The sequence below is a fragment of the Echiichthys vipera genome (assembly GCF_963691815.1).
Source record: "Echiichthys vipera genome assembly, chromosome: 16".
Classification (NCBI taxonomy): domain Eukaryota; kingdom Metazoa; phylum Chordata; class Actinopteri; order Perciformes; family Trachinidae; genus Echiichthys; species Echiichthys vipera.
This window is the reverse complement of record NC_139841.1, coordinates 6,495,312-6,567,400: the sequence shown is the minus strand read 5'-3', so window position 1 is coordinate 6,567,400 and position 72,089 is coordinate 6,495,312. Positions and strand designations below refer to the sequence as shown.

At 39.2% G+C, this 72,089-nt stretch overlaps 1 protein-coding gene across 1 annotated transcript; it reads right to left on the bottom strand.

Annotated features, from left to right (window-relative positions):
* Nucleotides 1-14,848: 14,848 nt before the first annotated feature.
* onecut2 (one cut homeobox 2) lies at nt 14,849-59,545 on the bottom strand (the record flags this gene model as incomplete). Its single annotated transcript, XM_083930265.1, has 3 exons — nt 14,849-15,138; nt 22,614-22,688; nt 58,324-59,545. The coding sequence occupies 3 exons, from the start codon at nt 59,543-59,545 to the stop codon at nt 14,849-14,851; spliced, it is 1,587 nt and encodes a 528-aa protein (XP_083786391.1).
* Between the last annotated feature and the right edge of the window lie 12,544 nt (nt 59,546-72,089).

Sequence of the window (72,089 nt, the reverse complement as noted above, 5' to 3'; positions counted from 1 at the left end):
ACCAAAAAAGGGCAATGATGTGACGTTGGGCGGAGGGACATACGTCCATCTGACGTTTACTGAATTTACGTTTTCCCTTACACCGGCTCTGCAAGTCAAGTACAGGCAGCCAGCATTTGTGATCTATGATTTAAACTGATATTAAACACAGTAGCATGCTCATAAACTGTAAAACACCGACCCTCATGGCTCGAATTCACCAGTTGATCCAGATTAGCATCTAGCGTGGTGCCAGTGCGACTATTTAATTAGATGGCATAACAGAGCTAACACGATCAAAGAACAAACCATCTTGTAACTTATAGTAACACCCCCACAGTAATGACCACAGTCCAGGTCGAGATTGAGTTAGCATGCTAATGATGCTAATCCTGACAACTAGCCTCTGAGGAGAAGTGAGGGCCAGAGGCTAGCTGTCACTCAAGAGGCCACGTCCCAAATTATTCATAAACTTTAATCTCCAATAAAATAAAATCTAGCCTGGTACAAAAATATTCACCCCCCTCAGTGTTGTCATGGAGATATGACCTAAACATACAGACTAGAATGTTTTTTGTCCCAGACCTTAAACAGGTTTAATGATGCTGTGAAAACGGCCTGTTTAACATGGGGGTCAATGAGAATCTGCTCTATTGTGCAAACTATACATTTAGAGAACTGCAGTTTTTGGCACTTCCTGATTGTATCAACCAGGAAGTCTCTGTGTTGGGGGCTTGGTTCGTACCCGATTACAGACAGAACTGCATAGTGAAAGCGAGGCTTATATGGAACCAATCTAAATGCCAGTGGTGTCACTTCTATAACCATTACATTGTACAACCAATATTTAATTTACATAATGAAAGTCAAACAGAAGAGTTATCTGTTGTCACTGTGTATATCATGCCTTAGTGCCAGTACAGTGTTGAGGTAATTCTTCTTTAGTTGAGTGTTTTCATTTGATGGTAATTTACATTTCTTCCCCACCACATTCCAGATAGAAATACTTTTAATTCTTTATTTAAATCCCCAAATGTGAAATCTCTAAGTGTATGAAGCTGCAGTGATATTTCCCATGAGGATATATTTAGTAGAGCAAAAAATAACAGGAGGATAAGTTGTACATGGATAAGACCATTGTGATTTCTTTATTGATTTTTTTCTTCTTTTATACATAGAGTGGAACAACATTAATTCTCCCAATATCTCCTTCATGTTTGATCATCATTTTATTCCACACCACAAGTTTTCAGTCACTTCTCTTTTTCTGTTTCAACCAAATGTCAAAAATAAAAATGCATAATTTGCTTTTTGATTACTGTATGACAACCATGAAATAAAATGGTGAAAAGAAAACAAAAGAGAAAAAAGGGTCAGTAAACAGAAAGGAATGGAATGTCGTTTTGGAATAGGTGAGGTTTTGGCGGGAGAACGTGTGATTGGATAATTTGGTCAAGCTTGATGTTTGGGAAGGAAAGGGTTTGAACAGGTGATCAGATACAGTTGACATGTTTAGGTCAGGAGCAGCCAGGTTGTCAACTTAAAAAGTGGACTGATTGTGATTTTGTCATGGATCCGTCTTTTTGACCTCACTGTTGGTGTTGCTGATGTTGGAATCAAAACGATTGTTTTGTTGTAACTGTAACTCTATCTACAGGGGAAACGCTGTTAAAAGCATGCTGATTTAATATGTTTTGTTTATTAAGGAGCCCCAGGAGTCCTGAAAGAGGATGTTGATGGTAGTGTAACTCCGTACAGTAAGCTACTTCTCAGCATTTAGACTTAATCTGGAAATCTTACATCTAAGCTTCAACATCCAAAAACGAAAACCTAAAAAATGTTTTCACTTTAAAATTATATTACAATCAGAAAAAACAAACATGTTTTCTGGCTTCTATGTTCCAATGTTGTTTGATGCTCTGAAGCTAACTGGAAGACAAGTGGGATTAAAAAAGGAACTTTGGTTGTCCTTAAACTAACACTGCAATCACAAAACACAGGGATTAATTTTGAACTCTGAACCCTTTTAAACTCCTTGACTTAATATTTACTGTTTGATATTCCTGTCTTTTTGAAACTCTTGCCAATTAAATGTCCTGTGGCTGAAGTAACTTGAACCCAGATGAGAAAAGCATCTGATTTTTTTCATCTTTACTTTCACTTTGTTCGTTGGGCCATTTGTTCTCTCACTCTTGTTCAAAGATGAGGATCAAACTCATTTTGCCAACTTGATTCAGCTTTTGGTTTCAAACCCAAAGAGTATAATTTATCTGTCCAATTAAAACTGAAATCTACTTGGAAACAACCGCCCTCTCATTCACCTAAGGTCCATCGTATCAAGAGCGTAGAACTTAGTCTATGTCTAACTTGGACCGTTGGCTTAAAATTGATTGCTAATATGTTGCTGAGGTTGGAAAACATCAGATACATGAACATAAATAAATAAAATCCCTCAAAGCGTTCTTGTATGGGAGCCGGTATGTACAGTGTGAACCTCGCTAAAGCTTGGACGAGCAAAAATGAATGAACGAAGCTACATCAGAGCAAAGCCAAGCTGCCATCACTGCCAGTCATCGGCTAACAATCCTTTCCTTTCTGACTTAATTAATTTAGTCACAACCTGCCTCACCTTGTATTTAACTTACATTATCACAGAAACAGCCGGTGTCCAAATGGTCTGACAAATTTACACGTACAATGTGGATAGCTCATGTCAAACCTCATGATCCTTCTCGCTGTTGACGCTGATGCTGATTCTGATTCTGATTCTGATTTAAATAGAAACATGTTGTTTTGTATCAGCAGGTCGAAGGTCACACTAACGCGAGATGCAACGCAATGTTCTGTGTGTACAGCATACAGTATCGGAAATGAAATGAGAAGATGATAATAATAAGGTTAACAATAAGTATCACAATGCATTACACGGCTAGCTAATCGTAAATATACTCATGCATAAAATCTGGGCTATAGCACTGCTGTATGGATAATGTGAGTGTGATGCTAGCATTAGAACAGGAAAGGAAGGACATCAAAACAAGAGTTTAAAAAAAATGATGCAAATTAAACTGAAATGTGGCTGGATTTAAAAACGAAACCAATGGATTAAAGAAGCCGGTATTATTCTGGGCATCATTCCAACAATGTTCCCAAACCCAAAAGTGTTCACATTAGGGGACAATGACCCCTTCAAATGAATCAGACAAAAAAAAAGAAAGATTTGAAACCATAAGTCCCTCAATCCCCGGCAGATGGGACCGAGAGAAAACAGTAATACATCAACAAGAAAGAGAGCATAGAAGAAGACAAGCATTTTTCATTTTTGGTTTTAGCGCACCATTTTAACTATTACAAAAAAAAATCACAACTTAAAAATGTGTAAAGCTTTTTTCCAAACATTTGTTTCGCTTTAAAGTTACAGTTACCCAAAACAAAAAGAAGAAGAGCAAGTGAATAATTTATGACATACGCTATTATAACATCATCCTAACACTAGTGTCTATGAGGTATATCTGCAACAGTTTGGTAAAGAGAGCACGGTCTGCGCACAACTCACACGTGTGTTTGTCTCCATGTTTTTCATCATTTAAAGCTTTGCAACCATTTGAGGAAAGAGAAGAAGGACGGCGGTGAAAGGGAAGGAGCTGCATTTCCACTAAAGCTGGGCTCAAATCGTTATTTGTATTGACAGTTGTGGGGATAAAGATGATTTCTCTCTCTTTGGCTTGCCATATTATTCCAAGTGTTGACTCCTGCTCATCTGCTGCACACACCATATTGAGACAACCAGGATTTTTCAAATGCTATTACCGTAAGCCAATTATCTGGTATTTACATTTTTTGCGGTAAATGTAGAGGCAGTCTCATTATCTTAGATCGGTGTATAAACTCAAGGGAAATCAGATTGGACTTGGTTTGTCCTTTGGAAAGCTGTGAGAAGATGATTAGCTGAAACGTCAAACCATTCTCGTGGAAATCCAGCTCAGTAAAATGAGAGAAAGACAAAGAGAGGGGATAGTGAAAGAGTCAAACAGAACAGGAAGCCTTTGGTATTTACTCTGGATTTCTTTGCGTTGATTGCATTGCAAAGTACCAGAGAGCAGAGAGAAACTCAGAGTGCTGAGTTATTTATTTCTCACAGGAATAGAAAGTATACAGCACAACAGAGAGGTCTAGACTTCGCTTTGGTTCGAGCAAGGCACTCATCCACGGTTATCTCCTACTTGGCAACAAAAGTGCTCTCTATGTCTTTGCTTTTCCAAAGCTGTCCGGTTTGGAAAAGCAAAGTGCGACAACAGGTGCGTGAAAATCGGCTGAACCGTCAACTCTAACCAGAAAAGCCACAAATTTGTTCCTACTTTCATTTTGATGCTTTTATGGCTCGAATCAAATGATTACATGAACAACTAAAAGGGCTCATCCTATCTCGCAACATTAGCTAAAGTGAAAATAACTGATCTGCTCCAAAATGTAATGGGTTCTTACTTGACCCATACTACACCCTTCCACCAAATTTTATGGAAATTGGGCCATTGTTTTTTTTCAGTAAATCATGCTGACAAACAAACCGTACCAAAACATGACCTCCTTAACCGAGGTTATAATTATATGTCTTGCTGATGAGGATTTGAGTTTGCTTTGCTTTTGTGATCAGTATAAGGCCCATGCAGTATTTCAGCATCACCATCACCTATCTCAGAGATTCGTTTCTGTTGTCACATTGGCAATTTAGGGCCAACAAAGCAAGAAGCCAAGAAGTTCCCCAACAATTCAGATTTGATTTTTTGAGGTTTTTGTTATTTGGGTTTGGTATGGTGTTTATGTTTTGCACTGAAACAAAAGATGAGGATTGTTGCGATTGGGTTTTTTAGATATCCTGCTAAATTACGTCCTGTTAAATTCCTTACTTTTTTGGTTATCCTTTACCATTACATACAGTTTTTAAGTCATTTTTGTCTTGAATAAGGTAGTTGTACTCAATATCAATCAAATGCTGTTTCTGCAGGATCTTTACAGTAGCTACGCTTGCACTGGGGCTGTAGGAATAACAGTATTGGCTGGTTGGGCCACCACTTTGGTCCAGACTCAAATATTTAAAAAATTGTCAAATTGATTAAGCCTGTGTCCACATTTGTCCAGGTCATCGATATCCGGTCAGATATCAAATTGATTGACATAAAATTTGGTGCATATATTCAAAGTACGCACAGGATAAATTGTAATAATTTTGGTTGACCTGTGACTTTAATGTAGCACCATCATCAGGTCAAACTTCCTTAATTGTCCAGTTCTTTAGCTGAGGGCTGTAGTTCTTGAGTCTGGTCCGGAGAACACTTTTTTGAAGTCTTGCTTTTGTCTCGGTCTCATGCCTGGTTGGACTCAGTTTGACAGAAGGTTGCCTAAGTTCTCTGCATTTATTAGTTTTATGTTCAACAATAGATCAATCTTGGTTGGATCAATCCTAAATCCGTAATCCCTTTATTAGCATTAGAAAGATACTATTGCCTTTTATGGTCTTGAACAGGACTCGACTGGAGCTGATCTTTGACTTGACCTGGACTTGATTAAGATGGTCTTGACTACAGCCCTGCTTTGGTTTATGACCAATATTACCGAAACCAAAAACTAGTTCCAATTAGCAAATTTGGGGGGTTTATTGAGGAACTTTAATAAGGTAACTACTGTCTGTCAAAGATAAGCATTTTAGCATCAGCATTGTGAGCATGTTAGCATTTAGCTCAAATTACTGCTGTATCTATGTACATGACCTGCAAGAGCTTTAGAGTTGGAGGTCTGGTTATGTGAGATTCTACTTTTTTAGGTTATTTTTGAGAAAGAAGACAGGGATTTCATGGCAACAGGAGAGCAGTTTTGCTTCCTTGTTCAACTTGACTTTACAGACAATTTTATAAACTACAGGTACTTGATTAGGCTTCCTAACACTCAAGCAGAAAAAGTTCAGCCTTGAGTTCAAAGGGTTAGAGCAGCACTCTCTAGTTACCCATAGCAAGACACGTTCAGTTAGAAACAAAGGATAATGTTGTGGGGTAATAAAAATAGCCCAGAGAAAGCTTGCTGTTGGTGAAGAACTCTTCCAAGACTTCCACCTTAATTGAATCTGCTTTGTACCCGTTTTTTTCCTGCGGTCAGGATACTTTACAAATCTACAGCTTTTTTGTTTCAGTGAAAAACAGCATTTTGTTTGTGTTTTTTTTCATATCAAAAGTCTCATTATGCTTCAAACAAAGTGCTTGACAGATGGTCTAGAAACATCTGACACCTCCGACGGCAGAATTTTGTGGTATGATCCTCTTTTACAGCAGGCTTTTCTTGCCAAAAGGAACAGGTATGAACACTTTTGTGTCTGTTGAGATGCCTAGTTTGTCTGACGAATACTGTCTTCTTTGGCTTTGACATTCCCATCCAAAAGTGTATCGTCTTTCTGACTAACAATGGCTTTTTTAAATATATATTTAAGTTGTCTCCAGAAGCCTTTTTGTAGTCATATTCCTGAATTTGAAATTAAAACTTACCCTGCTCTAAGAATCATTACCCAGACAAATGTAGAATTGAGTATTTCTGCTTCACTCCCTGATATTCAGCATCCAACCCGACTCCGCACTACAACCTCCTGTTTGCCCTTCACACTCATTCTGTTTGAGGACAAGAGACAATGCAAGGCCAAGAGAGCAGGATGGGAAAGAGGGAACGGAGAGAGGAAAGAACAAAGTAGAAAAAACATCATCAACAAGAGAGCACTAACACATGGAGTTGAGCGCAGACCGTACTGAAGAGGACAAAAATCTTTGGTTTCTTTGGTTTCATCAACACGATTAAAAGGACAAATGGAAAGTCAGTGAGGTAGCCTCTCTGGTTCTCACTATTGAAATAGAACGCTTTTTTTTTCTTTTTACACACACAAAGTCAGTCTTGGAAGCAGCTAGCTTTAAGGGGCTCCTCAGTTTTTCCTTCCTAACAAGCGGGACAAGTCGGTGTGTTTGCATTCACGCAGTCTCACACACACACACACACACACACACACACACACACACACACGCACACACATACAGGGATATTCGGGTAGCAAATGGGAAACACAGCAGGTATTTTCCTGTAGAGGGGGTGCGTGTTAACATCACATTCTGTTAACAATAACCTGGATAAGCTCTTATACCGACACAGAGAATCAAAGAAAAAGTTTGATTAGGAGGATATGAATCACACTGAATGCCACGTCGTAATTTGTGTTGTTGCTTAGTAATTTTACCGAATGTTGGAGAGGACATTTTTAATATCACTATCCACTTGCTACTTATTTAGAGATCATAAAAGCGTCAAGGCAGTTTTCTCTTCATTACAACATAATTATTCAAGAGTGGATGACAAATCTTTGGTTGCAAGCCATTAACTTGAAGAGCAATTTAACACCCGTTTCAGCTTGAATGTGACCTCTTCACAATAAAAAATATATGGAAGAATTACTGGATTTTCTCTGGAAAAAGGAAAAATAAGTAAAGAATAATTTGCAATTAAACCAGGATAGATAGTGTAATGAAGTGACGGCACAACTAATTTAAAAAACTCCAAATAGTGACTTTAATATTAAGTTACTCTTTGACGTTTCTGTTGTGCACCCTGACGAGTTTCTTAGGGTACTGATCAGATGTTGTGCGATCATGTGTTTTTGTTTTTCTTTATCATGAAATAATTAAAATCATTTATACCCTTGTGCTCTTTAGCCTTCCATAGACTTTAAACATGAGAGCAGTTTTGCTATTGTTTAATTTAGTTGCACCAATGTTTGAAACCTGACATGTAGCTAAAATCAGTGGGATTCTAAAATGCAACATCTTATGAGTTGGAGTTGCTGGACAAGAAAAAGTACCTGCAAACTCATTTCGGTATGTGATTTATATTCTGTAAATAAGGCTTTTTGGGGCATAAAATGGTTTACATATCATTTTATATAATTTATAAAGTCAATGTGCGAATAAGATCTTAACCAGGGTATGAGCTGCGTGGATGTAAACACACACTGTTTATTGGCCTCTCAAGGATTCTAGTTATCTTTGGTGGGTCAGTTTATGTCAACGTGTGGCCCCTACTTCACCTGATCAAGTGTCACTAGAACATCAGTCTGAAATTCATTGCTTGTTCAACAATGGTCAGCAGGATGCAAACAAATTAGGAACAAAAACAACCAGTAAATTAGCCATAAAATTCACAAGGAGGAAAAGAAAAACAGATGCAGTGCTCATCATTCGGTAGGCTATTATTTGTCATAAAGAGATTGTTTTCATTTCGGTAAAAGAAAAATCATTACCAGGACAAAAATACTAGATTGGCTAAAAAGTGAGAGCAAGTGTTGACATTCAGAAGTACGCGGAACTAATCTGACATTCCTACATTGTTCTGTCATTAGGTCTAAACATTCATAAAACAACATTGCTTTTGCTTTTTAAAGTAAAGCTAACTAAGAATAAATTAACAGGCCTGGCATAAGCACTGCATCTTTGATGCAACTAACATTCTTAAATACTCATAAATATTCATCAAAAACAATTACATCTAATTAAATAACATTAAATTATTAAGTACAAAACTAGCGTGTTCTAAAACACCTCATAAATAAATACAGCATTGAACAGAAAGAAAAGGGAACATACAATGTAAACTTTGGCAAAGCTAATCATCAAGGGTAAAAGGGTTCAGAGGGAGATTTGGCAACAAAATTTGTTCGCTTAAATTAATTCACAATTAAAAAGAAAGCATAAATTACATTAAATAAAAAGAATCACATATTGCAAAAACCTAGGAAGGAACATAGTAATAGTAGACGCATAAGTATTGGCAAATAATTTTAAAGTACTTAGAAACGAACAAGCAATGAAAACCTCTTTGGGACAGTTTTTGGTTTCATACCCATTTTTTTTGGTTTGGCAGGTTTAGCCTGTGTTACATCCAGACAGAACTGCAAGTGGGAATGGAAAATGGCCGCCACCCCCCTGAGCCACAGGCCACGCCCCTTCATTGGGCGTGGCAGCAGGATGGGAGGGTCAGGTGGGCGGAGGATTTCTTTGGACTAGAAGCTTTACGTACAGAAAGAGAGAGAGAAAACTAAGGATAAAGCTATTTGACCGATATTTTAGCAGTTTCTCTCAGCGGGCGTAGTATTTTTTGGTTTTGTTTTGTTTATTGTTGTATGGAGCAGCAGCATAGTTCCTCCCCCCTAAAGAACAAGCTAACGTGGGTTTGTTAGCTATGGACGGTTAGCGTGTCCGATCTTTCTCTGTGAGGCTCCTCCTCCAGCATGGCTGTGCGGTGTAATGATCGATAGTTTTGAGAGTTTGCTCTCCACCTTTCAAAACTTTTCCACCCAAGCTAGCAGTGCTTTTTAAATTTTTTTTTTTGCCAAAACTCAACAAAGCAGACTTTCGTCCTCTGGTTCGCCCTCAGTTCCTTGGTTTTGGTGTGGTACCACATCTCTGATTTTTTTTAGAAGCCTGTTTTCTATTCGATACTCCCATGGAACTCCAATTTCAGCATGGATGCAGTTTTTCTGTGTTTTTTAGGTTTTTTTTACTAGCTTTGGGTTGAAAAGTTAGAAACTCAGAGGTGGTGAGTTAAAGAACACTGTGAGTGACTTAATGTAAAAGACATTGATCGATCTAGGTCACAAATCCAGGATCTGCTCTAGACAGAAGGGGTATGGAGGAAAGAAAAGGTGTCAGTGTGCTACTGTTTGTACAGCAGAAAATCTTTGGTATGTACTGTACGTTTCACATAGCATTACATTGTCACTCTCTCCGCAGTAGGACGTTTGCCAGACAACAGCCTGCTTGACATGAAAAAGTCCACACTGGGTGGAAGCAAAATGGAAGATGGAAGCGTTTGAGTAACAATCGACATCTCGTTGATGTTTTGCCTTGATGCTAACGCGCTGAGCTGCTTGTGTCAAACCGTATGAATGTGAAGCAGGGGGTAAATAAACCATCCTGTGTTGTTGTCTGGCAGCTTTTGTTTCTACTGCTGGAGATTGTTGGAGGTAGACTTTGTCCTGTGGAGCAGGTAATGACAAAACAAAACAAAACACACAGCCGCAACAGCAGCCATCTGAGAACCTTTCTGACTCTTTTCTGTTTTTGAGTATCAGATGTTTGTCTCCATGGGTGTGAAAAATTACAATGATAGCTGCATGTGGTAATGCCATGCTGGAGGAATGACCAATCAAAATACCGGATGTATTAATTTTAACTTTCAAAGATACAATACTGTACAGGCCTATATGAGTATCTGCTGTGGGAAAATTAAGCGAGATATTATATTGCTAGCTTAAAAGCAAAATACTAGCTATCTGGAAAGAAACTATAAGCCTAACTGAGCAGCCTGGCTAACTTTGTCAGCTGTAAGCTAGGTATTTGCTACCTTACAAGCAAAACACTAGCTTTTGTGATTGAGCATTCTGGCTAACTATTTCAACTGTACTATGTGTAGAAGGACGAAGGAAATGGTACTGGCTTGAAATTTAAATCAAAAACAAGCTTGCTTAGCTTAGCCTATATGCTAACCCAGGAAGGTTTGCGCAAGTGAAAAGTCCACATTTTCCTTTTCGGGGGGAGGAGGACTGCAACTGGAGTTAACGGTGAATCTTTGGTTTGTTAGCTGATGAGGTTTCTGTTGTTCTTTTAACCATTTTTTACTTTGAAAAACTGCATAGGCACACGTTAAAGACACTCTTCAACCGTGAGAGACACATTAATGTTCTGCCTTTTTTGGGGGCCGGAGGAAAGAAAATGGTCAACGGCGTCATCCGTTGGGTCCTTCCCTCCTTCCCGTGTGGTTTTACCCTTTTCAGTCCCCAACTTGCTTCCCCTTAAAGATGGCCTGATGCAACATCAGGCAGAACAAAGCTACTTCTCCGATCCCATGATGTCATCCTTCCTTCTATCCTCCTTCTCGCTGTCGTTGACATCCTCCATCCTCGACATCGTCACCACTCTTTTTTTTGTTTTTTTTTTGGTAATAATTCTCTTCCATCTTCAGTTAGTTTTTTCCGTTTGTTGGAACAGTTAGGTGCAGAAAAAGGTTTTCTTTGGTTTCGATTTGTCAATAAATAGAAAAAGTCTCAAGTGTCCATTTTTTATGTTAAATCGTTCTTAAAGCCTTTGGCTTGCCTATAACCAGGCCAGGACTCAGGCCTGGGGTTTCTAAGGAGCAGGGGCTGCTGACTGACGCCTTTCCTTTGGTTTTGTTTCTATTTTTGGTTTGATAGCTTGAGTGAGAGATGATTGATGAGGTGATTGTGGATGGTCAAGGCTGTTAAAATGGTGTAGGAGGTGGTGGCGGTTGAGGTTTTTTGGGTGCGTTAGTATTTACATCATGTGTAAAGGCTGTACAGTGTGACGGTATCAAAGTAAAATCAGTGGGTGCTGTGAGTTTTGGTAGCGATGGATGCTTGGTGAAGCTTGTATGGACACTTAGACAGACAGACAGACAGACAGAGAAATATTGTCTCCGTGTCTCAGTCAATCTGTCCTTTTTACCAAGCATCCAACTCTACTACGCTGCAAACAAATTCCATTTTGAGTTTTATCCTCAATGTTTGTTTGTTTTTCAGAAACAACTGTTGGGCAGAAAATTTCAGTTTTTACAAGTGGAAAAAGTTAAATTTCCTCATATTGATGAATTAACCCTATTTGAAGTCTGAATATAGTATGACTTTATTAGTGTTTGCAGCATTTATCCCTGTTTTCCCGTTTTCCAGCCCGCTGACCCTCTGGAACAGACGGATCTGCCAGGCATCGTCTTTAGATTGTCCTCTTTAACTATTACAAAGGCCCTGATTCGCCTGGACAGTTCGTCCTCCGCGGGTTCAGACGGTTCACTGGTTCTGCATTTGTCACTTGATGCAATTGGGGTTTGTTTTTGGGGTTGTCTTTGGCAGCGGGAGGTTTCCAAACAGCATCTTAGTTCTACAGCTGGATTTACACCAAAAGGTCAAATTTCAAGGCTCTGACGAAGTTCCAACCAAGAGCCTCTTCAGCAATGATGGACCAACACAGTCAAAAATGTGTAAAATATGCACAGACTTTGGACATGGACAAATTATATGTTGAGTAAACTAAGAACTTTTTGATCATATTAGTTAAGAACTACACAGCCCTTCTGTAAAAAGGGCTGTACGCTTCAATTTAACTCTCTTCCCTACATAGGACAATTTTGGGAGAGACAATTTGACAATCACTCCCATAAACACAGTGATTTGCCAGGTATGCTGGGGCGCGACAGTAGGCGGTGGTTGAACTTCTTGCTCAAGCTCCTTTTTTACATTCTCCACACAACTACCTCATCCCTTTTCCTTTATACTTTAACAGCATGAATGCTTTTGAGGACAGATTGTCAGCATTTGTATGATTCATAGGGCCTCATCCTTCTCTAGGATGGGGCGAATGTGGCCATTTGGAACAAGTACTAAAAACAATTTTGGCTTAGGTCTAGTTGGATGACATGTTTGAAGCATAGGCCTCGAGTGTCAAATCTTGTATTGTGCTGTCTGTGCTCATTTCACAAAATTTTGACAGAAATGGCTCAAGGAACAAATAGCGTTCTGTTTAATTGAGAGCCCAGGAGTTGTTGAAGCTCAGCACTCTCTTGATTAAACATGGATTATGTTTATCTTTCTTTTTTTTAATGCTGTGTTCGAATTTTTCTCTGGATGCTGTGGTTGTTCTGTGTCCAAACAACATTGCATTTATATGTGGAGAGGGACTTTCCCCATCCTATTTTACATCTTGACAGAGAGAAGTCACTGATAAACCCTTTGTGTTTGTGTTAATCCGGGCTGGATTTGGCATTTTTGGCGCTGAAATGGAGCTGTAGCTGTAGATAAGATGCATGTTGAGTGAGTTTGTGCATTAAAAAAATATGCCTTCAAATCTCAAATCTACCTGTAGTTCACGTCTTTTGGGCCACAGATTTGGCTCAAATTGTTAAAAAATGTACAGCTGTCTTCATTAAACAGCACTGGTTAAAGTGGTTTTAATAGCATCTGTGATCTAATTGATGCTAAGATGCCAAGTGGAAACCGTTGCCTTGATGGATGAGTTACCATGGTAACACAAATGATGGGTGGGTGAAGCCAGGGTAAACTTTGGTTAGCTTTGGTTTAGCTGACAATGTTTAAGTCAGGATGGGAATTCTGGGGAACGTTCGAAATGACTCTTCAAAGTTGTGTGTGTTTTCTGTACAGCAGTTGTATTTGCTTGTCTGCAAAAGTGTGTGTCTACGTGTATGTGTTGTGTGTTACAGTGTGTAACGTCAGATGCCGAATGGATTTCAGCCACTGTTTAGAAAAAATGGTATCCTGAGTTTTCTAAGATGTGAAGACCACTCGGCTTGGCAGAGAGCCCCGGTTCTATTGCAAAGAAAATGTGCTTCAAGATTGTGCTCACATAAGTTGTATATATTCATATATAATACACTAATACTCCACCGGACGCTAAGTATGCTGAGAGAGAAAGCTTGCAATTCTACATGTTGTGGATGTTTGTGTATCTGTATGTTTGTGCTTGCATATTTTGCCATTTCCTAACTTTAAGAATGCGAGTCAAATCACTGCATGTTGCTTTTTTTGGTAAAATTGAAGAGTTTTGTCCCAAAACTGATCTTATCACGTTGTCGTTAATTAAGAAAATAATAATCCATCTCCAACTTGGATCATATACAGTATATTCCAGAGATCAACTCATGTACATATTTCCTTTTTGAAATGGATATAGAACATCTTGGAAGCCAACTCTTCAATTCTGATATCAGTTTTTCTGTGGGTGTTTGTGAGCCTGACGCACAGTCAAATTAACACAATCACCCAGCCATTAATTAACAGATCAATAACTCCAAAACTACTGATTTGGACAAATGAATAATTGTATGTTTGACAAAATAATTTTACCACAAGGTCCACTAGCTTTTCCCATGAACATACTAAGCAAACTCTGTCCAAGCTAGTAAGTGGGCCTTATGCAAAGATTTATTTTGTCAAACATCATATGGTTGCTTATGGCCAAGGAATACTCCTTGCTAGAGCTTTGGTTTGGTAAAAAAAATAAATAATAAGATTTAATCTACAGTCTAACTTCACCCCCAGCTACTCAAACTGACTTCCTTTGGTTTTAAATCATAATTCAGTTTTCTGACCTCGACTGTGCAATCTCTGAAAAACAACCTCTGAATGTGAAAGTCTTCAACTCTACCCCAAACAGATTGCCATGTTTGGGGCATTTTAAGGTCAAAATACACATTTCCACATAGAATTTCTTGTATTATACCAGAGCTTTTAGCACATTCTGCAGTCATAAAGCTTTCATTGGTTTTTGGTTTGGTTGGTTGGTTCCTAGCTTATATATTGCATAATAGAAAACAGACATTGTCTTCTAGTCTTTGGTATTGGGCTAGCGTGTCAGCTTATTGTCCTAAAGGAGACATCAGCAGTGAAAGTCTATGATTTATACGTGTTTTTTTTCTTCCATATTGAGGTTTCTATGTTTTATTGGTGAGTTTACCCTTCGGCTTCTTTATGGATTCACGATGGATTTGCAAAAGGCGGTTAGGCTACAAACAATTAGTCGCAGTGAGCAGCCCCTCTCTCAGTTTGTCACCCTCGACAAACAAAAGCAAAACAGACAAACAAACAAAAAAATGTAAAAAGTTTGGTTTTCCTCCTCGCTTTGACCGGACGAAACCTCGACCCGCGCCCTCAACCCGCACCCTCAACTCCTCCATCCCTCCCCGTATCTCCATCGTCCCGCCCAGCCCCACCCAAGACCCCTCCCTGTCATTTCCCTCCCCTCCCCCTCCTCGCTATCTATTATCACGCTTTGGTACAAGTGCTGGATGCCGAAGATTGGCCGCCGGGGCTGGCTCCGTCATCTGTCCATTTGTCCAGGCTCCGGCGGCGGGCGTTCATGAAGAAGTTGCTGACGGTGGTGAGTTCGAGGCCCAGTTGCTGCGAGATGGTGAGCTGCATCTCCTTGGATGGTCGCTTGTTCTCCTTGAAGATGGCCAGCAGGGTGCGCCGCTGCAGGTCGGTGAAGACCAGTCGCGACTTCTTTGGTGTGTTGTTGCGGTCCTTCGCCGTGTCCTGCTCCTTCCGTTTGCACGCTGCGAGCAGGGATGGGAGAAGGGTAAAGAAGACAACAAGAGAGGGAAGCAGAGGATGGGAAGAAGAGACAGAAAATGAAAGTTAGTTCTGTTTGTATTATTTGATCATATACAGATAAATATTGGAGGATTGTCTTATATGAAACACCAACCGAAGGTCTTGTTGACAGAAGCTCAAGTTCCTGTGTACATCTGATATTTGTTTTCCTGCTGTCTGAGCCTTCCACTGTGTCATTACAACATTTTACCAACTTCCCTCAGATATGCCACTGATTAGGACACAACAGAATCATATGAGAAGTAGAATGCAATGTGAAAGTTTGAGATGCAGTGAAAGATGAACATTTAGCATGTTTTCACCCTTACAGCCAAAATAAATGGGACGGAGCAGGTTTTTTCACTGCTACACAGACAGTCTGTGGCAGCTTCCAGCTTCACTGTGTGCATATTGAGTTTTGCCAAGTGATAAAGCAGTTGGTTCTGCAGGGTTTGGACTGTAGGCTACTGTATATTAACTGTACTGAATTAACTGGATCATTATAACTACAGGACCATGAACACACATGGATTTGATTGATTTATTTTAATGTGAAAAGCTCTGCTCCCTCACATTGCCTCTGGTCCAATGAGGTATTGAATTTAATCATTTTTAAACAGATTGTACTCAATTTTTTACTTTGTACTCTGTTGTTTTTAACTAACCCTAACCCTAACCCATTGGAAGGCCATGTAGCTCACGTAGAGGAAAAAATAGATGAGCCACGTAAAAATTAATTCTGAGCCATGAGGCGTTGTGCCACGTCCATGTGCGAAGTGTTTTGACCATTAACCTATTTGGTTCATTTCTAACAAACTGGTGCATTATCCTGTTTAATTTGGTTTGCTTAGGCATCTGTGAATGCTGTCAATCAGACTCTGATGTGCACTAAACAATCGGACACACTGCCTGAAACTGTAGGTCCAGTTCAACTTCTGAGCAAACTCTGGTGCAGTTTCTGGTTGGTGTGATTTTTAAAGATAAAGTACTATTAAGTCCATCACAATGAGGGGCACCTCAGTCCTAGGGGTTAAGGTGCAGACCATGAACCTGTTTCCCATGCAGCTTGAAAAGAATGAAAAATGGGGAACAACTGTTGTTGTCCTTGTTTCCAGCCATCTCTCTGTTGTCGGCTGTTCAATTAAGGGGGGGGGGGGGGGGGGGGCAAAACAGTAAAGAATCCAGGTGTTGTGAATTTTAGCAGTAACTCTAGGTCCAGTTGTAGTCCAAACTATTCATTTTCATAATCAGACCTGCTGTCAATCAACACAATACAATTTTTCCAATTTTTCTGATGATGCCTGGTGACATCAACTGTCCAATCAGTGTGTCACCTGTCTGCCCATGTGACTTCCTGTTTGCACCTCTTGGTTCGTTTTTAATACGTCAGTAGGAACTATAGGGGGTATCCACTGAAATAACCCAGAACCGCCTCGTATCGAAACTTTTCCAGTCAAGCAATACCTGTTTTCATTTTTGTACCCAGAACTAGAAAAAAATTATTAAATAATAATAAGTAAAAAACTCTCTATTTAGATTGTAATAATCCAAAGAACATTAAAAATGATTCACATGTTTGTGGGGTTTGGCTCAAAACAAATCCCCACAAGTGTTCGTCGTTTTAATACGTATTATTGGCCCTCGACCACAGCAGCTATAATCCATACAGTCTGTGTTGTGACCATAGACTGTATAAAAATGGACTTGTCAGCCTAATTTCCTCTTACTAACAAGGGGCATGTATGTGACGTTGTGGGGGGGGGGGGGGATACGTCCATATGGGAAGTGAGGGCCACTGGCTATCTGTCACTCAAGAGACCACGCCCCTAATTATTCATAAACTTTAACCTCCAAAAAAAATGGAAACTAGCCTGGTACAAAAAAACTCAGTGTTGTCATGGAGATATGACCTAAACATACAGACTAGAATGTTTTTTTGTACCAGGCCTTAAACAGGTTTAATTATGCTGTGAAAACGGTCTGTTTAACATGGGGGTCAATGAGAAATCTGCTCTAATATGAAACCTGCCTAGTGGACACTCAGAGAACTGCAGTTTTTGGCACTTCCTTATTGGATCAACCAGGAAGTTGCTGTGGTTGTGGCTTGGTTGTGGCGAAGTTCAGTTCAGTTCAGCCCGCCAATAGGCCTCTAAAACATTTGATAGCATGGCCATGAAAATAAATGCATAAAAGTCTGAAGGGGAGTTTAAAATGTGTACTCTGTCGGTAATAGTATAACATAGAGGCTACTGGTATTGTAACATTTAAACAATAACCAGCCCGAGTGTGAACACAAAAAAGCGCCAGAACTAACAAATACAAAGACAACGAAACATCATTGTTTCCACTTGGTCTGGACCAAATGGACCAAAGAGCAGGTTGGAAAGCGCTCTAATATTTCTCTCCTGTTTTGTTAGTCCAGATCACTTTGGACATATCAGGCTCCTTCCTCTTGACCTGAGCAGATTGAGGAGGAGAAGCGCTGGCTTTTATAAATAACTAGTTCCCTCGCTGTTGGGCTCCAACCAATAACACCTGTATCCTGCCTCTCATCATAGAAAATCCCTTTGAGTGTAATAACATCTAAAATACGTCCCTCTGTGTGTAAGGCAGCATTTGTCTCTCAGTTTGGTTAGCAAAGGGTCGCTAGATTTCCCCAAAATTATGCTTTGGTTATGCTCTGGAGTTTTGCACAAATTCAATATAAAAATCATAGGCCTATCTTTTAACAGTTAACCTATTTGGGCGGAATACACATAAAAAAAATAATACTTATGTTATTTTTTGGGTAAAAGTCTGCCCATTTAATATAATTGTTAATTTAGGGTTAGTAAAATGACACTGTTCTGCACAGTGCAATCTACCATCACAGTACAGCCACACACCTGCAACATCCCTGCACTGTCTGAGTCAAAGCTACATGCTTCCAGGACAGTTCTGATGATTATACTGGAGTGAACATTATTTTATGATATTTCAGGTAACCAGCAGTAGCCTTTAAAGCATAGTACATAGTTTGAATTCACCCTTTTCCAGCAAACATTTCTGTGCCTAACCCTAACCTTAGGCACATCCCTCATTTTGAATGGCTTGAATTTTCAAAGTAGGCTCACTTTCCCTACCAACGTCAGGCCACCAGGAAGTGCGCTGTATTTGACATAGTGGTCAAACGGTGGAATTGCAACTTCTGTGTCAGTCTGGTGATGCGATTGGGCTCCAAAAGACTTTTCCTATTGATGAGCGTGTCAAAAGAGATGTCTTTAAATCTGTGGATAATTGGATTAATTCGGCCTGATAACATTTTGAGAGTCTAGAAGAGCCGCAGGATTAAACTGTCTGTAGTGTGTCTGCTCGGCAGTTGAACACGTTTGACCTTATGCGCCAATGAGCAACTTTCAGTTCTCTTTATACATCCATGATAAATGCTAGTTAACCTGCTGGCTAACTAAATTACCACATGGCACATTTCAAAATGTATGCATTTGGCAAATGAATGGATTATGTCTGCTTATGATATGGTAAAAGATCTGTTTCTATCTGCATATGACATGGTAAATACCGCCTGAGCATATAACCCCTATATTCCTATTTTATTCCTGTTATTCCCATTAATTCACTATAAATTCCCATCAGTTACCGAGGAAAGTTTCCAGCTTGAATATTTTTTGGGATTCTGCCACTCTTGTCTCAATATATTACACAGCCGACTGTATTCATTGTCTTTCGCACAGCTGGAACAGTTTTCTAAAAGTTTTGGTTCATTTTAAGTCTATAGTTTTGAATCAGTCATGAATACTGATGCTCTATATTAAGAGATATTTAAGGTCAAATTATATTTTATGAGTGTAATCATCATCTTCAGCACCACGGCGTTAAGAAGCTCTTAATGCTCAGCCCTCAGTGCTGCTTGGGGAAAAGAGAGTCCAAATTTAAGAGCATTTGCAGCTGCTCTGTCTCCTAAAAATTCATTCACATACAGCTAAACTGTTTTCTCAATTACGTTTTGAAGGAAAGGTATTTTTCCCCAGATTACATTTGTCAATTTGGATGGGTCAAACGAACACTGTCACCCAAGAGACCACTGTCTGTGTCCTGCTTGGAACCAAAAGTCCTCCTTGACTTGTTTATGTAACGTACCTGTATTAAATGACGTAACAAACGCCACTTATTTTAATCCAAACCACCATCTTTTCCTAAATCTAACCAAGTAGTTTTGTTTCAATATTCAACATGTTTAAAACGTGATAAAAATATTAAGGAATACAGTTTTGTTGTATGGTAACGTCATTTTCAGTAGGCGACAGAGTTGTTCTTAGAACACTGTCCATCCGTACCGTGCCCAAGCACGTTAAACGCTAAACGCTAAACTCTAAACTCTAATTCGTACCGCGTCTAGGTGCGGCACGCTTGCAGGTCACAGCCCATTTGGGAGAGGTGGGCTTTTGTAAAGCACGTTTGCACATGTACGAGCACGAGCCTGTGCGCATCACGATGACGATGACGTATGGACAGCAAGAAGCATTCGCAGAGGCCCCGGTAGTGTATGTACAAACGGGCCTGGGCCGCAGGGGGGGAGGGAGGGGGGGACAAGTACCCTAAAGCAGGGGACACGGTACGGACGGACAGTGTGAGTGCGCCCTCATTATTTACATCTGTGCTTTTCATACTTCAATATGTCCTCTATGAAAAAGGACTTTGGGATAAGGTTATGTGGTTTACATTCACATGAATCTGATCAAATGACATGTAATAGTCCTCCTCCTTTGACTAGATTTTCTTTGAAGTCACTGACTCATTTTGGCGGTACCTGTGAATACTATTTACATCATGGTGATGGCATTGATATTTTACATTTTACACGCGGCCTTCTGTTTCTATGATTTTTACTGCAAAATATATGATTATCCATAAAGCGGAAAGGCTACTGAACATGTCTGTAATAAATAAGCTGTGATTTAAAATGTGGAGTTACTCATGCTCTCAGACTTTTCAATGATCACAAGCTTGAGGAAAGACGAAACCAACAAAAAAGATATCATCCAACCCTATAATATAACATACAACAATAGAATATACAAAGCAATAGCAATAATAGTAACAGCACACCCTATGTGTCTGCTGTCTCTCAATCAGTCACTGAGGAGGAGGAGGTCTGGGTGCGTTTGATTTGATTACCTATCTGTATTAAGTATGCACGAGTCAGAGCCCGGCTGATCGGTGCGAATCAGGTTAAGGACTCAATTCAGCAACACAACTATTCCCTCAAACACACACACACACACACACACACACACACACACACACACACACACACACACGCACACACACGCACACGCACACATCCCGCCTCCTCTCAGCTTCTTATCACAGCGTTAGCGACTTGGCAACAGATGCAAATGAAAGATGGCAGCCTGTTGTTTCTCTTCTGCTCTCTGTCTCATGATAAATAGTTTAGAGTCTTCATGATCGATACATATATATGATGTTTACACCGAGTGAGACATTCTAACCATTTTGTGGCTGCAGCATTTCATCAAATGGAAATATTCTACATTATCCTACATTATCATGTCTTGTGCATCCTTTTAGACCCAAATTCAGCCTGGAGACATTGGGACGCCCACATGAATCCAAAATAAAGTTCTGTGGTCTTGATGGCAGCTTGTGTGTACAGCATGACTTTGTAAAGCCCAAACCACTGTGGTGGAGTGAAGAGGTGTAGATATCCAGTATAAAGGTGAAATCTAAAATACTTTTACTGAAACATGACTTCTACTCTACAGCGTATGTACATGAAGTTGTATTCTTCTTGTTTATGTTTGTGTGTGTTTCTCATTTTGGCTAGTTGCTGGATAAATCACTGAAATATTATGAAGAGTTTGTGTCAGGAGTTGTAATACAGCTTGTCACTGACAGGTGGTACTATTGATCTCTGAATATGAGGAGCAACCAACACACAAAACATGCATTCAGTGTGTGTGTGTGTGTGTGTGTGTGTGTGTGTGTGTGTGTGTGTGTGTGTGTGTGTGTGTGTGTGTGTCTGTCTGTCTGTGCGTGCATGCGTGTGTGCGTGTGTGTGTGAGTGCGTGTGTGTGTGTGTGTGTGTGCATGTGTGTGCTTGTCTCTGTCTGTCTGTGTGTGTGTGAGGGTGCGTGTGTGTGTGTGTGTGTGTGTGTCTTTGTCTGTGTCAGACAGAGTGAAAAAGACACATCTTTGAATCATCACACGTAAAATGATAAACTGTAAATGAGAGACATGGACAAATGGAGTTAATACTGTAATAATAATAATATTAATAATAATAGCACCTCAATCTGTGCAGTCTTTTAAATGTACAAAAACCACTTCATATTGATGCACATGTTTTGATTAAACCTATTTATTGGACTGTATCTGTATTATACCTTTGACTATTTCGTATTATATCACACATTGATACACATGTATATATATATATAGATATGGTATATCTATATATATATATATATAGAGAGAGAGAGAGTGTAGAAGGACATCAAAATGAGCTTAAAACCGTGCCACAGTTTTGTTGTTGGACCTGACTATTTACTGGACGATCTTTGTGATGCAACATCTGACTGTAAGCTGAAGTGTGTTTTTATCCCAACTGATACTGACTCCTTTTCCTCCTGATAAACCCCTCTCTAATTGTGTGAAGCTATTATTCAATAATAAAATACAACGAAGGACACTGCGTTACTTTCACAGTAAACCTAGAACACTTGCTTTTTGATCACGGATATGACGTTTTTACTGTTTTACTACCACTATTACTGCTATCATCATGGTCTTTGTACAACTACTAATCCTATGTTTTATACTACTAATCAGTAATAACATCTCTGTAGATCCAGGTAGTGCCAAAACAATCCATCCACTGGGCTTTTATTGGGAAATTTAGCCTGTTTTGATATTTTACCCGACGTACTCCTTCAGTTCTGATGATCTGATGAAACTCTTGTTTTCATCTAATTCATTATAATATAATAAGCTCAGTACTACACTAAAATGATATATATATATATTGACGTTTACAAAAGATCATAAAACAAGAAGTATAAAAATAAGGTTAAAAGGTGAAAGCATGGAATGGAGTGAAATGGTAAAACCCGACAGAGACATGAAAAATTCACAAACATCTTTCTTATGAGAAGTGATTTACTAATAATAGTGGATAATAGTTGTAATTAAAAAAAACAATAATAATGAATTGTTCATTTTCAGGTGAAACATATCTTAGAATTTAATTCTAAATAATAGATGAATTACCTTGTTTTTTGTGTGCGTACACACACACATCCAAAATACATCCAAAATAGTTTACTTTACTTTCAAGAAATGCACTTACATAATTACAGCTACATAAATAAATATTCATATATATATATATGATTTTCTTTTTGTAGTGTTTGTTTTGCACCTGGCATTTCCTGACTGGACTTGTGTTGATCATCATGAAGCTCTGGTAGCTGTGAGTAACTGGAGGTACTCCCACCTGATAGAAAAGAGTATACAGGTTTTTATTTTCAGTATTATTTCCATGCATATTAAACACAACAGCCTGCAGTTCTGTAGCTGACTGTAGCTGCCCTGCGTTCTTTTCACTTACACATTTCATTTGGCTCCCCGGTGGCCAGCCGCACAAAAAACATGGCATCGAGTGTCTGCTCAGATTCATTTCATTCCAATACATTTTGTACTATTATATGTTGATCAGACAACGGCTTCTTTTGTTTCATGACAAAAGCCTTTCATAGAAACAAACATTTTGACATTTGTACAAAAACCCGTTATAGTGGCACAATTGTGTCAAAAACATTTCAAACCCACTTTAAGCTTTAAGCTCAGATATAAATATAAAAAATTATCTTTTTTTTTTTTAACTTTTCAGCCAAATTAAACCCCATTTTAACTGAGATGTCGTGATGCAATTTCATCTCGAAATCATCAAATCGGTCGTGTTAAAACAATTTCCCTTTCAGACATGACACACGTAACATTGCTGGCTTCATCTGTGTGTTTCAGTGATGTCATTGAGTTATAGGTGTCTATCATGTAAATGTAATAATAGAATTTCACAGAATGACCAATTTAATGTATTCACAAACTACTGTGTATGTAGAGCTAACTTTTATTGTCTTTTAAATGCATTTTAATGTGTTAACGTGCAGTTGGCACATAAAAGAGTGAAACTATAAGAAGGCAGGTCTGATTATTGTAGTTTTGGATTATATGTTTTTGTCTTTTTCACCTCTTTTGCTGCATTGCAAGAGGTAAAATAGCATTGCCTCACATGTGAAGAATCCCCTCAACAAACATCAAGACAAATGTTTCAAATATCTCCACTAATAATGGAACAATAAAGCAATACTTTGAATAGTGTAATAATAGATTAGAACGCACACCTTCCCCTCTCTCTGTCCATCCCTTTTCTGCCCATTGTAGCTCGATGAAAAGCAGCTCAGCAGCAGTTCACCCCAGACTTACAAAAAAAAGCTGCAGACACATTGATGTGAAAAGGGAGCAGTCCAAATCACTCACACAAATGCAGTGTGCGCCGTCAATGGAGAAAGTCCACGCTCGAGTGATTCAATCAGGCTTTTTTTCCCTCTGGTCGAGGTTACAGTGAGGATCAAATACGCAATTATATTATTCAAAAGGGGTTTACCGGTTTGAGGAGGGGTGAGAAGAAGGAGGGGGGAGGGCTGGCCGTTCTTTAAAGGTAAGGTTGGATCAATAGGATCGATAAAGCAGGTTCCTCTGTCTTTCATCAGCTCTCTCGGCCTCTCAGGGTGTTTCTAAATGCGTCTCTAACGGCAAACAACATCAGCAGAAAATACGGAGGATCGTCTCTTTTTTCTCTCTGTGAGTCAGCTGTCACAGCCTCCTCCTCTCTTTTCTCATACACAGTCTTAGTAATTAAAACTACAATCACGGTCGTCATCCGTATAAACATCTCAATCATACACAATTCACATCATCACAGTGTTTATCGTCATTTAATCGTCATTTGTAATAATTTTTGTCACATTTTATGATTTTAATTATGGCTTTAAAAACAAAATGTGTTAATGGCTGTCAAGTACTGAAATTTGGCTTTATCTTATCTCTTTTTTTTTAGTAAGTACACATGTCAATTTTTATTTAATTATTTCTGTATTTAAATGCCCCCACCGCGGTAAAATATGTTTTTCTTCTTGTTCCTCCTGGTTGATTTTGAGCTTCACTCTACAGAATGACATGTGTGCGGAGTTTGACCCCAGAAAGGCTGTTTTCTAAATCATCCGCTGACAGGGGAAAGTTTCTTTGTGCTCATTGAAAATCTGATATTAGGGGGCGGTCCTACGAGCATGATATGTGACATCACAACTAGCTTGGACATCAATCCTGGTCGTATAATCGGCTCATACAAGTGTGATGCAGAAACGTGAAGCCATCAGTGCAAATACACTGAGAATGGGCTTGTAAGGTAGGAGACGGCTCGTGTCCAGAAGGAACATTTTAGAAATTAACAAAATTTGTTTCATCCTAGATCCTGGAATCATCAATGAGGCAGAAGAAGTTGATGTCCTTTTAAGGATTTTAATGAGGAAGTTAAACTTTTTTTGTTCAAAAACTTCAGACACAAATTAGTATTCATATGCAGACTATTTGTTTTTGTGCCAGTTTTTTACTATTTATTGAGGGCAACGTTCTACTTTGGAGCATTGTGTTTAGACATTTAACATTTAAGTATCTTTGGCTTCTGTAGTTAAAAGAAAAAAAATGCTTTTTTTTAATGGAAATAAATGTTATATTTCTCAAAGTAAGCTAAGCTTTATGTTAAGTTAGGCTAGGCTATAGATGTCCTGACTCCAGCTCTGTACTTAACACACAAACGTGACATTGACATTGATCTTCTCGTCTCACTCTAAGAAAGATAACAAATAAACAAAATGTTGAACATCTTCATCAGCATTACGTTCTTTGCACTTCTCATCCTAATCCATTGTAATCAAAGTCACTACCAGCGTAATTTTCATTCAATTATCTTCATCATCATCATCATCATCATCATCATCCGTATCTCTATTATCATCCGCATCCATCGGTCAAAATCATTCTTCAAGATTCAGTCCCATCACAGTCATCATTCTTATCACCACCACCACCACCACCACCACCACCGCTATAACCACCACCACAGTAGCTAGGATCATCACTATCACCGTCATACAGATCTGTAACCACGTTCATCACCACCAGTGATATTCACATTTTTCATCATCAAAACCACCCTCATCGACATCATAATCATAATATCAGTAAGCCTGAAACCAGCCGATACTATACTGTATATGACAGAAGAGCCGTCCAATGCAAAATGCTGCTGATTTGGTCAGAAACACTGGTTCAGTACATTCAGTCCGGCTCGATTTGTGCTGAACACCTCAGTGACAACTTAATTTAATATATCCTCATCTGTGTCAGGACGCAGCTCGGTGATGTCACTATAGGTCCGATCTACGTAATTATTAGCATGTCAGACTAACTATCTTACTGCCTACAGTAGTAGACAACCGGATCATGTAGAAATACGGGAAATTACCACGATCTCTTAACACTGTCTTACGTGGTGGTGGCCGTAATGTGTTAAACTTTTAAGGGAACATTGACTTTTGGTTTGACTCCGTGGTCTCCTGAATGAAAATCCATCGGGAAAATCCATTTTTTCAACAATCAGTGCCGAATTCCACGGCAAATAGGCCTCACACATAGACCATAACACTACATCCTCAGCCTTACCATGACCGAAACCCCTAACCCTAAAAAAATACTGAATGAAATCAGCGAAGGCATAGGCTTATGCATCGGACCGGGGGAACATAGGACCCGGGGAACATAGGGATGACCCCTTTTCTTAATCCTACCTATAACACTAGGACTAACTAGCTTTATAATACAAGAACAACGCTGTTTCTTTACGTCAATGGATCATCAAGTGGTGCATATCTAAGATTTAAAACAAACTGGAAATGCTAAAACATCAGCCAGAGAGTTTTCAAGCAGCTAATGGAGCTAATGCTAGCATAACCAGCAAGCTAACAACAGCTCATAAAGTTTATCAGTGACTGTTGTTATGAGTCATAAACTAACTCCAACATGACACCAATACAGCATTCGACCATTCACAAGAGCAACACCAAACCATGCAAGAGCTCACGTCTTCCAATATGACGGCTAAGAGGCAGTATTCCACCTTCAAGCCTTTTCTCTACTCACTTGAATAGGCTTGAGTCAAGTGCTGCGCCTCAAGAACTGGTTACACTCATAGCAAACGTATCAGTGTTTTAAACAGGTTTTAAGAGTCAAGGGCTGCCAACGTCAAGAGAAACATCAAGGTGATGTTTTGATGTTTCTGTTGATGGAGACATTTCAAGTGAATACGGAGAAACAGAGAGAACAAACAGAACAAACACAGCAGATAGGTTAGGCAGGGGAAGTAGACATGGAGGGGGGAAGATGGATAGCAGAGAAAATGGAGATATTGAGGAGAGTGGATATGAGAAAGAAGTTAGGAAAAAATAGCAGTACAATTTTATTTCTGAATAGAAAGACAGGGAACAGGAGGAGAGGAATAATGTTCTTCCCAAACGTCACTCGTTTACTTTAGTTCAAGCTTAATTCAAATCTATTTTTTTCAACTCTTGCAAGGACTCCCTTCTTGTCACATGCCCTGGTCCCACATGATTTATTGATAGCTGATGGTGTCCATGGGCAACCACTCCTTAGATAAAATTAATTTAACATGTGGTGTCCCTCAGGGCTATATATTAGTCCCACTTCTTTTCAGCCTGTGGCACTCGGTTATCGGAAAACACAACATCAATTTCCGTAGCTACGCATGTCCGGATGACATATTGACAGCTTGACTGCATGCATTTGTGAGATACACGTATGGATGTACTTTTTACAGTTGAAAATTTAGAATATAATATATACAGATGAAGACATATTAAATTTTAAGACATATACTTTGTTTTTGCCTGTGAGTTTTAAACTATTTAAATTATTCCTGGTTTAATCATAAATATACTGTTTACTTGATAGCATTCACTCTTATGTATAGCATTTTTTGTTGCATTTTATTCGTGAAATGTGGTAAAGAAATAAAGTTTATTAAAAGGTTGGAAAAGGGGAAGTGAGTGAGTGAGCCAGCTTTGGTTTCATTTTACAGAGAGAGAGAGAGAGAGAGAGAGAGAGAGAGAGAGAAAGAGAGGTGAAAGAGGAGCTCAGCAGTCATTAGAGACTGTTTGCATCCACGCCACAAAGATAGATCACAGCCTGGCAGCTTTAACATGACGGCCTCAGTCTCCACAGGTCTATGCACGCGTCCTTTTGCTGATGGACACTATTTCCCACAATGCAATATGTAACAGTAATGGAGGACGTACTCACAAAAAAGTGACAACATGTAAAATGTTGGCCTCAATATAGACAGGTTTCCAATTTCCAAAAGTATTTTTGCCACACACCACACTTTGACATGTGTTAGCTCTTGCTGGACAACATGACACAGGGAATTTCAGTGAGAAATGGCAACCATTAGCAAAGATACCCCAGACCACACAAAGTTAGCTCTTACAGGTAGTGAGAGTTGGACTACGAGAGTTACAGTGCCAACAAGCAGCAATAACATGAGCATATTAAAAAAGTAAACAAAGTTATATGCTAACCGATAAATCAGTAGGTTGATATTTTATGTATCTAATCATAACATATAATGCAGAATACAATGCTATGGGCGATTTAGAAAAGGTGTCATATAGCTAATTTATTTTTCATGTTTTCCTTATTTTATCAGTATTTCCAGATTGTAATACATTGCATGTGTAATGTTTAATGTATAATAATGTTCAAGGACGTTTGCAAAGGGCAAAAACGGTGCACAGTCCACATAGAGAAGTTCTATTTTTATTCTAGCTCAAAAATTTGCGATATCTGTCGCCATATCGGTAATCAATATCAAATTGTTCCCCTCTAAAATCGTCACTGGTCGTAAAAATCCTGTCGAGCTCTAAAGCTAACATGACAGGAACATAATGATAGCTTGTATGACATTCCAGACACTTCATATCAGGTGTTAAAACTTTACTCATAAGAAACTTTGTCAATACTTAATACTGTAAGTATAATAAGTATTATTTAGAAGCTACACAGGGTCACAGAAAGAGACTCTGCACACTTGCTTGTGAGTTTTTTTTCTGTGAAAACTGAAAAGAAAAAAGATGATGTCAAACTGATCATTACTAAATAGATCATAGATCCTGAAACAGACACCACTGACATAAACACAATAAGAGCAGTCTGACTTTGAATCCACCACTTAGAATCCAGGACTTAGATTAAATCACTGCGTTTATAGCAAATCATGCACTCTAGCAAATATGTGGACCTGGACAGACATAAAAGAGGGAGGTTGAGATGATGGAGGGGTAGAGACTGACAGGGTCCTTTTGAGACAGGGAGTCCCCCCCCCCCCCCCCCCAAAAAAAATGTGATAATCACGATGACGAACATGTAGTTTGAGAAGGAAAGGAAAGACCAACGGTCATGTGTGACTCCCAGGTCTTTTATTGCTTTGATGTAAAGCACTTTGGGTATCGTCTGGCTATTGTAAAGGGCTATACAAATACAATTTTATTGACTGATTGATAGATAGGAAAGGTGAGCACAGACCCCAGCAGCAGAATGAGACATTAGGAAAGCCTACAGCCTCAGAAACACTGTCATGCACCGACCCGATGTCAAGTGGACCGGGTTGAATCCACTGCAGGTCTCCTGAAACTGAACAAACTAGAAAACATCACTGCTCTAACGGACGTTTTCTCTCCCGATCAGCAAGTCAATCTGCTTTAAGTTTGATTCTGAAGGTATCACTTGTCAGTGTGGACACGTCCGAATTTTGCGATTTTCACTACAGTGCTGCATCTGTGGCTGCTGGTAATGCAACCACATAATAGTCTACTTTATGGGGCTTTTTTCATCATTATTAGTTATTTTTATTATTATTTTAAGGCACAGAGGTCCGGGGCTATTCCCCAGAGTTCTGGGGCTATATCCCCGAATGCCCAGGTCTAACAAGACTGGAGACTGAGAAGAAACAAGATATTAAAAGAAAAGCGAGAGAGAGCCGAGAGTTTAGGGATCAATACAGCTGAATATAAACCATACACATGTCTGTCAGGACTCCGCAGACTCAGACAAACTGGCTTCATTGTGTGAGAAAAAAAAAGAATTTATAGCACAAAGAGCTGCCATCAGCTGGATGGCTCTGTCTCTCTGTGTGTCTGACTTTCTTTTGTCTTTCATCACTGTTTCCTCCATCACTCTCCTTTTTGTCCTCCTTCCTTCATCCGTGCTCAGCTCATCTGTCATCCATCTTTTGCATCTTCCTCATTTCCTTCATCATCTCTCTCTTGTCTCCATTATCTCGCTTTAACTCTCTTCTCCATTGTCTTTTCTTTCCTGTCTTCCTCCCTAACTCTTTCTTCTGACGTTTCTCTTTGCTTCCTTCCTGTCTCCTTGCCTCTGTGTCTCCTTCCTCTCCTTCATCTCCCTGCCCCTTCTACCTTTCTGTCTCTCTTGTCCCTCCCTCTTTCTCCTTTCTCCACGTCTCTCCTCTTCCTTCTCTCCCTGTCTTTTTTTTTTATTGCACCATTACCACTTAAGCCTTGGTATCCATTACACAGAGGGCATATAAGTGCAGGGTAAGTAGTAAAGTCGCCCTTCAACATACACTTCGCTGCTCGTGTGTGGCGCCACATTTGGACGCTTCGACACTCCGTCATGAGCCGTCAGAGCTGAGCAATGTTTTGATGAAACCATTCATCAGCCGTGACACGGTTACTGTTAATGTGTCGTGGCGTCGTGCTATCACTGGTGACTTTTCCCCCCCAAATAATTAGACAGAATGTTAACCGTCATTTAATTCTGTTACCGCCTCAGGCTTTTGACAGTTAGACGGTCTCCACAGCATGATAAGTGAAAATTACAAAAAAAAACATATACAGTTTAATTAATTTAAGCCACAAATAGGAAAAGGTGAAAAACCAATCCCTTAACACCTCCTAAGTTTGAAAGCCCCTTAATTCACAGAACAACGTATTCTCTTCAACAGGTTTGTAGGATATCATATCAAAATATGACATTCTGATGTGAAATCGACCAGAAGAAAAATGCAATGGTTACATTTAGGAAACAAATGGTGTCGGTTAGGTTTAGGCATCAAAACTACTACTTAGGATTAGAAAAAAGGTTGTGTTTTAGCTAAGTATGTCCAGGAAACAAACACCGGTCCCTCAGGTGACAGTGTTTTTGGACCCATCCACCACCCCACCCTCCTGCCTACGCAGAGTTTACCAGTCTTTACCGTATTTTCTTCTTTGCTCTACAAAACTAAATAAGTGAATTACACACATTTTACAGAGCACTACTTTTCATAATTATACGTACCAACAGTGAATGAAAAATTGATTCGACTTCTACATATTAACAGGTTTACTCCATATTAGGGCTAAATTAAGGATCCATTAATGGATTATTTTTCTGTATGCTTGTAAATATTTACAAAGTAACAAACAGCTTATTACATAGCAAATCTGGGGTTCCTCATTGGATAAACTAATGGATTACTTCATATTAAGACGGGTATTAAAAGAGCCAAATTTCACCAAATAGTATAGCCATCCCTGAATTTTCAAATGAATCAAAACTGAGGCCTGTTATGTCATTTTTTTGTTCCTCCCATGGTTTTAAATCAAAGACATCATCCAATAGTAATTACAAATAATATACTTGCATATATGTATATAAATATAATAAAGCATTACTGATGGGTGAATTAATGGATTTTTACAGTACATGTTTTAGTCCTTACATTTGGGTGTCTACCCACTGTGAAATAGGACACCCCAGACATTTTTCTGTGGGCTGTAGATCAGAAAACATGGCCACTCAGATTTGGCTCGAGTTCCTATGTCACATGCTGACTCATCTGAGTATCTCGCCCCATGGCTTGAGAACTACCTTTGCAAAGGTGCATCATATTTTTGTCTTTTACAAGCCAGTCAGAGCAGACTGGGCTTTTTCAGGAGGGGGTCTCAAAGAGAGCGTTTCAGACAGAGGGTGAATACAGGTTAATTCAGACAGACAGTGTTTGAATAATAATGTGTTTTAAACAGTAAAGCATGTACCTATGTTCTAGTAGTAGCAGTAGCAGTGAGGCCTCAGTCTTGGCTGGTAAATTTGCTTTTAAATTAATATCAGCCCTAAATCATGTTCTCAATAACAATACCAACACAAGGTACGAGGATGAGTACCACCAAAAAACCAACCACGAGCACAATAATCACTCCGAAGACTTCCATGTTCCAAAGACACCACAACAGGTCCCTTATGTTGCCTCCGTGATTCACGTCCCTTACGACAAGTTTCAACATCAAAGGTTCTAATCAGAGCTATGTTTGGACTTCCTAATTCCTCAGCTATGGTGAGAGTCATACTGATGATTCCAGGCTTTTCATGGGCCACATCGCCATATAACATTAGGCCAGTTAGTGGAAACAACCACTCTATGACCACAGACAAACAGATCCACAAAAATCAAAGAAACATTCAGCAAAAACATACGCGCTTAGTATCACTTCATATTTGGCGGAGATGTTTACAATGTCCCGTGCATTAACGACAGTGCTACAGAGTCATAAATGATTATAACTGAGTGGAATAATGGCCAAAACTATGAAAACGTAGTTGTAAAAAACAATATCCCTCCGAGTCCTAGGAATAGTGCAGTACATTACAGTGTGCAGACTTCATGAGATGCTAAAGCTCAGCATGGCAAACACACTTGATGCATCATTTCTCAGCACTTAAACTCACACAAACACACACGCACACGCACACACACACACACACACACACACACAGAAATATATAGAGAGACACACATCATTGTAACAATCAGCACTTCACTGTATGTGTGTGTGTATGTGTGTGTGTATGTGTGTGTGTGCGTCTGTGTGTGTGTGTGTGTGTGTGTGTGTGTGTGTCTGTGTGTGTGTATGTGTGTGTGTGCGTGTGTGTGTGTGTGTGTGTGTGTGTGTGTGTGTGGTTGTGCTTAATGCACCATGATGCGTTCCTGCTTCCGTGTTGAGACGGTGGCTGGAAATGGAAGAGCAGACTACAGACACTCTGTGTGTGTGTGTTTGTCTCTGACACGTACAGAAGAACTGAGAGCATGAATGAATCTGTGAAACTCTTTAATAAAGCAGTATTCGAGTCAATGTCAGCCAGCTGAGAAATAAGGCAGCACCGATCTTCATATTGATTCTTTTTGTTTGTTTTTCTAATTAACCAATTAAATGTTTAACTTCTGAATTCCTGTCACCTCCATTTCCAGAGTCCAAAGTTACACCTCAAATTTACATTTTTGTAAAACGTCTTAGCAAATGATATGGACGGGTTGCTATGAAACTAATTTAAATAATGATCGGATTAAATCATTATTACAATCAACAAACATACATGTAGGCAGCAGGCTAATAGAATACGGGCGCATATAATGATGGAATAATAATGTGTTTCATAGCATCGTTATGTTAGGGAGACCATCCTGATCGCTCAGCTCCGTTGGATGTTACTCGCAGATCCATCTGGTAACGTGCGACAGAGAAAATTTGGAGCCGTTTGCCAAGCAACCGTTGGTTTTGAGGCGGATTTAAGTGTGACGAAACAAGAAGAGACTGTTTAGCGTAAACAATATGGTGGCTTCCAAGGAGGAGATGAGAGCAGCTATGGAGCAAGCCACTCACTAACTCTTTTTTCTCTGGATCCTTCTGTTGAATATGGACCGGGCTCCTGAAATTGGGCCTTTGATCCGTAAATTCACGTTACACAAACGGAAAATATCCTTTACCCACATGTTGTTTCCTTTCTCAGCTTTGCCTCCACGCTGTTAGTACGTCATACGCTTCATTGATCTGATTGGTTGATTTGGCCCGTATGTTGGTGATAGAAAGAATATTTATCCAATCACAAACCAGTATTTTCGCTCCTTCCAAAAAGATCTCCAAAGCAGAGTTCCCAGATGGATCTGCTGAGACAATCATGAGAATGAATCCAGAGTCAGATTATCGTTATGCTACAACTAGGGCTGAAACAATGACTCGAAAAATGAATGAAGGTAAAATCTCTGCCTCGATGATTCCTTTAATTCCTCTCTGGAGTGTTCTGCAGCCTGTTCAGCGCAGGGATCATTGTTCCACACGGACCGTTTTTGGGAACGCACACCACTACATCTGGAAAAGGCTGAGGATCATTTAACACACATTTCAAGACAAAATGGTCTTTAACATACGAGTAAACACGTGTATTAAACGTAAATTGCGTGTTAATGTGTATTGCCTTCAAAACACATACACACGCACACATCTCGTCTCTCTCTCTCTCTTTCTCTCTCCCCCTCCCACACACGTGCACATTTAAACACACACACACACACACACACAAACACACACCTTTTTTTTTAACCGATTTCTCGATGAATCGATGGAATAAGCGGTAGAATACTCGATCACAAAAAGCTTTGATAGCTGCAGCTCTAGCTACAACAGAAACATCGCCCTGCTGTTATTGGAAATTTTTGAATCATACTAGTCAGAAACAATCCTACACAGCTACCTTAGGAATCTAATTCTGCCAATAACATGATGCTTATAATACTAATGTACTATATGTTAATATAGAACTGGAATGTCAACATTATGAATTAAGCTTCTGAGCCTCAAACTATTCAGTACAGAACTGTTAATTAGCTAAAGTTAACATATTAAACGAAGATGGTGAAAATGGAAAACACACTTGATAAACATCTGCATGTTAGCATTTGACAATTAGCATTGTCATCAGGAGCATGTTAATATGTGAAAGTTAGCATTTAGCTCAAAGCAGCACTGAACCTAGCACAGCTTGCAGAGCCGCTGGGCTTCTGTTTCTGTATTCCAGTGATATGTAGTGGTACTTGTGTAAAACCAGCACTACATCACATGTACAGACAAATGGATAGTAACGGAACAGAGAGAGACAGAGAGAGACAGAGAGAGAGAGAGAGACAGAGAGAGAGACAGAGAGAGGGAGGGAGAGAGAGAGAGATAGAAAGAGAGAGATTATTCAGTGTTTGTGTGTGTGTGTGTGTGTGTGTGTGTGTGTGTGTGTGTGTGTGTGTGTGTGTGTGTGTGTGTGTGTGTGTGTGTGTGTGTGTGTGTGTGTGTGTGTCCAGAGAGATGGTTTATCAGTGTATAATCTGTACGTCCACACAGTCTGTGGTGACATCACCGGACAAAGGTCTCTCTGACCGTTTGCTTAAACGCACACACACACACACACACACACACACACACACACACACTGTAATGTATCTCCAGTTGTTTACCAGGAGGAACGGGTTGACCAATCACAGCTTGTGGTTGCTCAGTGATGTCATTGAGCTGATGAGGAAATGGCCTCAGAGGAGTTTGATGTCATCCACCTCTTTCTCTCTCTCTGTCTTCTTCTCTCGTTTTCCATTTTGTCTCGTTCAGCTCGGTTTCTCTTTAGTTTTCCATCTGCTATTTATACTATAATAAAAAACAACAACAATAAAACTGATAAAATAAAATGAAACAAGCCAGCTTTTAGTTACTGTGTCATTGCTCTGTTTTTGTGCTGTGAATCGATAGTCAGGCCTTTTCTGAACCGTTTGACTCATTATTTGATCTTTCTCTCCATGCTGATGATGTCAGCTGGTTTAATGTATGAAGTGGACTGGGAGAATACCTCCATCGAGCCCTTGGAGCTGTGGTGCCTGACCCTTTTGACTGTGTGACCTCTTTAATTCAATCTAGTGTTGAAGTGGGTTGTGAGAAGGGATTTTTCCTTCCTTTCCTTTTTATTTCAAAGGCTATTCATTTATTCAAAGAAGATATCGTAAAACAACAGTTTACCAAGGAAAACAGGCAAAAAAATAAAAATTAAAAAATTATCATAAATTTGATGTCATGTATGTCAAGTATTTTCTAATTTTCTTATGCCTTAAATCCTCCCGTGAGCCCTCAAATGTATCTTATACAAAAAATTCCTTTGTTGGATTTCTAGCAAAAAGTAGGTTATGCCATTTTTCAAAGCCATTGTGGGAAATATTGAGGGCACCATACAGTGTCTATATTTTACACCTAGAATTTGGACACTTAAAGCAACGGTGTGTAGGATTTAGAGGGATCAATGGCAAACTTGGAATATAATATCAATAACTATGTTTTCATTAGTGTGTAATCACATGGAACTAGAGTTTTCATCATCTTAGAATATGATCAACCCTTTAACCTACACAGGGAGCGGGTCCTCTTCCTCGAACCTGCCATGTTATACCACAATGTTTCTACAGTGGCCCAGAAAGGACAAACCCAACATTGGCTCTAGAAAGGCCACAGTAGGTTCTACTAGACGCTTGGAAAAAGAAGTGAGGGAAGGGGTACTCTCACTACTCTCTTCAGCAGCTTTTTCTTTTTGAAAAAGCTCTAAAAAGCCTCAGTACCTTACAGCAAACAGCAGACATACAGTTAAAGACTGTAGCCCGTGAACATAGTGGAGCATTTAGCAGCTAGAACGAGATATTACACTCAGGAGTTGGTGGAGACCAAAAACAGAGCTAAAAGAGAGTGAATATAGTATCAGGTCACAAGGACAGAAACACAACAACAAATAAACGACAATGTTGCTCCGTCATTGCTTCGATGTGAAAATAAGCTTCTGTTTGCTAACAGGTTCAACACATCAACTTATAAAGCAGGGTGCCTGATTCTGGTCCTGGAAAGCCACTGTCCTGCATGTTTTAGGTTTCTCTCTGCTCTAACACACCTGATTCTAATGATTTGCTCGTAATCAAACAGCTGATGCTTGTCAGGGGTCTAAGTATCGTTAGACTCAGGTGTGTTAGAGCAGGGAGAAACCTAAAACACGCAGGACAGTGGCCCTCCAGGAGCGGAATTGCCCACCCCTGCTATAAAGTGATGATATGTGAGTGTTTCAGCTGCCCTTGAGTGAACAAAATATAAGTAATGGCAGGTTTAAATACAATGGAGGAGGGTTAATACAAAGCACAGCGTAGAAAATACGCAGTCATTTCAGAACCAGCCGTTTCCTGTTTTGGTCAAACAAAGCATTACGGGAACCAGTGCCAAAACTACAATGTGGTTGTCCCAAATACAAAAAGAAGTGAAGTTCCAGCAAAAAATGGATTCAAAAGGTTTAATATAATAAAAATAAAAGTTTGATGTCAAAAGTGAATTTGTCTGAAGTAAAAAAACTTCTTCAGGAAAAACATTCAATAACCTTTGACCTACTAAATGTTGACAGTGAGGATAAGTTAGCTCTGTTTGGACATCAAACACACACACACGCACGCACGCACACGCACACACACACACACACACACACACACACACACACACACACACACACACACACACACACTGACACACTAATAGATGATGAGTTAACTAGCCTCTCAGTACCGTTTCTTATCAGTGATGTTTTTGGCAGCCTGAAGCCCTCCCCGCTCAGTTTCACAGCACACAGCTCCAACAGAGAACAAACACAGGCAGAAAGATAATATTCTCTGATCAATAGATTGTATTGTAATCAGTGATTGATCAAAAGGAGGCTGGGCAGCTATATACGGACATCCTGGCAAACCGCTCACCGCTGTGTTTGTCTCTAAACGATCAGCAGCAAGCGATACGAGTTGATCCGGTTTCCTGCTCTGAGAGATAAAATAGTCATAGAGTGTATTTTCTTTTTCTTTCCCAGTTTTATATATTTTTTGCGAAGAACATAGGTTAGGTTAGGTTCTTCATTGTCCCCAAGGGGATAAGATTTATATAGTTTCTTTTTGGGTTTTACTTTTTCTGTTCTATTCGCTGTAATTATTTATTCCCAATTTCTATCCCTATCTTCAGTTTTTTCTCTGAAATGTTTCTGCCTGCTCTGGTCAGCTAAACCTGTCTCCATTAAAGGCCGTTATATTTACAATTGGATGCCATCCATCCAATATGACACATAATCAAATAACAGACAGATTGAGCTTAATGAATCCAGTTATGTGGCACAATCGAATAGGACCCATCTGTCTGATACACATCACACTGGCTGCTTTTAATGCTTTTACCACCAAACCTGCAGGAGGTGAGCAAAAGGGAAATATGAGATCAGTCTGACCAGGAAACAGTGCTTGGTTTTCTTGGTCATGTTTGGTTTGTTTTGGACTTACAGTGAAATTTCGGCGCAAAATCATCCCATAGTCTTTTGCAGCAGTAACATCCATTAAATAACCCATTGAGACATTGAGACTGATTAGCTCAGGGCAGTAGGGTGAAGGCATTAAAACGTCTTTTTTAACCACTAATACTGCTCAAAATAACACCAAATCCCTGCAGCAGAATGATAAGAGTCCCTACACAGAAAACAAAGCACCAACAACGTAGTTAGTGAAGCCAGAGTTTATTAGAAGAGTGTTTTAAAGACTAACCTACTGGCCCCTGTACCAGCTCCTCTCATAGTAAAGTCCATTCAAGTGGATAAGCAAAGTCAATCCCAAAGGAAGGAGCCCACTGGTGCTTTGTTTTATGTGTAGGGACTCTTCTCATGCTGCTGCAGAGGTTTGCTGTTATTTTGTGCAGTATTAGTGGTTAAAAAAGACGTTTTAATGCCTTCACCGTACTGCCCTGAGCTAATCAGTGTTAGCCACATCTGGCTGTTAGCAACTCTCCCGTATTTCTCCATTAATAGTTTATACACGAAAAAAAACTGTCTCGATGGATTATTTGATGTATGTAAGAGCAGAAAAAGTCTGTGGGATGATTTTGCGCTGGAATTACACTTTAATCAGCACAAAGAGTTCAAATGATAAGAGAAGGTGTGTGTCTGTGAGATAAAGAACACGTATGACCATTCTATTTTTGAAAATGGAACTACTTGGTTACATTTAAGCAACAAAAGTTACGTCTGTGATGTAATTACCTTGGTTCATTTAAAAAAAAGTTTAACTTTGGTCTACACAAGACAAAAACAGGTGTCTCTTGGGTGAAAGCCCTGTGTGCGTCCGACCCATCCATCCAGCCCCAACGTTAGCTACCCAGACTTTGGCGCTCTTTATACTTTGTCATCTGACTACTACCTTTCCTCCAGCAATAACTAATTAATAGATCGCCAACCAACAAGAAACATAAATGTGTCTTGCAGTAAGCTGCTTGTACAATCAACCTATTTGGGGCATTTTTTTTTGTGAAGACGGTCTGGTTTGTTTTTTTACCTAATCAGCACAAAGAGTACAAATGATAAGACAAAGGGTCAACAAAAGAAATACAAAGTATGTAGGTCAGATAATGAACAACAGATTAGATCATTAGAGCCAATGACTCCCAAAACAACATATGACCATTCTATTTCTCGCTGTGAAACAGTTTAAAGATTCGGCAACAGAGCTACTTGGTCAGGGTTAGGAAAAGATCATCTACGAACTGTAGTTAAAATGGGTACATTTGTACATTTGTCTGTGACATAGTTACATATGTGATGCAGATACCTCTGTGATGTGTTTGAATACTAACATAGTTACTTTGGTACTACACTTAAACAAAAGTCAACATTGACTTTTGGTTTCACACCGGGCATGAACAGCAGTCTCCTGGGTGAAAGTCCTGTGTTTGTTTGACCTATCCACCCTCCCCAAACTCCTTGCTTCACAGACTTGGGCACTCTTGCAATAATTAGCCTGCCATAAGAGGTTGCCGCCTAACAAGAAATGTAAATATGGATTGTAATAAGCTGCTTGCTCCATCGACTTACAGCAGTTTTAGTTTTGTTTAGTTTTGTGTGTTTTGTTCAACAGAAGAAATACAAAGTGTGCAGCTGAGATGAATCCATATATCAATCCCATGAAAAAAGGAAAAAACAAATACATGAATTCAGCCTTTCATACGAGTGAGTTATAAGCCTCGTCCCACCAGCAGTTAAATCTGCTACATGTTTTTAGTTTGTAGTCTGTCCCCTATATGTACCCTCTTAAATAAACACACACACACACACACACACACACACACACACACACACACACACACACACACACACACACACACACACACGTTGCTATTACACTTCTACCCTTACTACAAGCCTGACTCAAAAGTTGGAATTCCCGATTACAAGTGAAAGCAGCATAACTGTTGGTGACAGACCAACGGCTGTCACCAACTTCACCAACATGGCGGCTTATTTACATCAAGCCTGGGAATGTCACCACAGACACACAGATTGAAATACAAAAAGGCAAGTAGAAGTGCTTTCATTAGTGGGTCATATGATCAGACACTGTTCTTTTAACTCACTCTTTGATAGACAGGAACTTAGATGGAAATCTTGCGGAGTACCACTTTAACATTAACTTTAGTTTGATATCTAGACATGTTCAAATACCTTTTTTACTTTCCAATACCGATCCCGATATCTGAACTTGCCCAGGGCTGATAGCAAACACTGTTCTGATACCAGTGTGTAATATATGTGTATATACTTCTTTTATCACCTGTATACTACTAATCCTGTATGGATGTGATATGATTGCTATCATTGCTGTGTGTTCTGGCTCAGGTTTGTAAAACATGAACAAACCATACAGAGAATGAATGCCAAGAATGTTCTTTTATTACGTAGTTTGACAGTCACTCATAACTGAAAAAGAACATAATGGAGCGCTGCATAGAATCACATAATTGCGTTACCAAAACCAGCATTTTAGAGGGTATCAGTGGGTAACTCTACTGATATCAGCATTCATACCAATAACTTTCAATAAAGGAGTTATTCCTTTGCATACAACATTGTACAAAAACTGTTCATATTCTTATTATTCTAATCATCATGAGCCATTCGGATACAGCTTCTCTCTCTCTCTCTCTCTCTCTCTCTCTCTCTGTCTCTGTCTCTCTGTTGTATAATGTCAGCTCCCCCCTCTCTGTGAACACCCCCCCCCCCCCATCTCTTCCAGGAACTGGTCTGGATCAGGTTCCTGCAGATCAATGGAGATCTGGGTCCGCACCGTTTACGTTATCGTTGCCAGTATTAATGCTCTTTTAATCTGCTCGGGATTACAGCCATCGATCCACATCATCCATCCGCACGCATGGTGGAGCCCAAAACTGCTGTTTCACACATACACACACACACACACACGCACACACACACACACACACACACACACACACACACACACACACACACACACACACACACACACACACACACACACACACACACACACACACACACACACAGACACACACACACACACACACACACACACACACACACACACACACACACACGCACTGACTCCCAGACAGAGAGAGACCAAAATAACAGAAAACAACAACAGGAGCAGAGACAGGAGCTGGAAGGACAACAAACAGAATGTGCGTCCACCTCCTTGTTTGTGTTGGCTCTCAGTATCTGACCGTCAGTGTATTGATCGGTTATAGATACACATCTGCACATTTACATACAGAGAACTGTCAGCTGATGCAGCAAACGTATCCTAGACTAGATAAAGGAAGAACCATTCACGTGGGGGTTGGGCATCTAATGGTGTAGCATTGCTTTCATTGTTATTAATTTGTTTTTCTTTTTATATTGTTGTTGGTCTGTCCTGACAACAGCAATAAAGCAATACAAGTAATAACAATGAAACCTGTATTGTATTTATTTACAGTATTTAGTATGTATTTTCATCTTTATAGAATATTATCATTCTTCAAATGAAGTCAAGTCTTAATAATTCATTTTAATTTTATATTATACATTATGCATACCGTATATGTTGAAATGTTCTATTAAATCACATTGTTTTTTTGTCTGTTTTTATTTCTATTGATAAAGAACTTTTTTTATATTTATATAAATGCATTATTTTCTTTTTCATTAATACATATTAATAATAGACTATTCCTTTATTTAAATGTTAACAGCATTTTCTATTAAATAGTTTTAATTATTACTGATTTTTTATAACAACACTAATAGTAATCATCTACAACAATAACAATTAAGAATTTAAATGTATTGATTTATTCATTTATGTATGTGTTTGTTTGTTTGTTTGTTTGTAATCTTTTGTTTCAGGTAAATAGAGGATTTTGCTCAGACACAAGGTCAAACCAGACCTTTTTTTATAACACTGTTTGTCTTTCACCGTAAACCCTGCCTTCCTCCTGACGGCCTGTCGCCGTTCATTACGCCTCCGGACAGAGTTATTTCAGCAGCGCTGCGACACCAATACTAATGAACCCCAGGGAGGGAGGGACCACGATGGGAAGGAAACAAGAGAGCAAAGAGAGAAAGAGAATTCAAAATGAAGAAGACGTTAAAAAAAAAACAGAGAAAACAAACCAACAGTGACAGAGAAGAATTAATTGGATGGGGAAGTGACGTTCAGTTGGTTCAGTCTGTTTAAAGATGGTCCGTGTGCCTCACATAAGCATCAATACCTTAATCCCACGTAATGTTGAGAGTCATATTATGAAAATTCAGCCTTTAGTTCTACACATCCCTTCTAAACCCAGCACCAACAGAACAAGGCCTCAGAACTTATTGTAGATGTAGAACAAATCTGAACATGTTTATTGTTAATAGGATAAGCCTCTTGACATGCATCATTATCAAATAAAGACGGCCCTGGGAACAGTACAGTATGAGTTCACGTGTGGTCCCGTCTGAAAGGGTGCAACAGTGCAAAGCAATTAAAAGTCATAGCTGATGTACAGTATGTGGTTGTTGTCATGGCCGTGAACCAATGAGTTACCTGTTATATTATAATTATAATATAAACTATAAACTATCTTATATTTAAAACACCCATATCTCGCTTTCAGTTAGACAAAAAGTTAGATAAAAAAAGGAGATCAATGTCAAATTCCAATGACATTATTGGGGTCACCTTAAAAGTGTCCCTTTCAGAGCCAATTGTTCCTAAAGTTATTTCCTAAAACAGCTGGGCACTGTAGTTTTCAAGCAAACATTAATCAGACACAAGTACAAGTTACATTAAAAAGGTCCATATATATTGTCTCAATGATAAGGTTAACGTAACCAGTCTATCCCCCATGAGCTGATCAGTTCAGGATACAGACTGCTGTCAACCCCTCCTTTCTGACCGTTTTTTCCACCCTCTTGGCGGTCTGACATCAAGCCTTCACAGATTTTCAAATAAGTTCATCTGCTCCAGAAAAAGCATGCGGGTCATGTCCACGGAGTACAGCCACGCACAGCTCCAGTAGAACATGCTGCTGTTTACTACATGTAGCTGCATGCTAACAGCAGACAGAGCTGTACTATTAGGTGCTTATGTTGTTGATTTCTGCCTAATTTCGTGTCACACTCCTGCTGCAACATGTCCGGCTGTGTTGTGTTTGGTTTATTAAGCGTTATTTCTGATTTCTGACAGTACAAAGTGCTGCTATATTCCTTCACAGGCCACTGTTTACTACACGTAGCTATAAGCTAACGGCAGACAAAGCTGTAATATTGGTTGCTTGCGTTGTTCATTGCTCCCTTATTTCATATGAAGGTCCTGCTGCAACATGTCCGGTTGTGTTGTTTTTGTTTAGGTTTTATTTGTGACTTATGACGCTAGAAAATCCCACTATACACTTAGTTGCATTCAGTCGGCCATGAGCAGTGTGATAAAAGTGTTTTTTGAACATTAAAACATGTAAACATGTGCCAATAGAAACACAAAATATGTGTATGAACCTGAAAAAGAGTATAATAGGTCCCCTTTAAAAATCTGCAACTTGAGCATTCAGAGTGTCTGGTGATGGCTGGGTATTTTTAACAACCCCACTGTGGTGAGATATTAGCACTAATGCACTCTTTTAAGAATGCATTGGGTAAATGATGTGAAAAACCTGTTATGGTCCTTAAAAGCATGATTCAGAATTGTGTTCCCCTCCTCCCTGCTGCTTCCCACCACCACTTGTGTGTAGCTCTGATTGTGCGGTGCATATTCCCTGTGCGCTCCGCCTCGACAAGCTCAGAGTCCAGGTGTCACGTTTGATTTGAACGGCGTAATAAAGCGGCGACAGGACCATTTTCTCCTCTGAACCCAAGCCGCTCAGTTGGCCCAGGGAACACTTCTACCGCTCCAACACCGCCGGGGCATCGTAATTGGTGTGGACAGACTTAACAAAAAATCACTGCACCATTCCTCCGATTTTCTTATTGGGAGCTACAGTGAAGGTTGTAAAGAGCACAAGGCTGATGTATACAGATTTAATAAAGAGCCGGGTGCTTTGCTGAATGACTATGATGCAGTCAGCGTCTCCACATGAATGTCATAGAGGCAAAAATCTTGGAACTCTAGTCTCCTGGTATTCACCTGTATGGGTTCTAGGGGTGTCTATAGGCGACTAATGGTCTAATCTTTTGGGGTTTTTTGCTCATGAAAAACCCTCTGATCCGGGGTGGCGCGCCCTGGACATGAAGCAGACAGTGGGGGGTGTAACGCGTGTCAGGCTGAGGGTTACTGAGAGATGTGATTTCTGATTACTGATAGGAGCATCTTATTAAAAGTATTTGTTGTTAAAACATAAATGTGTTTTGTTTGTATCTTTCTTTGATAATAGCTGACGTCTATTTAGAAATGTAGTTTCACTTTCATGGCGCTGTGTCAGACTGTGTCGGATTCAACGTCTATAATGAAAAACAACAAATGGGAAAATATTCAAAGTAAATGATGCTGATGATTAAACAGAAGCAGACTGTTGTATTTCTGATGCCCAGATAGATTTAAAGCCGGATCGTGGACAGTAAAACTTAGTCTACGAGGGGGAGGGGGTTATTCCTGCACACTAAGGAAACAGATTAAAAGCACATGAGCTATTTTCACATTTTTAGCAACAGTATTTATTAATGGGCTTAAATTTATACCCACATAGGCTATTTATCATGGTTTATTGGGAGAAACCAAGCATCTAGATGTAAAATCAGACATTCAGCACCCCCAGAGCCAGAATGGAATAATCCAGTGTTTCATAACCACATTTTGCACATTTGCAACGATTTGACTGTGAGATTGGCAGTCGAATCAGGCTCCTCGGAGTGAATCGAATAGTTGACCATTCGGGGTCACCCCTTATAGGTTCTACTCATTTTGCTTTTGCAGAAGAGCTGAAGAGGAGCAGAGATAGTGACTTTAGATGGGGTCATCCCTATGTTCCCCAGTCACATAAGCCTCTGCCTTTGCGGATTTAATTCAGCATTTTGTAAGGGTTAGAGGTTACAGTTAGGGTCAGGGTTAGGGTTAGGGGTAGTGTTAGGGTCTACATAGACCTATTTGCCGGGGAATTCGGCACTGATTTCAGGAAAAATAACTGACCGGGGAACATGGGACCCTTTTGGGGAAAAGCAGGGAACATGAGACCCTTTTTTTAAATAAAAAAAGGCCGCTGTTCCCCGGTCACGAACAAAGTTGGGAACAAAGGACATTTTTTGGCTTTGTATGTGACCGGGGAACACAGGACCCGGGAAACACAGGTACGCCCCGTTTTAGATGACCAAACTGTATAGACGTAATTTACACCTGGATGAGAACTGATCTAAATGTGAGCCAGACTTGCTCGGACTTGTTTGTGCGATCTGCTGCCTATGAGCTGAATGTCCTCCAAAAGGACAGAAGAATGTAGTGACAGTAGAACCAGTGTGCATCCGTGGTGTCCCCAGCTGTCCGTGTACGCATCTGTTTGGGAGTATAATCAAGGGTTAGCCTCTACCCTGCAAAAAAGACTGGGAGTGGGCTAGAGAGGTCTGTGTGGTAAGCTCACGTCTTTCTAACTCCACACCCCCAGATCGTTTCCATTTCATTCACTAACCCATCTCCAACCAACGCTGACACAAGTGACATCACTTCATCAGAAGAGGCAGTTCATCGGACTTTACACACCTCATTCTGCAGCTACAATTTTTTGTATACAATTTTTTTCACACATGCATAAACACTCCCAGACGCCTCTGACCAGACTTCGCCATGTCTCGGTTTCCAGCCTCCAAAACTGCTATCGACAGCACAGGACAGAGATAACAGTGTCTGTCAAATCTTCTCACGCTGACACACAACCAACATCAAAAGTCTCTCAGCAGCCTGAAATCCATTATTACGGATCAATAGGAGTCTGTGAATATGCACCAGGTCCAAACACAAACCCTGAAAATGAACACAAAATGTATTCCCACAGTCTGAAACTGTAAGGCCACAGACAGACACATGCACATGCACATGCACGCAGGCATGCACGCACACACACACACACACACACACACACACACACACACACACACACACACACAGACACACAGACACACACACACACACACACACACACACACACACACACACACAGTAACTGCTGGTAATCTGTGTCATAAAGCAGGGTCCGGCTCATAAATAATGCACTGTGTCTGCCTGCAGCAGGATGCGTAAAATGGAAAATATTTAGGTTCAGTCATTCAGATTTTCGGCACAATTTCACTCTAAGTGGGCTCTTCTCACTCAAAAAAATAAAAGACATTACAAGATAAGTCTGGAGATATTCTACATTTTTACTGAAGTCAATAAATCCTGTGAAAAGAACAAAATCAGCAATGAAGTGATCATTCTGATGAGTATTGTGTGTGTATTGGGGATTTCATGATAAACACTGGTAAAATTCCATCGGGTTAGTGTTACCGCCCAGGACAGACCCAGATCTGGCTCTGCAGCTGCCTTCAGCCTACACTCTGAGCTACGGCGGGAGACAGAGAGCACTGTGGCTGACAGCAGCAGCTCGTACTCTGAGTCTGCCTGCAGCATGACTCTCCGCACCACAGCCACAACACACACAAATGTCCTGCAGATGATAACAATAAACAGGCTATACCCGGGCATTTGCGTTACCGATGTTGTTGTCCTGCAGATTTCACTTATTTGTTCAAATAGAGCTGAGAGCTTACTCAGCGTAACACACAGCACAGTTTGGTGCAGATCCAATATCAAGATTAGAGGGACACACAAAAGTGATTTTTTTTTTTGCCTACATGCAACTCATACCATACCACCATAAATCACATCTTCATAGAGTCTCGCCATATCATCAAGAAGTACTGTACAGTGAATCATTGACTGTGCTTACCTTTCTTGTTTATTTGTCCTAAAAAGCCAACAGCACTTATCACTGCTTACTTAACTGTTATATTACTAAATCATCATTTTACTGAACTGTTATATTAGTAAATCATCATTTTACTGAACTGTTATATTAGTAAATCATCATTTTAACTGTTATATTAGTAAATCATCATTTTACTGAACTGTTATATTAGTAAATCATCATTTTAACTGTTATATTAGTAAATCATCATTTTTACTGTTATATTAGTAAATCATCATTTTAACTGTTATATTAGTAAATCATCATTTTAACTGTTATATTAGTAAATCATCATTTAACTGTTATATTAGTAAATCATCATTTTAACTGTTATATTAGTAAATCATCATTTTACTGAGCTGTTATATTAGTAAATCATCATTTTAACTGTTATATTAGTAAATCATCATTTTTACTGTTATATTAGTAAATCATCATTTTAACTGTTATATTAGTAAATCATCATTTTAACTGTTATATTAGTAAATCATCATTTAACTGTTATATTAGTAAATCATCATTTAAACTGTTATATTAGTAAATCATCATTTTAACTGTTATATTAGTGAATCATAATTTACTGAACTGTTATATTAGTAAATCATCATTTCAACTGTTATATTAGTAAATCATCATTTTAACTGTTATATTAGTAAATCATCATTTTAACTGTTGTATTAGTAAATCATCATTCAAACTGTTATATTAGTAAATCATCATTTTAACTGTTATATTAGTAAATCATCATTTACTGAACTGTTATATTAGTAAATCATCATTTAACTGTTATATTAGTAAATCATCATTTACTGAACTGTTATATTAGTAAATCATCATTTTAACTGTTATATTAGTAAATCATCATTTTACTGTTATATTAGTAAATCATCATTTTAACTGTTATATTAGTGAATCATCATTTTAACTGTTATATTAGTAAATCATCATTTTAACTGTTATATTAGTAAATCATCATTTTAACTGTTATATTAGTAAATCATCATTTTAACTGTTATATTAGTAAATCATCATTTTAACTGTTATATTAGTAAATCATCATTTTAACTGTTATATTGGTAAATCATCATTTTACTGAACTGTTATATTAGTAAATCATCATTTAAACTGTTATATTAGTAAATCATCATTTAAACTGTTATATTAGTAAATCATCATTTTACTGTTATATTAGTAAATCATCATTTTAACTGTTATATTAGTGAATCATCATTTTAACTGTTATATTAGTAAATCATCATTTTAACTGTTATATTAGTAAATCATCATTTTAACTGTTATATTAGTAAATCATCATTTTAACTGTTATATTAGTAAATCATCATTTTAACTGTTATATTAGTAAATCATCATTTAACTGTTATATTAGTAAATCATCATTTTAACTGTTATATTAGTAAATCATCATTTTACTGAGCTGTTATATTAGTAAATCATCATTTTAACTGTTATATTAGTAAATCATCATTTTTACTGTTATATTAGTAAATCATCATTTTAACTGTTATATTAGTAAATCATCATTTTAACTGTTATATTAGTAAATCATCATTTAACTGTTATATTAGTAAATCATCATTTAAACTGTTATATTAGTAAATCATCATTTTAACTGTTATATTAGTGAATCATAATTTACTGAACTGTTATATTAGTAAATCATCATTTCAACTGTTATATTAGTAAATCATCATTTTAACTGTTATATTAGAAAATCATCATTTTAACTGTTATATTAGTAAATCATCATTCAAACTGTTATATTAGTAAATCATCATTTTAACTGTTATATTAGTAAATCATCATTTTAACTGTTATATTAGTAAATCATCATTTTAACTGTTATATTAGTAAATCATCATTCAAACTGTTATATTAGTAAATCATCATTTTAACTGTTATATTAGTAAATCATCATTTTAACTGTTATATTAGTAAATCATCATTTACTGAACTGTTATATTAGTAAATCATCATTTAACTGTTATATTAGTAAATCATCATTTACTGAACTGTTATATTAGTAAATCATCACTTTAACTGTTATATTAGTAAATCATCATTTTAACTGTTATATTAGTAAATCATCATTTTAACTGTTATATTGGTAAATCATCATTTTACTGAACTGTTATATTAGTAAATCATCATTTAAACTGTTATATTAGTAAATCATCATTTAAACTGTTATATTAGTAAATCATCATTTTACTGTTATATTAGTAAATCATCATTTTAACTGTTATATTAGTGAATCATCATTTTAACTGTTATATTAGTAAATCATCATTTTAACTGTTATATTAGTAAATCATCATTTTAACTGTTATATTAGTAAATCATCATTTTAACTGTTATATTAGTAAATCATCATTTTACTGAACTGTTATATTAGTAAATCATCATTTTACTGAACTGTTATATTAGTAAATCATCATTTTAACTGTTATATTAGTAAATCATCATTTTAACTGTTATATTAGTAAATCATCATTTTAACTGTTATATTAGTAAATCATCATTTTACTGAACTGTTATATTAGTAAATCATCATTTTACTGAACTGTTATATTAGTAAATCATCATTTTAACTGTTATATTAGTAAATCATCATTTTAACTGTTATATTAGTAAATCATCATTTTAACTGTTATATTAGTAAATCATCATTTAACTGTTATATTAGTAAATCATTATTTTAACTGTTATATTAGTAAATCATCATTTTAACTGTTATATTAGTAAATCATCAATTTACTGAACTGTTATATTAGTAAATCATTATTTTAACTGTTATATTAGTAAATCATCATTTTAACTGTTATATAAGTAAATCATCATTTTAACTGTTATATTAGTAAATCATCATTTTAAATGTTATATTAGTAAATCATCATTTTAACTGTTATATTAGTAAATCATCATTTAAACTGTTATTTTAGTAAATCACCATTTTAACTGTTATATTAGTAAATCATCATTTTAACTGTTATATTAGTAAATCACCATTTTAACTGTTATATTAGTAAATCATCATTTTAAATGTTATATTAGTAAATCATCATTTTAACTGTTATATTAGTAAATCATCATTTTAACTGTTATATTAGTAAATCATCATTTTAACTGTTGTATTAGTAAATCATCATTTTAACTGTTATATTAGCAAATCATCATTTTAACTGTTATATTAGTAAATCATCATTTTAACTGTTATATTAGTGAATCATCATTTTAACTGTTATATTAGTAAATCATCATTTTAAGGGTCTCAGGCATGTAAAGTCTCCTCAGCCCCAGTTCTTCTCTCCATCTTCCTTTTCTCTCAGTGTATTGGAATACTTGATGCATGATTAATGTGAAGAATGTGAAGTCTGAAATACATTTGTTCAATTTTGAATAACTTAAGTTATTCTTATGGGGGGAATTTTTTCTTCAGTTTTTCAGAACAAAAAGTCCAAAGAGCTGTAATTTTATTTGTTATTTTCAATATAAAACTTGTTGAAAGGAATCAGTGTGTATAAGTACATCTTGAGCATTTCCGGCGCATTTAACCACTGATAACTGTGATCATTTTTGTCACTATACCTTGATATGAAACTTTCATACGGTTTCATCTCTGTCATCCAAAGCTATTAAAAACAGGTTTCTTCATTACCATGATTTGCCTTCCAGCCGCTCAAAATCCTTCTGTGGGAGGCTTTAAATATGAAACATCTGTAGTGAGTGTTGCTTTTTCATTTTCAGCAACTTAACAGCGATGGAAAACAACAGCAAAGTTTTGAATTAATGTCAGTGAGATCAGTATTTGTGTTAAAAAGAGACAGAGCAGCAGCATCTTAAGGATGACCAGACTGTGTTGGTGTACTGATGGATAGTACTGTGGGTTGTACATTATATTGAATGAACCATGCAAACTAAATATTAGAGTACTTCTCTTATGTTTATCCCTTGTGCTGATCATGGCCCCTGTTTGTACCCCAGCTTTTATACGAGCCATTCTATTCTAACACCAATTTGAGCATCATTGTCTTTTCATCCATAATTCACTTGGAGTCGCAGGCAGGCAGCATCCTCCAACCAAACAATGGACTCCTCCCTCCCTCCCTCCCTCTCTCTCTCTCTCTCTCTCTCTCTCTCTCTCTCTCTCTCTCCCTCTCTCTCTCTCTCTCTCTCTCTCTCTCTCTCTCTCTCTCTCTCTCTCTCTCTCTCTATCTCTCTCTCTCTCTCTCTCTCCTTCCCTCCCTCCATTTTGCCTGGTTAACCCGGCTGGGAGGTGAAGAAGAAGTGAAGTGAGCAGACCGAGGCAGGTCACGCCGAGATTCCCATCAATAATTCATCAGGCCGCTGCTGCCTCTGCTCTTGTGTTCAATTCCCCCGGCGATCACATAATACCTCCCCCCAAAAGAGAAAGAGAGAAAGAGAGAGACAGGTCCCCAGGAGGAGATAGAAAGAAAAAGATTCAGAACGAAGGAGGAGAGCAGAAGGAGGCATGAAGGAAAAGCTCCAGAGAGACACAGATTTGTGTTTCTTTCATCATAATATACTGTTTAGCAATGTGCACGAGCTTGAAATGTCGTTCTTATCTTAAAGGGAGCATTCAACAGTGCGCAGAGTCCTTGGCAGGCAGAAATCACCCAAACATTACACCCATATGTGACAGTTGAACGTGTCATGCCAAAACCATGGACATTAATCAGTTTGGAACCTGGCTGCAGGGATTGTTTGGTTTCGCTCTAAGCAGTCAGCAGTAACTGATGGATTTGTCCCACCATCAACATTAAAGGTCGACACAGAGGCTATGATAGTGGTAGTAGTTTTTTTTTTTTTTTTTTACGACCATTGAAAACATCTCAATGATAAATTATCTACGTATGTCGACTTACAACAACCTGTACAGCTGCATCCTTGTTGACATTATTTATCTTCTGATACAAAAATTATACATATCATTTGTGGCAGTTTTAGTGCACAATTTTTCATGGATGCAGCTCGGTGACATTTGTAAAAAGATGATCATCTTAGTTCCGCCTATAAGGCGGGAAAGAAATCAGAGAGGAAAATGGCAATTTTAGAGGTGAGGTACCAAACTGAAAGGGTTTACTTCAAACCATGAAAATAATCCCCAAGGCACGTATACAAAATAGACAGGGGTTTCTCCCCGTCCGGAAACAATATGGGTTTTTTAGAGAAAATGGTCACACTCGCAGTGATGGTCAGCATCTCACCGATTTCCCGGGCCTTCAGTTGCTCATCATGACAGTCGATATTTTGCTCTCTCGTTTCTGTGATCAATTGTTCCTGCTTTTCATACTCCCGGTCGCACAACAGTTTACGTCATCGACACATCCGCTTAAGTCACGCCTGCGCCACCACAATCACCTGTATTTACATGGAAACTACATGGTGCAAAATCAGGCCGGCAATATGCCCCGGTCCGTCCAAATTTGTGGACCAGGTCGCGAAAAAGGCAGCCAAATTTAGTTAAAAACACATTCTGACTTAAAAGTTTAAATCTTACATTTTTATGTAAACTGACTTTGAAAAAATCTTAGCTCTGCTTTCAATTCAGTAGATCTTTGGGATGCTCATTGACAGATAGGTGTAGGTAGGTATGATAATTAGTTGATTTAGATTTGATTTATCTAAATGAAAACATTTCTGGGGCCAAGTTATGACAAGATGCCTTATGCTGCCATATGAACTAAAAAGTGCTTCAAGGCTCTGTTGTTGGCCCTGTTTTATTTACTATGTATATGCTACCCCAGGGACTTTTGTCATTTTAATGGATCGTTTCACTTTTATGCAGACAACACCATGCTGTACTTGTCTGTCATATGTATCTTATCTATCTATGTAACCTAAATGACTGCCAAGATTCTACGATCGATTGGACGTCTATAAGAAGTCTCAAATTAAATGAGGATAAAACTTGGTTCCAAAAGTCAGAAAACAGTCTTCTGGACGGCATAAAGTAAAGTACAATTGTGCTTTTTCCTTTTAAGAAGTTATAGTGCTCCATTTAACAGGTTTTACTATATTATTAATCATTATTATCATAATAATATTTGAACTAATCATGGGGAAAATGGATAAATGGAAATTAATTCCTTGAAAGAAAAGCTCCATTAAAGTAAATATGGATGAATAATTCATCCATTATAGGAAAATGTTATTCTCCACATACATTTGTTGAATTGTATGCTTGCCAGTGGACAAAACTCACATTTTTGCATTTTTACCTCCTGTGCACTGAGGTCACATCGGCAGTTATTTGGGAATTAATTCATTCGTAGTGTACTAGTTGAACACTGTTTTCACAAATTGAAAGGTGCTATGTGAATAAATCTTAACCTCATTATTCAGTACATACAGTTATTACTCTGCTCCATCTGATGTCTTAAAATATCATATCCTGCCCTACAAATAGTTCAAAACCCCAAAACATTAATATTGTTATTTACTATAATTCAATACAAAGAAATAAAATTCTAAAGATCAAGACGTTGGAACTAGAAACCGTTTTGCTTTAAAAATGACTCTTGAAAATAACAAAATAGGCGTTTCATTTTTTGGCGATTGACAGTTAAATGCTAATCAATGAATCAAATGATCGTTTCAGCATTAATGTGAACTAGAGAGGAATTAAGACAGGAAGAAACAGATTTATAGGTAGAAGTAAACTGAGTGAGAGAACCAAAAGAGAAATGTGGTGGGATCACTACATTATTTTTTATAATCTTTAATATTTTCTTTGTAGTGAAAGTACAGAACATGAGTGTGGAGAAAAGAAATCAAAACAAGCTGTTAGTTCTTTCTTCCCCATGCATGCTGCTCCTCTCCTCTGCTAGTCTCAGGGTCACGGGGATATTTGCTCCATCTATTGTCTGAGTGTTGCGGCTCTGACCTTTGACCTCAGCTCTATTGGTTGCTTGTAGCTTTTTGTCGACCTAGTATTTGAGGCTACCTCTGTAAAATCCTTTTAAAGTCACCGTGGAGAGAGGAGCGCGATGTGACGAGCAAAATAAATAAATGAGTAGAAAAGTCATGCAAGGAATATCTTCGCAACATGTTTCTGACCTAAAACCTGGACAATATTGACCCGTTCTCTGTGAAACAACACGGGCCAATTATAGATCCAGAGACAAGCTGGAAGACAGAAATCAATTCATATTTCTGTCCTTACCTAAAAATATCTTTAACATGGAGGCTTCATGACCCCGACTCCAAAGCTGTCTCATTTACATGATACAGAGGGAAGTTAGGCCTAATTAAGCCTGGCTTAGCATAAAAACAGGAAGCATGGAAAACTGCTTGCCTAGATCCATCAACAGAGAAAAAACACCCTTCGAAGAACTCCAAAATTGTCTGATTTACAAGTTGTTTCTTGTTAGCTAATAAGCTGGTCACCAGTTGTTCCTGTAGCCTGCTGGGTTTGCTGCCAGTAGTGCTTTTTTAAGATAAGTTAAATATGTTGTGTTTTTGTCTCCTACTGTTGTTCCTGAAATCAGGGGGAAGAAAATCATTTCTTCAGCTTCTGATTCCACCCAGCTATTAGACAAAAACGAAACTCTGTATTTTACCAGCTAGCAAGCTACTTACCAAACCCATGTCCTGTTTTTACATGTATTTAACCTGAAAAACACATCCTGAAAATCAGACAGAGTAAACTAGAGTTGTAAAGTTAACTGTTAAGCTAAATTAGCGAGCTAACTTTACTAAGGAGACAACTGAGAGTGCTTACTAGTTCTTTTTTACATGAAAAGGGGGTTACGTTTGTTCCTTCATTTTGGCATCAGTAGCCAAAACCCAGGCAGGCTAACTATTAGCACGATTTGAACTAGTAGCGTATCAAAAGCTGTCAATACCTAACTCGAATAATGTTTTTAGGTTTTATTTGTGGATGTTGGGCCTTTTGAAAAAGAAAACAGTATCACACATACAGCAGACAGCAGGTGTTTCTCATCACAAGCTTCAACAGACAACAGTATGTGTAGCCTACGAGGCCATTCGGTGACATTTCACAACAGAGCAACACAGCTCACGTGAACGCTCCCCTGCTCTCCCCCAGCTCCACCCTCCATCCACCGTCACATTATTCACATATATGGTCAACTACCAGCCCTGAAAATCAGAGAAGCCCAAACGAAATAACAGTCAAATCCTTCAGAGATGATCCCATCCACATTAGCATGTGCACACATTTAAATGATGAGCTCGACCAAATCCACTGACTGAATCCAGGCTAAATAAATGCAAAATTCCAATCAATTTTTCGAGAATCAGCTGTCCACGCCGGGACGGTTGGATCCCCGTTAATTGGAAAAAGCAAACGAAAACGTCACCTATTTGATTATTCTTCATGAGAGTCTATTCAGCAAAGAATGTCGAGTCCCTTGGAACCGTGCTGCATTTACACCACAATCTAAAAGGTGACTATTGGAATACGATGCAGAAACTACCCCAGGACGTGTGTGATGCAACCATGGTAGATATAGGATTTTAGAATACAACACGATCTCCATAAACGCACTAAAACTCCACACACACCAGAAGACTGCAGGAATATATTAGAGATAGAATAGGAAATAACACGGGTTTATAAAAAGTTATTAAGCTTTTCTTGTTAGAAAAAAGATTTATGTTTACATATATTGTTTTATGGAAGAATGTAGAAATATTATTTTGCAGAAAAGCATTAGCGTTTAGCGTTTAGCGTGTAGTTTATATTCACTAAAGTAAAGCAGACACACACTGCAATAGGGTTATTACTGATACAGATACTGATGAATTTAATTTTATATGTATATATATATATATATATATATATATATATATATATATATCATAATTTGGGTAATTAGGATTTCAAATTTGAAAAATACATAAATATTTGTGAAGGAATTTCATATTCAGTGCTTTGTAGAATAATACATATCCGCGATAAATAAAATATATTGACCTTACTTTATACAACTATGAATATTTGTAACATATTGCATCTATTCTTTCACTTATCTTTTATTTGGATATATTTTTGGTTGTTTTTTCTGATCTCTGCTCTTTTCCTGTTGCAATACTTAACGTTTTCTCTTGTTTCAGAAAAATGATTGATACTTTATGTAATACAATGGCAACACAAGTAATGAGGTAACTATACAATTATCCTAGAATTATTGCAGTCATTTGAAATAAGGCATAATAATTACTCTCCATTTAGGAATATTTTAGGAATGCTATGGTGCACAAATACACTCCACATTCGTTTTCAGTACGATAATTCCCTGAATATCAATGGTAATCATGTAGCATATCAAAAACAACTTTAGAAGATAAAAGCTTTATTGTTGGATTTATAATAGTGACAGTAGAAACACACGGATCAGTTTATAAGATAAGACCTCACACTAGGTTACGTAACGCAACACAGTTTTGTTTGAAGCTTCATGACAATGAGGATTTTTGGATTTTAGAGGTTTTTTTAGGCTAAAGAGGTATAAGAATTGTCTTAAGCATTAAATGAGCTTTATCATTCAGTTGAGCTGAAAACTGCTTTGTTTTTTACTAAATCTGAAGTTTTCCTCATTCTACATTATTTCAAACATTCTTGGACAAAATGACTGCTGCATTATTAATAACAATTGGTCTGCTGTTTGACAGCATTATATAATAATGGCCATTTCACTTAAAATAAAAGAGAATATTTATTCCAGCAGGCCTCGCACTGCCACACACTGTACAGCAGTAAATCTGTAGAGCCTACAGTATGCTTTTTGTCTCCATATATATATATATATATATATATATATATGTATATATCTGTTTTCAATCGGCTTCTGTGTATATGTAGCTGAGCTTGTGTCCTTATCTTTGTTCAGCTTTGTTGCCTTATGTATCTTGATTTGTATCTTTAGAGTTATGACAACCACAGTTAAATAAAGTCGATTTCCGAAAGGCATATACAATAACTGTGATGTTTTAATAAAGGACACGTGATAGGAGTTTATACAGACTTCAGACATATTGCTTAGCACGTGCCTGAAATTAGAAGAACTGATACTGAAACAAAGTGAAATAGTGAGAGTGAAGCTTTCAAACTGGGAAATAATTTAGATGTAAGGATCAAGATGTTTCTAAATATCCCAGTCTCCCAGGCGTCATCCCAGAACGATTCCAATCTATTTCTTACAAATCTTACTGTCGGACCAGAGGGTGTTTGCAACCTGACCTCATACAACATATTTAAAGCTTTTGAAACTTAACAAGATAGAGCAAATAATCTGTCACTGTCCCGTGACCACAATGTATTTTTTGTTCAATTGAAGGTGTTCCTTAATGGGTTGGGAAACTTTGACTTTGTTTTATAATTTAGAATATAATTTGTATATTTTGAAAAATGTCATAAGGCTGATTTTTTTTCTTGGCTCATGAAAAGTCTTATTTGGGTTGTGTGTATACTGTTATTAAACATATCCTTCACGATCTCTAAATAATTAGCTCCCCTCCTCCTTGTTTATTTGTTGAAACCAGATTAGGAAAATGTACCTGTTCAATTGTGCAATTGATCTTTATTTTTATACAGATTTACAACAGCGGCATTAAAAGGGTGTGCAAATCACACACTTTATAACTCAGGTGAATTCAAACGCTCTAATTATTTCTTTTGCAGAATACCAATTGCAGAAACTCAAATATGCTACAGGCTTATAAAACAATTTGAAAAATAACCCTAAAACACTTCTGCTAAATACAACAAATGTGATCAAATGTCAGCATGAACTCACCACAGACCAACTAAAGCCCACAGCAACAGTCTGCTCTGTTCCTGTTGCAATATTCCTGATAGAGATGAACAGAACCCAGTGGGGTCCTGGTCCCTGCTGCTGGGTCCCTGCTGCTGTCCCCTGCAGACAATAGAGGCTCGTTCACGGGACAGACACCAGGTTCCTCACTAGAGGGGGCACCAGACCCACTGATGCTATGAACCTTCATGTTTATGTCACATATAGCCTGATCACTTCAAGCTCCTCACAATCAAACACAAATCCTCTTCAGTGCCTCCCTGCCTGCTGTGCATGCTTTCTCCCACCTCTCTCTGCTAACACCATGAGTAGGGTTAACAGGCTAATGACCATAACTACACCAGCTGGATAAAAGAATCCCTGCACCTCAAATAAAAGCACGATGCCACTGAATTTCACCGAGAATAAAAAGGATCCATTTGATTGAATTACAGTTTGCAGTCATGTATTTAATGGGTGAATTTTTCCCTAAATTGTGTGCATAATTTCCAAATGCAAAACATATTTTAAAATGAAATCACTGCCTTTTTCATCTTTGCATTTGTTTTCTTATTGCTTCTTAATTTGCGTTTTTATTTTGGACGCCTTAATTGGGTCGAGAGCGGAATCATGTGCAGTGTTTTCCCCTCTTACATGCAGGGTCATGAGAAGACAATCCGGGCTGCTGCACGGCGCCGAGAGAGGGGACTGTTGGAGGGAAATCCCGTGACCTTGTCATTTCCTATCGATCCCTGTTTGTTATTGATCAATAATGGTAATCATAACACCGGTGATTCTAAATAAATTTCATTCGACCAAATTTGAGTGCTATGCAGGGAAGGAGCCACGAGGAAACACCAAAACAAAGCCAGCAAAAGATTAAAAAAAGTGACAGGACTGGGGAAATTATTTTGATTTTTTTTTTTTCCTATGGGGAGATAGAAATTCCTCTCCGTGTCCCGGACGCACAGAGCGAACCCAAACACCAGCGTGGCACCGCCGTTTGTTGTTTTCTTACCTGCCAGTCTGAGGGCCGACATCCTCTGAAACTCGGGCTCCTGCAGCCACTTCCACATCCTCCTGAAGGTCTCCCGGCCTGACTTTAGTTTACTCCAGGGTTTGGGGTTCCTCAGAAGGTCCGACAGGGTCCCCTGGGAGCGGCACAGCACCCTCTGGGCGAAGATGGCCTGGGGGATGCTGTACCTCTTCAGCTCCGCCGTGATCCTCTGCGCAACCTCCTTGGTGTTGATTTCCTCCAGCTGCCCCGAGCTGTTCACCCCCTGCGTCCCCGAGGAGGAGGGCGGTCTTTCCCTGGTGGAAGCCAACACGGGCCCGTGGGATGGAGACTGGAGGTGGGGGTGGGGGTGGGGGTGGGGGTGGTGGCCCGCCGAGGATACGGCCGGGTGCCCCGGGTGGTGCATCCCGTTCAGGTGCGGCATCATCCCGGCCGCCGGGCCACCGAGGCCTCGGTGCTGGTGGTGGTCCCCTCTGGCCAGCATGGAGGCAGTGTGGTGCGCGTCGAAGTTCAGCATCTTATCGTGGCCTCCGTGCGTCGTGGTGCCGTAATTGTGGAGACCCTGCTGGGTGTTGTGTATGGAACCCAGGCCGTTACCCAGCACCGGGGAAAGGCTCTGACCCATCCCGGACATGTGGTCCTTGTGGTAGGGGCTGTAGAGGTTGTTCATGCCCGGTAGCCCCCGCTCATCCCGCATCAGGGTGAAGCTCCCGCTCACGTTCCCGGAGAGCCGCTGGTGGTGGTGGTGATGGTGATGATGGTGAAACTTGTCCGACACTGTGGAGATGGGGGGCAGCGGCTGCAGCGGCGTTAAGGTGGTGTAGGTGCCGCTCATCCCCATCCCGGGAGAGGACGTGTCGCAGGGCACGCTCATGGCGTGGTGCAGCGGCAGGGACAGCTCCGGACGGTACTCCCCGCTGCCGTCCAGTATCGTGGCCATGCCGGACACCATGGCAGAGCGGGACGACGCGGCGGCGGCGGCCAGGTCCTGGTGTATCCGCAGGGTGGCCGCCGCTGCCGCCGCCGCCCCGTGTCCCCCCGACGAGCTTCCGCGGCCGTGGTGCGGGCTGTGGCCGCTCATCAGCTCCACGTCAGGTAGCACGGAACCCACGGCCACCCCGCCATGCAGGCTGCCAATGCCATCCATTGTCATGTCCGTGTTCATGGCATAGGCGTCCAGGTCCTTGGCCAGGCATCGATAGGCGTTAGTGTAGGCAGTCTTCATTCATCTGTCCTTTCAGTCCATCGGGTCGAGCGGAATTATGTCTCCTTCTTCTCCTCCTTTCTCTCGCCGCTGCTCCCCCTGATGCGCCGGGATGGGTCAGTAGCCGTATCCCCCCTTTTCCTTCACTTCCTCGGTTGTTTCCCCGTCCTCCTAAGGCCTCTCCAGCTCGGTGTCTTTGTGTATTTTCCCCGGTAGGTGCACATAGAAAAGTGTTTTTTTTTTTTTTTTTATCTCGATCGTACGGGCCTGTGCGGTGGCTCCCCCATATCCAGCCCTCTCCTCCTCCTGCGTTACTCTGCTCCTCAGACGGGAGCTGTCCACGGTCCCCTAGCCGACCGCTCAACCCAACCTGCTGCGTCGGGAGGAGGGGGAGAGGGGGGCTCGGATGGAGGGGCGTCACCCGGCTGACTGACGGTGCAGCAGGCCAATCAGAGGGGCCGGTGGGGATCCAGGGGGTGTTGTGCAAGGATCTGGCCGGCCAATCGGTGTCTCCGGTGTGTGCAGCCATGTGAACTGTGGACCTGCTCCATGGATGTAGCCTATGAGCTGCTCTGGGTGGGATTTGAAAGGAAACCATTATTGTGTAGTATTAAACTGAAACGGTGCTAATATTACTACAGTGGGTTGTCTGGGTTAGAGCGAGTGTAATGTGAGTGCCAGGTGTCATGTTCTGCTCTGTCCCTCAGCTCTGTTCATCTTCTCCATACTTAATATTCCGATAGCCAATTAAAATGCACAACAACATGGGTAAAACCATGAATTTAAATATAATTCAAGATAAATACGCACCGATATTCATATATTGGGACTTTTTTTTAAAATAATACAATACAATTCAGTAAATTGATATCAATGTGTTAATTTGTTACATTTAGATTTAGAAAGTTGAGAAAGCGAAGTTTAAACCCAGTCCAATAAAATAATTCTGCTCTGTTCCGCAGCACTCATCTTCTCCATACTTAATATTCTGATAGCTTATTAGAAATGCACAATAACATGGATAAAACCATGAATTAAAATATCATTCAAGATATACACGAACCGATATCGTTTCATAAATTGGGACTTTTTTTTAATAATATATTACAATTCAGTACATTTATATCTGTGTAATAGTTTGTTACATTTAGATTTACAAAGTTGGGAAAGTGATGTTTAAACCCAGTCCGATAAAAGAATGACCCCAGTCACTTCAGCACAGTGAGGCATGCAGATTACTTATTAAACACTGGTATAGTACGGTTACTGCTTGGTTTGGGCCAGAGGTGTCAAAAGTATTTAAGATCATTACTCAAGTAGACGTATAGATACTAGGGTTTAAATATACTTCTGTGGGGAAAAAAGTATCAACTCAAGCTTTTTACTCAAGTGAAAGTAATAAAGTACTGGTTTCAAAACTTCTTAAAGTATAAAAGTAAAAGTAATGTAAGGGGGAAAAATGTCATTAAGGACAAATGTTAAGGCCACGCCACAGGGGCCTAATGTGCACAACCCAAACTCCCCAAAAGAAATTTCTTTATTCATTTATTTATTTATTATATTTTTATTATGTTATATCAAAATGTTAATGTTGAACTTGTTGAGTATTGGAAAGCCATTAGCTTGTGGTACTTGGGTGCACAGAGCTTGCAGCGCATTCAAAAGGAGTTGTTTTTGCGTCCAACCGCTTCAAAAAAATCTTCAAAGTATGGCAAAGGATGTAGAAGGGTTGGCTTGTTCCTGGCTACCTTGTCATACGTCAACAGCTATGTTTAACATTTCAATTCAATTCAATTCAATTTTATTTATAGTGCCAAATCATAGAAAAAGTAATCTCAGGACACTTTACAGAGTAGACCACACTCTATGTCTTATTTATGATTGACATAGACCCAACAATTCCCCCGTAGAGTACGGTGGCAACGAAAACCTTCCCTTTAACAGGCAGGAACGTCGGACAGACCCAGCTCTGTAGAGGACGGACATCTGTCTGCACCGGTTGGGGAGGAAGAAAATGAGAGAGAAAGAGAGAAAAGACAGACAGATGGACAGAGAGAGACAAAGACAGACACAAAGACAGAGACAGACACACTTCCAGAGATGCAAGCAACCAAAGAGTAACAGCAACAATTTCCCTATATTGCGAGGCAGATACTATAACGTCAGAGCCTGTCGATACGGTATTTGAAAATGTTGCCCCGAGGAAAATTTAAAACTGGGTTTCGGTACCCATCCCTAGTAACAAGGCTTTTTTTTTTTTTAAATGTAAGGAGTAGGAAGTACAGATAATTGCGTGAAAATGTAAATAAAAAGTCGTCTAAAAAATAATTACTCCAATAAAGTACTGTATAGATATTAGATTCCCAAAATTTGTACTTAAGAAAGGTAACGAAGTAATTGTACTTGGTTACATGAAACCTCTGGTTGGGCCAAAACCCAAAGCCCAGGTATCACCCTCGGGACAGCAAAAGTGGGATCAGTGCATCCCTCATATGTCAATCTTATCCAACGCTATCTTACTGTATCATCTCAGCTAGTAAAGATAAGACATATTGTTTAGTATTCAAATAATATATAACTGTTGTGGCTTTTCTTGACCCAACTGTTGAGAAAACCATTTCCTCACAGGTTCATTTGGTCACATGATCTCAATCACATGATGGAGTTTTCCCTGTTGTTTTGAAGACAACATGGAGGAGAAGTCCTTAAAGTGCTCAGAAAAATTGAGATTTTAACGTCTACAGTATGGCAACTGGACAAGATGAATATCATGTCATATTACTGAAAGCTCAGAACATTTTATATAGATTGGCTACTAACTCCAAGAAGTTCAAAGTGTCCTTATCAAAATGGATCAAAGTTATCTTACTGTATTTCAATCTCCTTTTTGTTTAATAAAAGAAATAAAATATGAGGAATTTAAATGTAATTAATGATCCAATAAACGGAAAGAAAGAGGAAAAAATGAAAGGAATGTAAATTGAAAATGGACCCTAAAACTCATTTCAGTCACTAAGTGTACTGTAAAATCACTGCAGTGACGTATGCTGCATGGTCAGGGTGAGCAAAAAGGCCTGATGAGAAATATCCAGCCTTCTTAAAGGCCATGTAAATATGGAACATTTCTGAAAAAAAGTCTAAAAACAGCTAGACCTGTTATATATTTAGTCGTGTTGTGCGCTTACATTATCCCAAATGTTTCCAACAATGTTCAAACCAGAGAAATCTGATGGTTTTAAGGTAATGGCCCGTAATATTTGGTCTCTTTTCAGTGGCGTCATATCTTCTTTGTGTATGTGTCAGCGTTGTGGTTGTCTGCCAGAAGCTTCATGAATTGACTTTTGATTGTTATGATACACTTTTTAGGATTTTAGTCATCGGACGTCTGGATCTTTCATTGAAGCTGAGCGAATGTTAGCGGCAGCTCAGCTCACAGCCCATTTGTGATGTTCTGTCTGCTGAACAGCATCAGAGGAACGCTTTTTAACATGAAACTGCTATATTCAGGCTGCATGGTGGAGTGGTGGTTAGGGTTCAGAGGGTTCAGAGGGTTCTTGGTTCGAATCCCGGCTGGGGCCCTTCTGTGTGGAGTTTGCATGTTCTCCCCGTGTCTGCGTGGGTTCTCTCCGGGGCATCCAGCTTCCCTCCACAGTCCAAAGACATGCAGGTGTTGGGTTCATTGATGACTCTAAATTGTCTGTAGGTGTGAATGTGAGTGTGAGTGGTTGTCTGTCTCTGTTTGTCTCTATGTGCCCTGTGATAGACTGGCCCCTGTCCAGGGTGGACCCCGCCTCACGCCCAATGTCAGCTGGGATCGGCTCCATCCCCCCACGACAAGCGGTTGAAGATGAATGGATGAATGATCTCCTTTATTCAACTTTTTTACTGGTTTTAATTGCCGGGTCCATTTGTTTTGGAGAGGAGGAGACCTACACAGATATTTCCACTCCCAGTTAAAACCTCCTGAATGACAGATGGACAGTGAAGGAGTCCTAACCGGAAGAAGCTGACTGTAACCACGTGGAGGAGAAGACAGCAACTCCCACGATCTCACACTACTTCACAACGTCAAACTGCATCTTTTGGTATTATACTGTATTGATTGAGAGGCCCCCAGAAAATCAAACATTGTACATTTAAAGGTTGCAGTCAGCCGACAGTGTCTGTGTGGAGAGTCAATGATGAACCTCGACGTCCTTTAGAAATTCACATCAGTGTACTCTGTGGGATACAGGATTCAAACAGAGGTTGCTTCTCTAGTTTTCTGCTGCTGCAAAGAAGCAATGTGCCCACAGGGATCATTAAAATTTGATCCCATCTCAGCTCTCATCTCATCACCTGCTGCCTCTGATTGTTGAGATAAAGTAAGGTGACAGGAAATAACACACAGTAAATACTTGATAAAACCAAAACTGATGTGGTCGACAACAAAACCGCCCCCAACACTGAGGAAATGTTGCTTTTATTTTCCTTGTGAAGCATCAGCATTATATCTGTCCATCATTTTCTGTCTTCTTTGAGTTCAGCATTGGACTTTCCCTCACTATATATACGCAGCTTAAACATGAAACATTTCACAAGACAAAAACACAGCATAACCCCACCTGATGCAATATGACAGGATGATGTGACATAAGATATGACAAACAACAATGTAATACCATGATAAAGCATAACACAACAAACAGGAGAAACATTTAATAACATAATAGAACATTACATGACAAACAACATGACATGTGATAACATAACATGACATAATATAACATAAACATAAAATAAAATAGCTTGACAAACACAGCAAACATGTCATGACAACCACATTACACAATACCTACAGTAGGATATGACATGGCATTGAATGGTTACTTAGAAAATGTATTCAACAACGTAGTTAGTGAACCCAGAGTTCATTAAAAGAGTGTTTTAAAGACTTACCTACTGGCCCCTGTACCAGCTCTTCTCATAGTAAAGTCCATTCAAGTGGATTAGCAAAGTCAATCCCAAAGGAAGGAGCCCATTGGTACTTTGTTTTCTGTGTAAGGACTCTTCTCATGCTGCTGCAGAGGTTTGCTGTTATTTTGAGCATTATTAGTGGTTAAAAAAGACGTTTGAATGCCTTCACCGTACTGCCCTGAGCTAATCACTGTTAGCCACGTCCGGCTGTTAGGGACTCTCCCGGATATCTCTGTTAATAGTTCATATCTGAAAAAAAAACGGTCTCATTGGCTTATTTGATGTATGTAAGTGCCGAAAAGGATCAGGGGATAATTTTGCACTGGAATTACACTTTAACACACACTAAACCTAATGCAATGTAACCTTAGAAAAAAGAAAACGGGGACCATTTAAGCATTAAAAAATTAGTATTTTTAAAGAAAATCTTCTTTTGCATCATTGCAAGCAAATTCAGGCGGGAGCTCACAGACCTGTAATGAAAGTGCACAACACATTTAACTTAAGACCACAGTGGTGTTGTGTGAGACTCGTTAAGTGTTGTAATGTACTTCCTCAAAGCAATTTCAGTGAAAAGCAACTGGACTTGGTTATTTGTCTAGGAAATAAGACAATCCTAGACAAATAACCAAGTCCAGTTGCTTTTGACTGAAATTGCTTTGAGGATAAGGATGACCTGGATAAATAAGAACACTCACAGGCTTGTTGTAATGTACTGTATGTGTATGTGCGTCACTTCCCAAACCTGATGACATGGCACGGCTAAACATGATATGATGTGCAACATCAACATGTGAGCAACAGTACAGTGAAAGAGTGTACTTTGGTCCGGTGTGTGGTGTCGGACAGATGTTTACTGCTGTGTAGCTCCCAGTGTTGAGTGCAGACTGATGCAGTGTAAATGATGTGTTGGTGTGTGTTGGGATGTTATCGACAGTCTCTGGGCAGAGTGATGAGCGTGGGAGCTGCATTGAAAGAGCATTATGGCCTGTAGCTGGTTCACTTTACAATTCATTACACTTCCAAGGACAAATGACTGCTAAATAACTGTCTGCCTCTCTCTCTGTCTCTCCCTCTCACTCTGATCCATCATCATAAAATAACAAGAGTAGAGACAACAACAAAAAACAATCACACGCACTTATTTCATATTAAATCACTTATAATTCTACCTCCTCTATCGTCGTAAATGATGATAAAACCCAAAAACAAAGGACACCAGAGCTGATAGTCATTTAAAAGTGAGCGACCCTCTTATCACAATACAATATGTCTTTTAGTTGTAACCCACCAATTAAAAACTCAGCCAAAATGTTTTTAGTTCCATTCAAACAAACAAAAAAAATATAGATTTTTTTTTTTTCAGTAACACGTAGAATAGGGTCTTTGTGGTCCATGTTGTATTTCCCTTGATATGGATATGGTTATTTTTCTGGTTGGTCTTCTTGTGGTCTGTGCGTGTTTTTCTAGCCTGATAATCAGACCCGATTGCCATGTGGTCATTTTGGTGGCCGTTTTTGGTTGGCAATGTCCTCATCCATAATCCCAACTACAAAAGTCTTATTGGTCAATTGTGTCTCCAACTGAATAAAAAGCCGTCCACTCTCTGGGACCAGCGGCGTTCTAAGCCACCATTATTGTCTTTAAGGGCGCACTCACACTGTCCATCCGTACCTTGCCCAAGCACGTTTCACGACTAAAGTCTAGTTTGTTTGACCAGTGTGAGTGCAACCGTACCGCGTCTAGGTGCGGCACGCTTGCCGGCCACAGTCCGTTTGGGAGAGGTGGGCTTTTGTAAAGCACGTTTGCACATGTACGAGCATTAGCGTGCGGGCGTGTATGAGCAAGAGGCCTACGGCTGTTCTGACGTTATTTTATGTGCACCTGAAGGACGGACCATGCGCGGACATTTAAAACAATGGCGGTGAAAGGTTCACGTTGGTGTGATGCGGAGGTGGAGTGTTTACTGCAGATTTGGTACAAGTACGCTAAAGCACGGGGCACGGTACGGATAGACAGTGTGAGTGCGCCCTAAGAGGCTGTACTGGACTCCATTTAAGAGCTAAACAATGTTCCAAATGCAGGCAAAATTTTGGCAAGGGAAAAACTGTCATGGCTGCTATGGGTACCCATGAGTTTCCCCTTCAAAGACATGCTGACTTTATAATAATCCAGACAGGGTTATTTTGCATGCAGTACAAATGATTCATTTTGGCCTATTCCAAAATGTTGTATTTGAATATATCTGCATACGGAGGTCCTTAAACAGTCTTGGAATTATATCGATTGGGTCTGACTGTAAAGCTGAGACTCTTGTGGATTGAATGAGCCCAATTGTATTCATGGGTGATGATGCTAGTCCTTTTAGGAGCCATTGCATTGTAGTGAGAGATTTTTTTGGAACTTGAGCTCACTGTATAAAAATGAGCTGTTGTGACCTCTAAGATAATCACAGCCTCATGAAACTTTACAACCACAAACTAGAGACCTGGAGCATCCAGAGGATGGATGGATTTCCTACATATATTGACAATCAGGGGGTTTCTCAGCAGTTTACACAACACAAGTGCTCGCCATCCAGTCGCGGAAAAACGCAATTCTTGCAGAAATCTCCAAATGTCAAAAGATTTTGATGCCATATAACATCATGGTGTTCCTCGAGGTCTGGATGTCTTCATATAGTATTTTCAAGGGCTTTTTAGCATTTTGTATCTGTTATCAAGTGGTAAAAAATGGTTAAATATAGCAGTAACAAATGGCTGTGTCTGTGTAAAAAACAGTGTTAACTCAGTTGCTGAATCAACTTATGAGACATACGTGAGCATGAGAGTGTTCTAAGCCCTTATATACTTTTAAAATGTATTTTAATGAATTAATTGATTCATATATTTGGTGTCTCATAACGGTGACACAGTGCTGAGCTGCATCTCAGATCCATCTTCAGTTTCCAGCTTTCAGATGATGTACAACACTTTTTTTGTTACTACTGTTGCCCTGCTGTCTCCCTCTGAACATCCCCTGCCTCCCAAAGAAATGGTCTCTATGGGTTGATAAGCATAACACCAAACATATTTGAATCACTAAAACAAATTGGAGATGAGGGCAGCCATTCAGCACAAAGCTCTCAGGCACACTTTTGAATCCCTGCATCCGTATTAATATTTCTGCAATTTCCCAGCTTGGGATCAAAAAAGTATTTCTCTTCTATTCTGTAATCTGTCACCTTTTCTGTCACATAATCTCTCTGCTTCGGTCTCAATGTTCCATCTTTGGTTTATGAGTGTAAAAAATACAGTCACAATGAATTACTGTTTAACAACTTTACATTCATATTTGACATAATATTCTATGAATATACAAATCAAGTGTTGCTTTATTTTATGTCTGGAATTTCCTAATCAAATAATTTAACTATGTCATTTGGTAAACCCTAAATATTCAGTCATTATCTAACTACTGTTGTAAACACATATATTGAATGGTAATCTTGCCTGTAGCAAAATGTCACAGTTTCACATGTTGAACTGATTGGCTGTGCACTGATGAAAAAAACAATTATTTGGAATTAATTAAATGGAAATGAGCCAACTGAACGCTGTCTATATTATTATATGTTACAGGACGTGTTTTGGAAACTCTTCTTAAATTACAAACTGGTGAAATGGAGTGTTACCAAGTCCACTGAGCCTGAGTGATGAGGGGATGGAAGCAGAAAAGAAGGTGGAGGAGATGGAGAAGGGAGAGATGGGGAGGAGGAGCATGATGGGTAGTTGGGCAGATGTTGCTTTGTTTAAAGACTGTTGTGTAATTAAGGACAGAAGAACAGAAGCCTGACCCATTTACTCCTTTTGATCAGCTGTCAGAGAGACAGGCAGGGGGTCTGCTGAGGGACGACCTGTCTGTCTGTCTGTCTGTCTGTTTCCTCTTTAAACTTCGAACTGTCTTGCTGAGGGAAGCCAATTTGAGGGGCCGCTGCCATTTTATGTTCCACCTGATGTTCCACAATACAGAGAGAGGAGGTGGGACATAGGAAGAGCAAGAAAGAAATAAAGGAAATGATGGAGGAGTGGGAATACAGAAGGAGGTGAAGGAGATGCGAAGGAGGAAGAGGAGCTAAAGCAGGACGATGAAGTGGAGAAGGAGACCAGAGGAGAAAGGGGGAGGAAGGAGAGAAGAAGTTGAAGAGGAGGAGAAGGAGACAGAGGAGGAAGAGATAAAGAACGGTGAGGAATGGGAGGAGTGAGGAAGGAGGTGAACAATGAGGTGTTGGAAAGTGAAGATAGGCGAAGATACAGTTGGTAGAGAAATGGAAGAGGTGGAGGAAAGGAGGGATGAAGTGATGAGCGTGGGTGGAGGAGAATGTTTAGGGTGCGGGGGGAGGGAGGCTGTAAAGGAGCAGCTGCAGGGGGAGGAAGAGGAGGTGGAGGAGGAAGTGATAGAGTTTGTAGTCAATACGGAGGTGTAAGCTAAACGCTGACATCACAGCAGTGCATAAAGCTCCACCCCCTCAGAAGATGTATTTCATAACTTCAAACCGTTTTAAACATGGCTAATGCTTAAAAATCAACAGTATACAGTACACAGTATATATGTATGCTTTGTAATAGTAGTAAAAAGTAGGTTTATTTTTTTTTTAAAAAAGGTGATGTTACTCTGTAACTTAAAAAAGGCTCACAAACAGTGCAGGAAATTCAACTGTAGCCTCCCAAAGGTTTAGGGGCATATTTAAATAAAGTAGTATTTAGTGCCTTAAAGTGGAATTCCGGTGTAAAATAATCCCAGGGTCTTTTTCGGCAAATACACTCATCAAATAAGCCATAAAGAATATTTTTTGTGTATAAACTATTAATTGAGAAATCTGGTAGAGTCGCTTACAGCCGGACGTGGCTAACAGTGATTAGCTCGGGGCAGTACGGTGAAGGCATTCAAACGTCTTTTTTAACCACTAATACTGCTCAAAATAACAGCAAACCGCTGCAGCAGCATGAGAAGAGTCCCTACACAGAAAACAAAGCACCAACAATGTAGTTAGTGAACCCAGAGTTTATTAAAAGACTTACCTACTGGTCCCTGTACCAGCTGCTCTTATAGTAAAGTCCATTCAAGTGGATTACCAAAGTCAATCCCAAAGGAAGGAGCCCATTGGTGCTTTGTTTTCTGTGTAGGGACTCTTCTCTTCTCTTATTAGCCACATTCGGCTGTTAGTGCCCCTCCAGGATTTCTCTGTTAGTAGTTTTTACACAAAAAAATTGTCTCGATGGCTTATTTGATGAGAGTATTTGCCGAAAAAGTACATGGGCTGATTCATGCCGGAATTTCAACTCGAGTTTCTGTTCAATGTGTAATGAGCCCAGATTAAAATGCAGACATTTTGGGCCAACATGAGGTAATAAAAAGCACACTGTTGCTTTTATCAATATATTTATATTTAACAGCACTGTTTCTTTGAGTGTAGGGCACATAGAGACAATAATTAAAAGTTAATTAACCGAATAAAAGTGATACCACAGCTTAATGTAAGATTAGGATACTGGCCTAAATTGGTAAATGAAAAAAATGAAAAAGATTAGGGGACAATTTTTGCCTCTTAATCCCATTTTTTTAAAGGTCATTCTGAGATTTCTTGGGCCATTTTGTCCTTTGGCTCCTTTAATTTCTGGCACTGCTCCAATTTATATATTTATTTTTTTTAAGGCTCAGTCATTTCCTAAAACAGCTGGTCACTGTAGCTTTTATCAAAGGAGGAAATAGTGCTCTTAATGAAAAATGCATTAATTTGTATTCATAGCAGCAGGAAGTGCTATGTTAGATTAGATTAGATTAGATTAGAAAACTTTATTAACCCCCAAGGGGAAACTACTTTGCCACCAGATAAAACACATACATCCTCCTGACAAACAACACATACAGTTCCATTGCACAGCTGTTTTGACATAATTAGATAATTAAGACATTTAGACATACTATACGACAGATTACTCAACACAAGAGAATAGTAGCAGAGAAATGGATAAAAACATAAATAAATAAATAGATAGAAAAAGAAGATAAAAGTAACAAACAGCCATTAGTTAGCGATCATTGTTAAAAAATCTGACTGCTGCAGGAACGAAGGAGCGTCTGAGTCATTCAGCAGAGCACTGAGGCATCACTAGGCGCTCACTAAATGAGCTTTGGAGCTCCTTAAGGGCGCACTCGCACTGTCCATTGGTACCGTGCCCAAGAATGTTTCACGGCTAACGTCTAGTTCGTTTGACCAGTGTGAGTGCCACGGCCCGTTTGGGAGAGATGGGCTATTGTAAAGAAACGTTTGCACGTGTACGAGCACGAGCCTGAGCACATATACGAGCATGAGGCCTACAGCGGTTCTGAGGTAATTTTATGTGCACCTGTTGGGACATAGAAAATAGAAGGAGGGACCATGCGCGGACATTTAAAACAATGGCGGCGAAAGGTTCACGATGGTGTGATGCGGAGGTGGAGTGTTAACTGCAGATTTGGTCGATGAAACGATTCAAAAACAGTCGACAAGACGCACAAAAACTCAGAGGTCTACGGAAAGATTTGTAAACAAAGCGACGCATCGCGATGTCGTCATCAATGCGTGTGACGTGTTACGGCGTGATGACGTATAGGCAGCAAGAAGCATTTGCCGAGGCCCAGGTAGTGTGAGTACAAACGGGCCTGGGCCGCGGGGAGAGAGGGAGGGAGAAGTACCCTAAAGCACGGGGCACGGTACGGATGGACAGTGGGAGTGCGCCCTAAATGTGGTTGGTTTTCATAGAGCAGGACTGTTTTCAACTTGGTCCTTGTTAGGGAAGGTGTTTAGGATTAAAAATAGATTACAGCGTGTGTTCATGGTAATGAAGGAACATGTCACAGTGCAACAGAGTGACACACCAGCGGAGCTCCATGTCACAGAGAGAGACCAGGCTGTGATACGCACACCACACCTGTTCGGTTGATACATTCACAGTTTGTTTTGATCTTTTTCTCAAGTGTCTCAACGCGCTGATGAATGAAATACATGACGTGTAACACTGTGTAATTTGAGCACGATCTAATAGTGAGTGAAAGCATTCATGTGGCGAGAGAAAACTGTCGGGATATTACACACAGGAGTAAAGGTTCGGTCACAGAGTTGTTTGCAGACCTTAGTGGCACCACAGTAACACAGTGACTGAGATAATCATTAGCCTGTTTGTGTGCTCTCTGAGCTCCCTCACACTGGCAAATGTGTCCTTTGCATTTCTCCGGCTGCAGTCGCTGTATTTCTGCTCGGCTTATTGGTTCTCATTCAGTTGTAACTTTCAAATACATTTTAAATCTGCATTATAATATATTCTGTCAGGATCACTATATATTTGTAACATTAATAAATTACATTTTCTTTAAATGACATTTTTCGAATCAAATTATCACATGTGGTATTTTTATGTTATGTTATGTTATGTTTCCTTTTAGATCTTATTGTAACAAGTTAAAAAGGCTCGGCCATAAATACTGAAATACAAATGTCAGTATTTTTAATGTAGGCCTTTTTTAAGTATTGATACAATTCTATCACATTTACAAAAGTCTAGTTTATAAGCGACATTATTAAATGTGT